Below are 71,876 nucleotides of genomic sequence, written 5' to 3' on the forward strand. Positions count from 1 at the left end.
CGAAGGACTGGATTGGGGAAGATGTTTATGCTCCAGTACATGCATTGCTGGCAGATGCATTGCTGGCAGATACACTGTTGAAGGGCAGCAACAACCACTCTACCTTTGTAGATCTTAAAGACTTTGATCTGTGATTCTACAACTGAGCAGCTCTCAGAACCCAAACAGGGCTGGGAAGCTGCTGTCAACTTGGCGGTTTGAAGGCAATTATGAATGTAAGGCAGACATAAGAAAGAGGGACCTGGTTTGCAGCTCAGCTTTTGCCTTATTTGACTACTGTTTAAGTATTTGCCAGCCCGGACTTGACTAAGTCTGGGCTGCTGTGATTGGCTCAGACTTGGACATTTGTTACAAGAGTCTACTCCTAAACCAGGCTGTTGGTTAAGGCTCATACAAAGGAAGATTAGAGTACTAGTAAGGCTCTAAATTTGGAAGCATCCTCAGGCCTAAACTCAGTGAGACTCAGCAATGTCATTTTAAAATATATGTAGCACACATACATGAACACATGTACTTACCTGTATGTTCAAATGACTCATTTTGGTTGTCAGCTGGACTACATCTAGAATCAATTCAAACCCACGCACCAGGCACACCTGTGAGGGGTTTTCCTCATTGGATCGTTTGATGTGGGAAGACTCCTAACGCTGGTGTCAGCCCACGTTAAAGGTCACAGAAGAAGGAAGCTCTTGCCTGCTTGCCCTCCCTCTCGCTGTATTGTATCTAGAGTGTTTCTGTAGTGCTGCTAAGGCATTTCTTGACTGGTATTAGAGCCTACTTCTCCTGGATTCCAACATATGCTGAAAACCAGCTGAGCCATCCAGCACTGTGCACTGAACCTCGGCCTCTCATTCGGGAGACAGCCATTGTAGGACCAACCAGACTATAGCCCATAAGCCATCTACTTAAACCCCCCTTGAAATATGCTTTTTCTGTTCATTGCATCCTCTAGAGGAGCCTCGCTAACACAATGCACAGATGGAAAGGATGCATGACTTCAGGACAGGGTCTCCCTGGAGTGCAGTAAAGACAGGGACATGGTGGCCGTGACATTGAACTCTAGGTGGGTATGCTAGGCCCTGGATCTCTAAGACTCTCCTCAACCGAGCTTAGAAACAAGTATGAGAACCAACTCACATTCTAGTCTTGAGCACGGGAGCCAGATACCTATTATATCCTTCTACAAACTTTTCAGTGTATGGAACTATTTAAAGTTTAAATGTGAAAACTTAAAGTGATACAAAAGGAAGCTTGAGGACTGATTTTTTTTTTTTTTTTTTTTTTTTTGGTCCTCTTGATTCTCTAAACCAGTGGTTCTAAACCTTTATTGACATTCTTCGTGTTGTGGTGACCCTCCCCCCCCCAACCATAAAATTATTTCATTGCTACTTCGTAACTGTGACCTTGCTACTGTTATGAATTGTAATGTAAATATTTTCTCTGCAGGATATCTGATATGCAACCCCCCCCCAGGGGTCATGACCCACAAGTTGAGAACGACTGCATAAGAAGAATGTGGAGCAAGCTGCTGCTCTTGTACAAAAAATGCTCTCCTAGCCACCTAGGGAAGAGCTGTCCTAGGAAACCGTAATAAAATCTCTCCTGAGATAGACGCTACAATCTACTGCACATTTTAGTTTCTTGAGTTCTTTATATATTTTGGAGATCAGACCTTTGTCAGTTGCGGGGGTTGGTGAAGATCTTCTCCCAGTCAGTGGGTTGCCTTTCTGTCTTAGCCACAGTGTCCTTTGCTTTACAGAAGCTTCTCAGTCTCAGGAGGTCCCATTTATTCAACGAGGCCCTTACTGTCTGTGCTGCTGGGGTTATACGTAGGAAGTGGTCTCCTGTGCCCACGTGTTGTAGGGTACTTCCCACTTTCTCTTCTATCTGGTTCAGTGTGTTCGGACTGATATTGAGGTTTTTAATCCATTTGGACTTTTTTTGTGCGTGGCGATAGATATGGTGCCGCACAGTTTAGAACACACGCAAATACCGGCTTTCAGAATATAAGCTAAAGTGTTGCTCTCCATGTTACTGTAACACACAGCTGACCCCGTCGTCACTCTCAGAGGGCGTGCTCCCAGATGCTGTTCTGTGGGTTTATTGGACACTGCTGACCTGTTTCTCCAGGTTCAGGGGTCCCTCCGACTCAAATACAGATTTGTAAAGAAGATGCTGGGCCTTACTGCAGAAAATGAACACCAAAAAACAGAGGCTGGGAGGAGGAGGGGATGGAGATCAGAAACCAAGGGACACCGCTGCTGTTATTAAGAATGTCCGTGGGGAGCAACATAAAATTAAAATAGGGAGAGGATTTGGGGCAGATCACATGCCAGCCCCCACAGCCATCTCTTTCAAAGGCTGGCTCAGTTGAATATGATTAACCCGAACACACCAAATCCGAGAAGGCTTTGGACTCTCGCTCTCCCATTAAGGCCCTGGCCACGCTAAGTGGATCCTTCCAAGGGACTCTTTGGAGTCCATTCACCTGCATGAGAAGCTGCAGGTGGTGTCTGCTCTGCTCGCCACAAGTTCAGGCTCTCCTGATGAACCTTCCCTTCTAGTTAGACTTTGGAGGGCGGTGGGTCTATTTCTACTAACGTTTCCGCTCTCTCCACTCACACCCCAGGGTTGGCTACTAAGTGCTTTTAAACAATAAAAATTAAAAGGCCTCCAAAATGGTGCTGATGAACTCAACCACATGTCTGTGCTATCTACTCTAAAGGCCCTCCAGCTGTATTTAAGCATCTCCTCCTCCTGTAGGTCTTCCTGGGGCCTTTTCAAACTGTGCGGCATCCTAAGTTCTCCCACGCACACTAAGAACCCAGGCATCCCTTGTTCAGATGCTGGCAGCTTGCATTATTCCCTTGCCTTCTCCACATCTTCTTGGGGTTCTAGGAAAATGGTTAGTGTGTGACCTAGCACAGGACTGAGGGGTGGAACTTGTAAACAGGTCTTGCTCAGTCACTGAGGGAAATCCCAGCCCAGACTGACTCAAAGGCGATTATATGTCCCAAAAGCTGTCTCATGAGAACAATAAAAATCCCTGCTTTCCACTTTGATGTAGTATAGGTCTTTGCCTGATCCCTAAGACGAAATCTTATTTCTAACTGTTCTGTAGTCTCCCCTTATCCACAGATCCTTGAAACCACAAGTAGTAATGGACACTGTATAAAGTTTAATTTAAAATTTAGGAAGGGCATGCTGGAATAAGTCGGTAACAAGCCCAGCACTTCAGGAGGCTGAGGCAGGAGGCTTGTCACTGTTAGAGATCATCCTGGACTGCATAATAAGAACCTGTCTCAAGCCAAACTATCAAATAAGTATATAAAAAATAAAATCTAGGCACAGTAAAGAATTAGCAAAAACTAGCAACATAAAAATAATTATTATGTTATATTAAAGTTTATTGAAAGCGTTGAATTATTTCTGGGACATACTGTTTGATATTTTCAGACCACAAACTGAAGCTTTGGAAAGCCACACTATAGGGGAGGGGGGACTGCTGTACTTGATCTTCAAAGGTTGAGTTAGCTGTGGCCAGGGACTGGGCAGTAGGCCTGACAGCTAAAGCCAATGCCAACAGGGACAAGGTCCCGAAGCATTATTGCCGCGGTGGGGCACCATGCTGAAGTAGCCCTGGCCTCTTCTGCCCTGCAAAAAGCAGTGACTTCCCATCCAGCTAGTCAAGCAGCTCGCTGTACAGGGAAAATGGAAACCCCCGGGACCAGGTCCTCAGCCTCCCTCTGCTGCTGCCCCCACCTACTCACACCCTCAATGACTGGGATATCATAAAAAACCACCCTTTCTCCTGCCAGCAGAGACCTCACCACCTCTGTCCTGGATCCTGCATCCCGCCCTTCTCTGGAGCTTGGCCTTGTCGGTCATCACTCTTCCTTTAACTTGAGTCTTTCCTGCTCAAGAATGTATCTTTATCCTCAACATATAAAAGGAGGGGAGGAGAAGAGGAAGGAGGGGAAGGCTTCCCTTCTTTCAGAAAACCAGTCCCCTCCTCCCCAACCTCCTATGCCCTCCAGAATGCTGCTCTGTGCAAACGCAGTCTCTGCTTGTTCTTTCTCGCCATCCGCTCAACTCCCCAGCCTGCTGCAATTAGGATTCAGCCCCTCCGTTTTGTCCAAATCTGCCAAGTGCAATAGCCTACTTTCAGCGCTGTCCTGTCTTTCACAGTTGGCCTGGCAGGCAGCCCCCTCCCGGATCTCACCGCTCCAGCTCAGTGGCTCTTCCTTTGCTTTTCTTCCCTCCAGCCTCTTTCAGATCACAAAGCCTGTTGACATGCTGGCAGAATCCACCCTTGGTTTCCCTAGAAACAACCACTTTGTATGGGGCTGGTCCAGATCCACAGCAACAGACTGCAGCATCCCGGGAAGAAAGGAGGTTTGTACAGTAGTAAGCAGGGTGGAATTATCCGAAATCCAACCCACACAGCAGAACTGGCCAGCATCCGCCCAGGGAGAAAGCTTCTGAAGCAGAAACTGCCACCCAGCTGTTGACATAGAAAAGCTGTCTCTCTGGAGTTTGTGGGTCCCACATGTAAGAGGTTTCCTGATTTTCTTAAGTAGCCATCTACCTGAAACCTCCTTAGTCTCACCCCGAGGCCCAGCTTCAAAAGAGCGTAGAGAGATGTTTCCACCTTTCCAACCCCTTCTGTAAGCCTGCGACTCCGTGCGATCAAATTTCTTGTCATACACAATGTACAGGAAGAAGCGTTTATTTGGGCTCATGGTTTCAGGGGTTTCTTTTCAGTTCATCATGGCAAAACATCTCGGGTTGTGGCTGCAGGGGAGTGTAGGGGATGCTGTTCACATCATGGAGAACTAAAAAGTAGAAAGCAAGGTAGGAAGTAGTCAGATGATATAACCCCCCAAGGACCCACCCCTGAGTGCCCTCCTCACTATTCTCAGAATGTTCAAAGTAGTATTCACCAGTTAGTAATCAGCCGTCTGAACAGAAGCCTGAAGAGGAGGCGCATTTCAAATGTGAACCCTAACACTTTCCCCCGTGAAGGGTTGTAAACATCCATTGGCTGTACAGTCTCATGTGTGGCTTAGTTACGTTATCCGGGCAAGCCCAGCTTCAGGGAAGAAGGTTTATTACCTGAGGTAGCGGTCACCGTGACCCGGAAGTCCTGTCAGCAGGAGGGTGAGAGAGCCAGTCACAGCATGCCCACAGTCAGCCTGCAGAGGACCACATCTCCTGGCGTTCAACAGTTCTTCTCCTTCGTGTGGAGATGAGGGCCCGAGCTAGGAAATAGTGCTGCCTGCTGCCAGGGTGGGTCTTCCCCCTTCATTTAACCCAGTCCAGACAGTTCCTCCCCGTCGTGAGCAGAGCCTAGAGGTGTGTCTCCTGGGTGATTTCAGATCCCATTGGCCATCAAAAGTGACCATCGTACTTGTAGACAAAATTCAGAGACCAAGGCTCAAGAACTGAGTTTCAAATGCCAATGTCCCAAGGGCACGAGGAAGGAGGTTTTATACAAGCTCTGGAAAGCACATGCAAGATCACCTTTTCTTTCTTTCTCTTTAAGAAAGGTTTAATTTTGTTGTGTGTTGTTTGTATGTTTTGCCTGCATGCAGGTCTATGCACCATGTGTGTGATTGGTGCCCTTGGAGGCCAAAAGAGGGCATGAGATCCCATAGAACTGGAATTATAAATGGCTGTGAGCCGCCCTGTGTGTGCTGGGAAAGGAACCCAGGCCCTCCAGAAGAGCACCCAGTGCTCTTAGAGCCTGAGCCATCTCCCCAGCCCTGAGATCATTTACAGCAGGGGAGTTAGTCATTGGCCCAGACAGGCAGAAACTCTGAGAATGATGCCGGCTTTAGGGAGGTTGAGCGTGTGAGCACTGGATTTTGCTGTCTAGACCCTCTTTTCCCTTCCCAGGCCTGCTCACCTGCTTTCCCTCCGCGTCCGACCCCCACTGCAGTTCCCAGGTACAGTCCTGTCAGCCCACAACACCAGCAAGCATAGGTCCCTGCCCCCAAATATTCCTTGCAGAAGGCACAGAGGGATGTCTCCCTGGACCAGCATCTCAAGTGGGCTCGGTGGGTTGCTCAGCGGGGACTCTCAATGCGGTAAGACATTGGTAAAAGATGCCGCCTCCTGTCTACAGGAAGCTTTTCTTCTCAGAGGCAGGTGAGAGCTCTGAAACACAGCAAAAAAGTGTATGCAGCAAACGCATATCCAGCTGTGCACTGCGCTTGCTGTGGGCACTGCAGTAGGTCTGTGTCCATTGTCGTCACCACGTGGACTTTGCCACAGCCTTCTGAGGACTACGGCGGTTCCATTCAGTTCCATTGCAGTCTTGTAATGAGTCGCTTAGATGACCACTCTTTTTTTTTTTTTTTTTTTTTTTAAGAAAGTTAATCGTGAGGTGGCCTGTGGCTGGACATGTGACTTAGCAAGTGTCATTGCACATTCTTTAGGTTGTGTCCTGTAATTTAGGAAGAACAAATACCAGACAGACGTTGTGGTTAACGCCTCTAACCCTAGCACGTGGGAGGCTGAGGCAGGATTGTGGTGAGTTTGAGACTGCACTATAGAGTGACGTTCTGTCTCAAAACAAAGAAAATCCCCAAAGGAAGAACAGAATAGGAAGTTCCCAGGAAGAACGTAATGTGCCCTACCTATAAAGTTTAAGGAGGAAACAGGTTCACACAAACGGGTGATAAAATATGGAAAACCACTTTGCAAACCTTTCAAACATTTGTTAACAGTTGAAATCAGGCTTAAAGAACCAAGCGGATCTTTTCTTTCCTTCTTCATGGAAGTTCTTAGGAGGGCAATGAGTTTTGAACTCAGCTGGATTCTTTGATGCTGAGCTTTTACAGTGGAGCGCTCTGTTCTGTGCTTCTCAGACGTTTCAGAGTACCGGCCACACGCCAGCAGAGTGGTGCCGAGTGTGGTCCAGACCCCAGATGTCAGAGACTCATCTCAGTGCTGGCTCAATGCTAGCTACAGAGACCCCCCCTCCTTGGATGTCTCCAATACAGACACCTTCACCAGCCCGATCTCCCTGTCCTGGCTAAAAGCAGAAGAAGGATTTCAAGCATTGCCCTTCCCAGGCCTAAAGTCAGCTGTGTTTCCCTTCCCAGCCTTGAAGGCAGCCCCAAGTATTTCCTTCCTAGCCCTGTAGGAAGTCCCAGATGCTGCCTTCCTGGCCTGCAGGAAGTCCCAAGTGTTCCCTTCCCAGCCCATAGGAAGTATCAGGTGCTCCTTCCCCAGCCCTGCAGGTAGTTCCAGGTGTTTATTTCTCTGTCTTGCTAGCCTCAGGGTACCCTGCATGAAGTGGGATTAGGTAGCTCTCTAGCCCCTTGGAGCACCATCTCTGTAGCTGTCCAGATGAGGGCTGTGTAACGACTTCCAGAATCAGTTCCGGAAGCACATCTTTGAGAAAGCTGTAACTAGGCGGTGGAGAGATGGCTCTACACCCCCCTTCGTTTGTCTGTTTTTACATCCAGACTAAATTTCCCCTCCCTCCTCTCCTCCCATTCCTTCCTCCCACCTCCACTCCCCACCCAGTACTAGACCACTTCTCTTCAGGAAAGGCAGGATTCCCATGTCTCTCAACCAGATGGCTACACATCTAAGAGCACTTGTTGACCTGGAGGAGAACCTGGAGAACCCCAGTTTATCTCCCATGGACCCATCTCTGGGCCCCAGCACCCACACCAGGCAGCTCACCACTGTTCGTGATTCTAGTTCCAGGGGAATCTTATACCCACTTCTGGTCTCCTCAGGCACCTGCACACACATGGTGCACACATGTGGTGCACACACATTCAATCAGGCACACACACATACACATGAAGAAGAATAAATAAATCTTTTTCAAAAGCTGTAAATTTGGATTAGAACTAAAATTCTTTAAGGGTTCAGAGAGATTCCAGCCTCACAGGATAGCCAGGAAACAAGCGTCACTGTAGAGCAGTTGGGCTTGCAACCTATGAGAAAATGACATCTATTCTTATTTATATTATGACAAAAATAAAAATGGTGCTGCTGTCTACGGGTCTGATAAAGTTAAGCTTTTCTGTGTCCTTAAATGCTGCAGTCCAACCCTGGTGTTAGTGTTAATTCTCTGACCAACTGGCTGCAGGTTCGGGGCTTCTCAGACCCTCTGTCCAGCCTCGAAAATTCCCCAGAATGACTGAGAGAGCACTAAGGGAACTACATATGCTACTGAACTTCCTGTAAAGGACACATGTGGTGCAGCCAGATGAAGAGACGCATAGGGGTAGTCCCCCCTGGACACTCTGGGGGGGGGATGGCACATAAGCCCAGGATGCTGGAGCACTTCCCAAGCTCAGGTGAGATTTTATGGAGATTTGGTATGCAGGAAAGGGGCATTAAGTCACCTACCATGTGTTCGGTGGTATTTCACTTTCCGTTACTGTAACAAATACTGGAGATACATCAGCTTATGATGAGAAGGAGGTGAGATCTGGTTTACAGTTCTGTAGTCTTCAGGCTGTGACTGGGTGACCCCACTGCTTTGGGGTCTGTGGGGCGGCAACTTTGTAGCAGAGCATGGCTGAAAAATCTACAGAGAGGCAAATAGGGGCACAGTCCCAATTTCCCCTCAAGGCCTGCCTCCCCGTGAGCTCATCCCTTCCCACTATGCCCTCCTACCTGTTAAAGGCTCCACCACCTAGCTGTGGCATCGTGGCTGAGGCTCACACCTAACACAAGGGTCTTTGGGAGACACTGAACTCAATCCATACCTTCTTCCCTCCCCTGGAGTTTGGAGGTCAAGAGGTCAAGCTGAGGATGTTTGGCCCAAGCCCCACCCTCTGATCCCACAGACAGCCTTTCCGGCCATAACCAGCTTTATCCTAAATCGCCACGCGTGAACTCAGTGTGACTTCAGGGCACACCAGAAGCATGGAGATGCTCCCGAGACATTCTAAAGGCTTGCGGACTCTCGCTCAGAAAGCAGAAACAAAGACCAGACAAACACTTTATTCTGCCAAAATCCCCAAGAGAGTATCAGTTTATAACCATAAGACAAAAAGGCAGATAAAGCTGCAGTGGTAAGATGAAGCAAATGGTCGATTAAAATGTGCCAGCCCTTGAGCAGGGAGCTCTCAGGCCTTTTATCGTCACTTAAAGATCTACAGGCTGGGGCTGGAGAGATGGCTCAGTGGTTAAGAGCATTGCCTGCTCTTCCAAAGGTCCTGAGTTCAATTCCCGGCAACCACATGGTGGCTCACAACCATCTGTAAAGAGGTCTGGTGCCCTCTTCTGGCCAGCAGACATACACACAGACAGAATATTGTATACATAATAAATAAATAAATAATTAAAAAAAAAAAAAGATCTACAGGCTGGCAAGGACCACTATCCGAAGGCCAGTTTATTCTTGAACCAAACGCTGAACTCGTACTTGCTGGCCAGTAGGACGGTACACCTGTTAATAGAAAAGCAGAAATCCCTTCGTACCCCACAAAGGCACATAACGGTGGACATGGTCAACACGTCGGGCCTCTGGCATATCTGAGAGGCTGAGAAAGCAAGATGAGACACCAGGCTTCTGAAATTCAGTCCCTCGGGTCAGAACAGGAGCTGGGAGCTTGTTAAAAACACATCGCTGTCTGGGAAGGCGCAAGACTTGGGACTAGGAGAAACTGGTGTATCCTGGGAAACATGGAGGTGCCAGCAGCTGACAGAGAAAGGTGACAAGGCGGTCGCTATAAGCTCGCCTGCCCACTTGGGAAGGCCAGGTGTCCAGCATGCGGACCGTTTGCTTGGAAGTGCTTCCATGTAAAATATGCTCATGTGCCTTCCTGTTTCTGCCTGGCTGTGTCCTGACAGATGTGCCGTGCTAGACGAGAAGTGGACCACAACTTTCCTGAACGCTTGTGCTAAATTTACCTTGTTCCGAATGTCTGACCGCTTAGTATGCAAGAATAGCTATCTTTTCCTACGGAAACCTTACTCTCCAGATACAGAAGAGCTTCCTCACTAAACTTTCAACAAATGGGGCTAGGGAAATAGCTCCATCAGCAATGTTCTGGCCTTATAAACACGAGGACCTCAGTTTAATCCCAAGGACCCACATTTTAAAAAGAAGAAAAGAGAGAGAGAGAGAAGAGAAGAGAGGAGAGGAGAGGAGAGGAGAGGAGAGGAGAGGAGAGGAGAGGAGAGGAGAGGAGAGGAGAAGAGAAGAGAAGAGAAGAGAAGAGAAGAGAAGAGAAGAGAAGAGAAGAGAAGAGAAGAGAAGAGAAGAGAAGAGAAGAGAAAAGAAAGGCTAGGCGTGGTGGTCCACACTGGTAATCCCGGCACTGGGAAGGTGGAGACAGACAGATCCCTGGGGCTCACTGACCTGCTTGGCAATCTCTTGGCCAGTGAGACACCTATCTCAAAACAAACAAACAAAAGGTAGGTGCTACTTGAGGAATGACACCCTCCATTGTCCTCTAGGTTTCATGTACACTTTCACATACATGTGCTTCCACACATGCACACACACACACATGAACACACACAGTTTTGAAGAAATGCACTCTTCTAAGTCACATACTTCACAATTCTGTCTTCAGAATTGTGTGACTCTTTCAGCCAATGGAATCTTACCGTTGTAGTTACAGTATTTTCCTTTCCTTACGCTAAACAATAGTGTAGCCTTTTAGATTTAGATGAAATTGAAGCAACTGCTGCTTAAAAATGCTATGAGACAAAGCATTTAACGTTTAAAGCGGCTCACTGTCCTGAGAGGGCGTGCCTGTCAGAACACGGGAAGAACAAGGCAGCTGGTGGAGCTCCTTAAGGTGAATTCCAATAGGGTTTTAAAATGGAAAGTCATCTTTCCATTCCTGGAGTTAGGCCAACCTGGTTATGATGCAGTGTTAGCTTTACAGACAATTCAGTTCCATTTTTTTCTTTTCTTTTTAAATCTTCTTGTTTGTGTGTGTGTGTGTGTGTGTCTGCGTGCGTGCGCGCGTGTGCACAGACCATCATGCATACATTCATGTTCAGGTGTGTGGGTACAGGTGCGTGCACCTGCCACAGAGCGCATATAGAGTTCAGACACACTTTGGGTGTCAGCCCTTCCTTTCCACAGTGAGCCTCTTGTTGTTTACTGGTTTGTGTCACAGGTACCGTGGCCCTCTGGCCTCCAGGCATCCCCAGTCTCTACCTCCCGTTTCGCCATAGCAGCACTGGGATGATGGACATGTACCAGCATGTCCGGCTTTGTATGTGCGTGTGTGCAAGTGCATGCATTTGGGAATTTTTTATCTAATCTTATTTTAAAATCTATTTGTATAACTCTGACCAACCTCCATTAGTCTTTAGCTCCCCACAGCCATCTCATTCTGAACTCTGTATCTTTCCTTTTTCTTTCTTTAAAAAAAAATGTTTTTTTTTTCCCAAGACTGATCCACATATGAACTCACAGAGACTGTGACAGCATGCACAGGGCCTGCAAGGGTCCGCACCAGATGGGGTCTCAGCTGAGAGTGAAGGGGACGCATGGCCCCACCCCTAACCCGGAGCTGTCTCTAATTGATAGCCATTTGCAAAGGGAAAACTGGTTTTCTCCAACGGCATCTCACTGGGTATATCGACCACACGAAGAGGGGGTCCCATGCCCTGCAGGAAATGACCAGCACAAAAAACCCTCAACGGTGCTTTTGTAGAGTTTTTCTCTTATATGATTTGTTTGGTCATTTTTTTTGTTTTGTTTTGTTTTGTTTTACTGGCCTTTGCTTGTATATTATGGTTTCAGATTCTATTGGTATTTCTTTTTTTTTTTTTTACAGATTTTGTTTTGTGTTGTGTGTTTCTTTGTCCCTTTTTATGTTTTTCTGCTTTTTATTTCTTTTGTTTGCCTGTTTGTTTTCTAAAGAGAGAGAGAGAAAGGGTGTAGAGGGCCTGGGAGGAGTTGGGGAGGGCAAAGAGTGATCAGAATACATTATATGACAAAATTGTTTCGATTAAAAATAATTTGTGGCAAAATTTCTTTTCAAAGACTGATTTATTTTTATTTTATGGGCATTTTGCCTGCATGTATATCTGGGCACCATGAGCCTGCCTGTGGCTTCAGAGCCAGAAGACGGTGTCAGATTCTCTGGAACTGGAGTTACAGATGGCAGTGAGCTGCCGCGTGAGTGCTGGGAACCGAATTTAGGTCCTTTAGATGTCAGTGCTCTTAACCGTGAGACGTCTCCAGCTGCTCTTTTCTTGATCAACGTTGTTAGGTGTTTTATGAAACAACTAGTTTTTGTCATTTTGACTAAAGTATCTGTTTTTGTTTTATTATTTTCTGTTGTTATAAATAGCTCGGCCCTAAAACTTTTATTCACTTTCTGTCTGTGTGTGTGGTTGAACGTATGCACTACTGCACGTGCTTGAATGTATGCATCACTGCACGTGCTTGAATGTATGCATTACTGCACTGCTTGAATGTATGCATTACTGCACGTGCTTGAATGTATGCATTACTGCACTGCTTGAATGTATGCATTACTGTACGTGCATGTGGGTTCTGAAGAGAATATTGGCTTCTCCCAGAGCTTGAGTTACAGGCAGTTGTACCCTGCCTGGTGTGGAAGCTGGGATCTGAACCCAGGTCCCCTGAAACAGCATTACGAGCATCGAACCACTGAACCATCTCACCAGTCCCGCCCTGGCATTTCTCATATGCCTATGAGTTTATGCTGTCCTTCTTTCTCTAGCTGGTCTGCCAGGCTGGCCTTGAACTCTGGTAATTCTCCTGCCTTGGTACCCTGAGTGCTGGGGTGACAGGTGTGAGTTAATGGGCCCAGCCTGAATCTGTCTCCTGCCTGCTCCAAACTGTTGTGAAATATTACTTTAACTATGTACAGGTGTGCTGTGTTTGTTTACGCTGCATTGTTTAATCACGTCAAGATGCGTTGCTGTTTCACTTTGTCTGCTAAGGCACCTGATTGGTCTAAGAAAAACCTGAACATCCAATAGGTAGGCAGGAGAATAGATAGGACTGGCAGGCAGAGAGAATAAGAAGGAGGAGGAATCTAGGCTCCAGAGAGGAGAAGAGAGAGAGAGAGGGAGAGAGAGAGAGAGAGAGAGAGAGAGAGAGAGAGAGAGAGAGAGAGAGATCCAGGGCCAGCCAGTCAGACACTGAAGAAGCAGGAAAAGTAGGGCATACAGAGTGAAAGACAGGTAAAAAGCCCCGAGGCAAAATGTAGATGAAGAGAAACAGGTTAAAATAAGTTTTAAGAGCTAGTGGGACAAGCATCAGATACGGCCGAACATTCATAATTGTACTAAATATCCGGGTCTTGGTTTGGGAGCTGGTTGGCAGTCCAAGAAAGACTGCTACACTGAGCAACACTCCTGCACACACTACTGTCACGGGAAGCTGTTCACCAGGAAGCTCTCACACTGCTGGCCTGGGAGGCTGTTCACCAGGAAGCTCTCACAGAGTAGATGTTGGCCATGCTCATAGATCCCTAGACATGCGAGCTAAGTGAACTTCTCTATAAACTGCCCAGCTCTAGACATCTTGTTACAACAACAGACACGGGCTGGAGAGATTTGTATCGCCCATTTCACTGCTGGTTTCAGCACTTGCAAGTCCAACCTTAGCTTTAGATTCCTCGCTGCCTTGGGACGAAGGGGCGAAGGGACGAAGGGGCGAAGGGGCGAAGGGACGAAGGGACGAAGGGACGAAGGGACGAAGGGGCGAAGGGACGAAGGGACGAAGGGGGAAGGGGCAAAGGGGCGAAGGGACGAAGGGACGAAAGGACGAAGGGATGAAGGGACGAAGGGACGAAGGGGCGTGCCTTCCAAATTAGAAAAAAAAGCCGAGAAGGAAGACAATGGGCTGAGAGGAAAGGGAGGGGCTGAAGGAAGGCCTGGGATGCTCGTAAACCTGCTGTCCACCGTTATTGCTCTTCCGCGGTATCTGCCCTGCGAGCAATCAGGTTCGCCGTGCAGATTACTTCTGCATCACGTTCTGCAGATAAGCATGAACTTTTCTTGTCCTTTAAGAAAATTATAAGACTCCCTGGTCCAAACAAGCCTTTTTTTTTTTTTTTAAAGGAGATATACTTCAAAACAACATTCATGGGCTTCCATTTTCATTTTCCAAACACGAAACACTACAACTTCATTTTCCTTCACTCAGCTTCTGTGAATTTGAACGTGTAATACACAGGAACTGGAAATCTGCCACCAAACACCACGTACACAGAAAACAGCTCCGGAAAGACACCTGTGACCTTAATTTGACTGTTACCTAAGAGTCGCACAGATTAGCTGGTCTCACAGGGGATTACAGGCAGGGAGAGTTCCCCAGCAAAGGGCTCGGGAGCCAGGGCCAGATAACAAGCACACTTTCAAAAGGCAGCTGCCTAAAGCAAACACTCTTCAGTTGTTTACAAAGTGTGGGAAGAAACGTGGGTCTCCTATTGGTCTTTACACTTCAGTCACACATACAAAACATACATTACACACACACACACACACACACACACACAAACCATACATTTCACCGCAAATCACACATCACCACACACACCACAGGCATATGACACACACAGAGGTACATTATAGATGTGCACACACATACACAGATCACACATATGTGTGATCGCTCACGTGCCCTCACGTAAACGCACACACACATTCCTCAGTGTCACTAATGCACGTCCTAAAAATTTAAAAGTCTAGGGGAAAGAAAGAAAATGATCCTGGAAAAATAACAGCCAACAGATTTTGCTTTAACTGCAAAGGAGCAACAGAATTTATTGACGGGATTTAAACACAACAGTTAACGTGACAACGTTGTCTTTTCGGTGTAAGGTGAATGGAAGCGGAGAGTGCGTTAGTCCGACCTGTTTACATTTGTTAAAAGAGTGGCTATCAAAACCAGCAACATGCACAATAGTACATATGCACAAAATGGAAGTATATCAACAAATATACAAAATATTCAAAATAAAAATATTTACAGGTTTAAAAATATAAACATCGATTCATCTATCCCATTAGACCACTGGAGTAGCGAAGGATAAAGGACCCTATCGGTGTTTAGAACCCTTCTTTGAAGTAGGTTTAGAAAGCATAGATTTCTTTCTAGGAGACTAACTTTTTTGATGCTTTTCAGAGGATTAACATTCTATTATAAAAATAATATATATAAGCCTACCAATTCCTAGCCATTTTCCTCCTGTGCACAAAAGTGATGCAGTCAAGCCCTGTCCTCAGGAAGGCCCTTCCATGAGGAAGGCTGTCCTGCCGGGAGTTTCTGCTTGGATTTCCTTAGTCACTGTTGCCCAACACCTGCACTTCCTTACATCACACTGAGATGCTGCCTGGGGATCAGACAATCTGAAGCTCATCAGGGGCATGCTGGGCCGCTGATGACCAATGACAACCACAGGGCTTGCTACGTCAGAGCCATTCTCTCCGACATTCTGCCGGAATCCACCACTAGCTATCCATCAGATGAGCTCCGCTAAATTTATTCTGGAAGCAGTGAAAACGGTCAGCAGTTCTTTACTAGGCAGTTAAGAGCTCTCGTTAATTCCACCTGGCTTCTGAGGCCGCGTCACAGATACCAGCGTTGTACACGCCGTACACAGTGACGGTGCTGCATTTGCCCTCTGTGCCCCTGTGCTTTGGGGCCACATGTTTTCTAGTATTTCTACTTTAGTTTATTAAATGATCCAGATATGAAGATCTCTGAGAAGGTTGGATGCATCTCAAAGACCCAGGCACCACAACTGCATCCGAAATGTGTGTTCTCATATCCAGCAGAAAGTTAATTATTACATACAACTCCTGACTCCTCCTAGCTTACAGTTCAACAGGGTCAGAAGGACCGGCATCGATTTCCCACTGTGTCCCGTTACACTGACCAAAGGCAGGTAGCATATATACGAGTAAAATAATCTTTTTAGTTGTGATATTGATGCAATTTCAAACTGATTTCCCCAAAACACTGAGAAAGGCATCCCCCCCCCCCCCTGGGATCAGAGAGAAAGAAAACAAGGCTTATGGATTCCCCACTGAAATTGCTTTTCTGCCTATATTATTGGCAAAACAGAGATAAGATTATACAGCCCATAAGTACAATCTAAATAACTGGGGGCTATGACCCCCAGTTTTAACTGACCTTGATAGGAAAACATTTGCTCGTCCCTGAATCAACCTTTTGGACACTAACATAGATTTTTATGAAGGCCATCAATGGCTATTTAAAAAACCAAGTCCGGTTTTACATGAAAGAATCATCTAAATGACTTCCACCATCATAAAAATGGAGTTTGAATCTTATAGTTGAGAACATCAATCAGTTTCTACCTTAAAATGAGTAATTCTAAAGGGGTGTGACGGCCGAACAAAGATCTCGAATTAAAGCCAGAGCTGTGGGGTCAGGTTCAAAGGCTACCCGTTACTCCATGTGTGACTCAGGCCTCAGTGATCCTCAACCTCCTCAAGAATCAGTTTCTTCATCTGGAAAATGGAACCCAAACAAGTCTTACATAGTTCTTGTGAGCTATCGAGACAAGGGTGTAAAACAAAGTAGAGAGTTTCCTTTCTAACACTACAGGAAGCCCAGCCTATGGACGATCATAGAATTAGCCACAAAATGATCGGATGTGCTCAGTAAGTACCAGTTGAGCGAATTAATGAGCCTGGAAAGGTAGATCAGGATTCCAGGGCCACTGGGGAAACAGAACAGATGGCTTGTGATGGCAGGTGCTTGCATCTAGAATACAGAATTGAACCGGGGCAAAGGGGCATTCAGCTGCTTCCCATTTAAGAAGACAACAGACAGGCAGTTGATGGTGGAGAAGCTGGGCCCTTGTGTGCTGACGTTAGAGGTGTAAAATGCTGCGTCTGCCGAGGGAAACACACCATGAGGGAAGTCCTCAGAGGCTTAAAATTAAAATTACTGTGTGGTCCATCAATTCCACTTTGGGGTATTTATCTGAAAGGCTTGAGGTGAAGATCTTGAAAACCTATTTCCACTCTCATGTACAGCGGGACATTATCCACAGTCGCCAAGACATAGTATCATGTCCATTGACAGGTGACTGGAAAAATAAAAGACAGTATCCAGGCAGCACAATGGGATCAGCATCCAGAAAGGGAGAAGCCCTGAACATAAGACAAGGTGGGCATGATGTCTGGGAGATGTTACATTCAGTGAAGCTGTGAGTCACACAAGCATCAAATCTACCAGATCCTACTGATCTGAGGTATTGAAAACAGTCCAGTTCCTAGAATCAGAGAGCAGAATGGTGGTTAGCAGGGTTGGAGGAGGGGGCATGGCTGATCAGTGAGCAAGAAAATGTTCCTTACTCCTGCATGTGGAAACTCTAGAGGCCTGCTCTAAGGGGTGTGTCTGTAGTCACGTGTACTGGATTGTACACGTAAAAACTGAAGAAGGCAGGCTTCATGCTGAATGTTCTTACTACAATGAAAGGAACACAGATTACTCAAGGCAAAGCTACTTTAGGCTTAAGGTAGGAAAGCAAGTGAGGCGTGCCTGGAATGGCCAAAATCTTATCGGGGAAGAGGTGTTGCCATGACAACAGAAGAGACTTGTGTCTGTACTTTCCATGCTAATCCCTGGAAGGAGAGGGTGCTCCAAAGAGAAGGAAGCCAGTTGTTTGTTTTTGGAGCGCAGAGGAACAAGGAGCTACAGGCTCCCCTGTATGTGACCCAAGCACCAATGTCTTAGACACAAAGCTAATTTTATGAGCTTGGATGTGAGCTAGCTTTTCCTGTTAGAAGTGGAGTGAGGTCAGTAACGTCAGAAGCTCTTAGCTCCTGTGTTACTACATAGGACACTAAACAGTTACAGCCCTGCCTCAGAGACTAGGGAAAGAGGAGAAGAGAGAGAGAGGGGGTGGGGGCAATAAAAGGGTCAGCATGTCTGAATCAAAGTCCCATCAGGGAGACAATGTCACTTCATACAGCTGTTAAGAAGTGGAGTTACTCAGTGCTCCCAGGAGCACTGGCACACAGAGGCAAGGGCTGGGCCACTAGAAGCTTTCGTATGACTTGATTTACCACCATTCTGCTCCAACATACAAACTATAAGCAATAAGTACAAATGCAAAACATGCAAAGATGAGATGGGTCAAATGAAAGTGTTTTAAAGAATATGGAAGAAAATCCAATAACAGCACAGCCATGTAAGTCCCCAACTGTACTGGGTTTTTTAAATTGTTAAACATGGTGACTATCCTGGAAATATGCTTTGGATTGTATTCAAGTCAATATCATAAAAGCTGCTGTCTGTCAGCTGGAGACTTTGTGATGCTTTAACCTTCCCTGTTTCCATTCAGGAAAGAACTCCTCTCCCTAATTCAATTCCAAACCACCTCTCTAAGGCTTCATCTCTGCAGGCAGAGCAATCGCTTCTTTTATAAGTGACTTTTGTTGCAGCAAACTGTTTCTCTTGAACCATCACCAGAATAGAAGGGCCAGAGAAGCGCTCTAGAACTGACAGCCACTGAAAGTCTTGAGAGCAAAGACCCAAGTGACACAATCAACGACCACTCTGAGGACACACTAAGCACCCTGAGGTCCTCCTGAGCAGGCCCCCTTATGCCACACAGCAACTAAGGGACACTTTGCTAAGACCCTGTTTGTCCCTCGCTGGTTTGTCAGTGTTTTTGTATAGTGAATCAAAATGTCTAAGGTTGAATTTATACAGATAATTGAGACCTTTCTTAGTGGGCCCAGAAAGGGTAGGAACAAGGTTAGCTGAGGTGTTTGGATTCTCTTATGCAGAGCCTTCTCACTGGCCATCCTGGTGACAAGGAGAGGCAACAGGAAAATTCTTGTGTTAATTTTTTTTGACACTCATGAGGGAAGCAGAGTGTAGATTACTCTGTCTCAGTAGGGACCAATCACAGAGAGCCCAGTCCTCACACTCCCAGTGAAAAGAAGACATTGACAATGACTGAAAAAGCAGGGAGCAAAACATGCTAACATGGTTCAGAAGGTCAACAACATGTGATAGTCTCATGATCCCAAACATGCTAACTTGGCCCAGAAGGCCAACAACATGTTATAGTCTCACGATCCCAAACATGCTAACATGATCCAGAAGGCCAACAACATGTTATAGTCTCATGATCCCAAACATGCTAACATGATCCAGAAGGCCAACAACATGTTATAGTCTCATGATCCCAAACATACTAACATGGTCCACAAGGCCAAAAACATGGGGAGTGTGATATTGTCACTACCCCAGGGTGGCAGATAGCTATGATGAAAACAGGAGAAATAAAGCCACTTGAGTCAAACTCTTTAGGTAATGTTCTCAATAAAGACCTCCCCAGAGAGATCAGAGAGGGGAAAAGGGAAAGTCTTAGAAAGTTTGGCCAAAGAAATCTTAACCCTGATAGATTCTTTGACTTCGACAACTGAGTCATCAAAGGGCTCTTTGTATATTAATTTCAATAAGTGAAGAACTGAGACGAGAGAGCAAGCCCTCTAAGCTGGGCAAGGCATCGGCTGCACGGATGAAACACTGAATTTGCACGGCAGAAGGCAGGTAAGTTTTGTGCAAAAATGCATCTCAAGGGAGTCCTGATGGTCTGCCTTGCATTGTTGGTACGTGAAGTCATAAAAATTCCTTTCCTCTAGTGATTATTGGAGATGCTGTGGTAAATGAAATGTCTCCCACTCCGTGATGAGGAGAATAAGAGCCTCTGCTGCCAGCAGAGCCATGGCAGGACTAAATTGGCTTTAAGTTGTGTGTGTGTGTGTGTGTGTTGTAGATATTAAAGATACTTGTGCAGAGCCATTAAACAGACAAAGTCTTGCCCCACAATTGATTTGGCTGATTTGGGACAGTTCTTTAGCCAAAGAGTGCCAACCCAATGGACCTTAGAACTGTACATACCAAGAAATCCCCATGTGCTCATGTCTGACATTTCTCTAAAAAAGTAAGCAAAGAAATCTGTCAAATTCTCAGAAGACTATTAGATAACACATTTACAAACAGTCGCATGTAAATCTAGAAATTTCTTTCATACACAGATAAGACAAAGTAACCCTTGGCCCAAGAAAGCAACTCTGACCCCTACTCTGCGTTTGGAGAAAGCTGACCACTGTGCTACCTGCTAACGACTAAGGACATTTAGTTCACCATCAAGTCCTTTACTGGACTGGCAGAGTGTTGGTCTTAAATGTGCAGGATAACGGGGAAAAATCAGGAGCCGGGGGAAGTGTGGCGAAAAGAATTTTATAAATAAAGCCTTTTAAGTCTTTTGTAACTGGTCAATTGCCAGGGAAAATTAAGGTAAATATTGCTAAACTTTTCCTTCACTTCTAAAGCCAGGATGCCATAGAGGGTGATTGCAGATAAACCCCCAAGCTGGGAACGCTTGAAGGAGTGGCTTCCAGGGCCTCAGCAACCACCTGCCATTCCTCTGACAACCGCTGAGCCCATTCTTACGCTACCTTTCCTGCACAGCTGAACAAGCGCAAACAAAACCCAGCCATGGAGAGTGCAAAGGTGAACTTAATCTTTGTAGGGAAAAGCACAAGGAGAAAGTTCCTTTGTTTTCCCGCTTGAAGTATAATTTATATCCTCTCTGGTTCTAGGGGGAAACAAACGTATTTTGGAGGCTATACATTTCTATCAATACTAATCAAATTTAAAGTTTTTTTTTTCTCAAGGGCAAGGTGACTTTCAAAATATTGCCAAATCCCCAACTATTCTGAGATGTCTTCTGTGTGGTAGTTTTTATCCTGATGGATTCCTGAGCATGTCTGAGATGCTTGTATGGTTTCTGAGAATGAGGCCAACGCTGAGAGTGAGGCACACATGGAGGGTCTCACCTCTAGACACAGGGACATTAAAACTTAACGCATTGCTTGGCGACAGCATCAAGGACCTGAGACAACACAGTAAAAGTCAGTAATCTAACTCAGGGGTGCAGCAGACCTCTGCCCCCTCTTCTAAGGGAGTCGCCACAAACTGAAAACGGGAACAGGTTCCATTATGCCTTACCAAGTCTTCTTTGACGTCCACTTACTTTTGTTTCCTTCATACTATTAAAATAAGTTTTCATATATTTAGCTTCTTTTCTTCTTTTACAAAATAGAACTAAAATCTTAAAACACAAAATAGCAGACCTTTCCTCAGGCATCTCTCTGGAACTCGAGTTACAGTGTGCTCATCTCTGCCCCACACATGTAGGGTCACTGGGCTGTGTGCCATCTTCCTGATGGACCGCAGCACCTCTGGGAGAAGCTCCAGCCCTTTGAGTCAAACGCATCCCCAGAGGACATCAGTTTAATCAGCAGACACTAAGAGCATTCGAGGAACCCCTTCACTATATTGTTCAAACTGCCAAGGCTTTGGCGTTTCAGCCTAAATATTAGAAAGCACGTGTTGAACCAAACCACTTCTCAAAAATAATTTAGTAGAATTACTTAGGCCGGGCAGTGTCACAGGAAGCACACAGCTGTCTCAGGCACAGGTTTAGACAGCAGAAGCCAAATGAATAGTTTCAAACTTGTATTTTCTATTACTTCTTCATATGTTCATTGCGCACTTCCTAACCTTGGGGAAATGGTTGGATTCAACATTTTATAAGTAAGGTAAAAAAAATCTCTGGTTTGGGCTGAGAAATGGACTGTTAACCAAGGCCAGGCAATGCATTGTTCAAGGGCATCAGTAACATACATACATACATACATGTATATATATGTATATATATAGCATATCTATATAGATATATATGCAAATAACCCTCCTAAATCAGAAGTATCCCTGCCCCAGGCTACAGTGCATAAAGAATCACAATGGTTTGTCATCGTATCCCAGCTATAAGACCAGACTCTAAATTCTACATTATTGACGAGCTGTAAAATGTTAACCGTGAGGCAAACTGTTAAAATAGGCATTACCTACACGTAAGAAGGTTGAAGTTCACACACGACAAAATACTGGGTATTTAGCATTTAGTGAGATCATTCCCTGATCCTCATTTTTGCACCAAGAGGAAGGAGTAAATCCAAAAATCAAAAACAAGCAAACAAACAAACAAAAAAAAAACACATAAACTAATCATTAGCCTTTTATTTCTCCTCAGACAAGTGATCTGAACCAGCCAAACTAGAATCTTTCTGCTTTCGTAGAGACAGATCTTTACCTATTTGTGTATCTGGCAACTGGACGTTGTGAGGTTCTCTGCAGCCAGCATGCCCCTCTTTCCATCCCATAACTACAGGGATCTTTGAGCTTTGCAGGTGTTTCCCACACAGTGATAAGCAAAGGGTTTTTTTTTTCTTTCTTTCTCCTTTCTTTCTTTCTTTCTTTCTTTCTTTCTTTCTTTCTTTCTTTCTCTTTCTTTCTTTCCTTTTTTCCTGGAAAGAGAGGCAAGAATCCTGTTGTTAAGTGATTCCTCAAGGCCCTCTTGACTCTAGAACAACCTGATATCCTGGTGTGATATTTTCACTAGATTTGGTTAAATTCTGTTGTTTAGTGATTCCTCAAGGCCCTCTTGACTCTAGAACAACCTGATATCCTGGTGTGATATTTTCACTAGATTTGGTTAAATTCTGTTGTTTAGTGATTCCTCAAGGCCCTCTTGACTCTAGAAAAACCTGATATCCTGGTGTGATATTTTCACTAGATTTGGTTAAATTCTGTTGTTTAGTGATTCCTCAAGGCCCTCTTGACTCTAGAAAAACCTGATATCCTGGTGTGATATTTTCACTAGATTTGGTTAAAACTTATTTTCTGCACTTCTGAGTGATCCACGAGTTAAAAAGAAAAGAAGAAAAAAACATTTTTTTTTTTAAGTTTAAAAGAGAAAGGAAAGTGCTAGAAAAGAATCCTCAGGAACTTATCTGAACTCCAGGTGTAACATTCCCTTCCCAGGGTGTCCTACCCCTGTTTCCAACAAAGACTGCTAGGCCACGTGGAGAAGGGTGGGTCCTAAATTGTTTGCTTTGGGCAAAGCGAGCTTCCTTCAGTGGTTTCCGAGGGAGTGCTGTATTCCTTAACACGTGGCCCATCCATCCTCCTTGGCCTTGGAGACCTCACAACTTTTTAGCACTGTCATGGCATGCTGCTGCCCTGATGGTGGTCCCAGCCAAACCCCGGTTGCTGACCCTGCGGACCAGCACTTTGGAAACGGGGATTTTTGTTCTGGGCATCTCACTCCTGGCTGGTTGCTGGTGCACCACAGGATGGCTGGACGGAAGGTTGGAGAGATGTTTGATGCTAATAGGGATTTTAGAGTCCTTCAGCAAGCTGCCTGGTGTTCTCAGTGGACAGGTGATGGTGCCTGGAGACACCGGCTTTAGCCGGGACAAGCAGGGTGGGTCCTCCGTGGCAGGAACAGCAGCTAAGCTTCCTTCGGGTTCAGTGTAGAGATCATAGAGAGCATTGCCACTGTCGCTATCCCTGGGAATGACGGCCTTCTTACTGCTGCTGGCGCTATCTTCTTCTGGACCAGGAGTGGTGGAGTCCCAGTAGCCCTCATCGCTGTTAGGGACGCCTTCTTGATGCTCCTTCTCCGGGTGCTTGGGCTCCTCCTTCTGCTGAGGATCAATGGGGATCTTGTGGAGCCTCCTGCGTTTGACAGAGGACACGTCCTTGGCTACTTCCCCGCACCGAACATCATTGGAGGTCTCAGGGGCCAGCTTGGTGTCTGAAGCAGTGGCCGCCTTCGCTGCGCCCTCTTGGGGCCCTTGTCCTTGGTCCTCGGTCTGGGACAACATGTCCCAGAATTCCGGGAGATAGGTGTCGTCCACCTCATCTGGGCTGGCCATCTCCTCCCCTCCTCCTTGGTAGGCCACCTCGCTGGGGTTCTTTTTAGAGAGCACTGGCTTGCTTGGCCCGGGGGCATGCTTGTCACAGCTGGGACCTGCCTCTTCTTCTGGGTCTGCAATAATATCTCCACAGCCTGTAAGAGAGTCAAAGCTTTTCAGTGAAGTCACGTCAGAAAACATCAAACAAATACGATCTGCCGACGGGTCTGAGGGTGGATCAACAGAGGAAGGGTCAGGGACGGCAGACGCCCGGCCGCTGCCACCTTCGGAGTCGACAAGGGGGACGGTCTTTATCGGAACGTCACCTGTCCTGGACGCATCCTCGGCCGCCTGGACCTCACCAGCTCCCGACTCGAGGGCTGCCCCGGGCTTCTCCGCGCGCCAATGCCCCTCGGCGTCCTCTCCCCGGGCGCTTTGGTCGCCAGGGCCGGCGGGGCTCGCGGCCTCGAGGCAGGTCCGCTCCGGGGCGCGCTCGGCGGACGCGGGCGCCTGCTCTCCCCCTTCGGGCTCACCTGCTGCTTGTCGCGGGGCGTCCTGGCCCGGGCTGTCCGGGCGGCGCGCGGTTCGGGGCGGCTCCTCCTTGACGCACTCCAGGCTGGCGGTGAGCGAGCCGGGCAGGACTAGGCTGCCCGGGCCCGCCGCGCGCGCCGCCTTCTCCTCCTCCTCCTTGCCGCGCTTGTCCCTCCGGTGCCAGCGCATGCTGCTGAAAATCCCTTTCAGCCCCCTCTTTTGTTTGCCGCCAGCCTTGCTCGCCTCGGCAGGGTCTCCCTTGCCGGTCTCCGATCGCCCGTTCTTTTTCAGCAGGGAGAAGAAGCTGTGGGACTTGGCCACCGAGCTGCTGGCCAGGGAGCCCAGGCCAGGCCCGGCGGCTTTGGGGGGTCCGGGGTTTGGCCGGGCCCCACCGTGATCGCCCCCGCCGGGCGGCTCCTCCTTCTTGCTGCCCTCCAGCACCAGTACCTCCGCTAGTCCGTCGTGGGTCCTGCTTCTCACCATCCCCGTCGGCCCCGCGCTCTTCCCATCCCCTTTGTTTTTGACCCCAAAAATGCTGGGCATGGTGCCCCCCGATTTCCTCTTCTTGAATAACTTGAACGCAGCCTTATTGATCTTCCCCGACGGCGGCTCTGCGGCGGGCGTCTCCGCGGCGCACTCACAATGCGAGTCCATGTCTGCGGCGAGGGCCCCGGCCTGCTCCTGCCTCCTGCAGACCCCCGCGCGCGCGCCGCCGCCGCCGCCGCCGCCGCGCTCGCTGACAGCCGCGCCGCCGCCGCCGCGGCTCCTGCCCGTCTCCATGGAAACCGAGCGGGATCAGCGGCTGTCGTCAGCTGAAGGCTCGCGCCAGGCCACTGTCACCCGCGTTCTAAATCAACCTGAGCGGCTCTCGCTGCTGCTGCAGCTGCTGCTGCTGCTGCTGCTGCGCCGTGGCTGCTGCGACTGCGGCGGTCGAAGCGCACAGACCCGACTATCTCCCCTCCTGCCGAGGGCTTATATAATACCCTGGGCGCATAGGTTTTTTTTTGTAGCAAGAGTCCTCGTCAGAGACTTGAGCTGAAAGGAAAAACAAAATGAAATTCGCAGTTATGGGGCTTCGGATCCCAGTGCCTCGACTCTCAGGTTCCTGCTCTAGCCTAGCTTTTTCTGGGAGCCCAGTTTCAGACATCAACACATGTTCGCCCACGCCCCAAAAGAACAAGGCCGTTTCCTTTTATCATCTTTCTCAGAATTCATGCAGCCTCCTGTCTCTCTCGGGTCCTTCACATAGGTCTTAGCGTGTGATCTTTAAGCCCAGAAAGAACCATGCCAATCTGTCCACGCCTGTGTCGGATCCTGTGCTAAGTGTGTCCTTCGGGTTGATGCTGCATTCGGATCGTGTGGATCTGATTCCTGTTACAGAAGCAACAGTCAGATGGCGATTCGCAGCTCTCAGTAACGAAAGTGTAGTAACAGTCCCTGGTCTTTGGGAAATCCTGAAGCTTTTATCCCACACTCCAGTGACATAGGGCTGAAGTCACAGAAGTCACTGTCCAGCCTACAATTGGTCACAATAGAATAAGCAGACTGAGAGCTGAACTTGGAAGGCTCTGGTTTCCCTACAAGTGGGCCTTGGAGGCCTGGATTCTACCTTCCTCTTCCATTCAGGGGTGTGGTAAGTATGTCTGTCCCTGCTGTGCCCACCCTTGCCCTGGCTCCAAACATCCCGGGACCCACTTGCCATCCTCCCCAATGGGACAAGAAAAAAACAAAACAGACAGGCGTCTAGAATCAAAGAAAACTCCATTGCAGAGAACAACCCTGTCTGGGGAACTTTCCTGTGTTCTGACTTTGAAGATGTCAGATAATATTGTAACTTTTCTTAATCAAGGGCTTATCAGCAAAATAGGGAGGGATTTGGAAAAAATTTATAATGTTTAATAACATTATTCTTAAATGTTATTTGCTTATAAATACTATTTACATATGTACACAAACACCAGTCTTTCCTACTTCTCTTATACTTATTTTCTATGGGTTATTTATATTAAGCAGATTCCGTTGTCGGCCATGGCAGCTCCCATGGTTCACGGTTAGGCTGTGGCGTTCAGAGCAGTACATTGCCCTTCCTCATTTTGATAAAAATGCTTGAAACTGAGATTGGGTTCAATGGAGCTTTCTGCTCTGCGTTCTAACCCCGCCAGCTCTCTCCACTTGGTAACAGAACCCTCCCACGAACGGGGATGTGAGGCAGACTTTTCTCAGTATCGCTTTTTAAAGTACGACATTTCTTTTCAAAATACTTCTTTTATAGTGTGTTTGGGCACACATGTGCCACAGCGAAGGACAACGTACGGGAGTTGGCATCTTCTACCAGGTGGGTCCCAACAATCAGCTTGCCTGACTTGGTGGAAAGGGCCTTACCTACTGAGTTCTCTCTCTGACCCATTTCCTGCTATTCTAACTCTGCCCATGTGACAACATGGGAAAGAAGCCCTGTTTGCCATGCAAAAGATGAGGTATATTATAAAGAGAAAGCCATTTGTTATTTCTTTGAAAGCTTTTGCAGGACAATTGGAAGTCTGTCTTGGTTCTTCACACACACACACACACACACACACACACACACACACACACACCATGCTGGCTAGACATATGGGTTACTATATAGGTAACTATGTCAGTCTGAAACTGCTTCAGACCACGACCGGGAAGAACAAGCAGGTCTAGAAAAATCACAGGTCTCTGAGCCTAAGAGTTGGAGTAGGTGGCCTGCTTATTCAGTGGAGCGCTGTCCACTACCCAGACAGGCCAAATGTAGCTCATCTACATAAGAATTCTTCAATCCCCGGGGGAGAAAACTGACCAAGGACACTGGGACAGCTACCGTTCCTTTGGGAGGGAGATACTTAAAGATAAAGGGACAAAGCAGCCTTCAGTGCAGGGAAGGCGTCTTGGTGCCAAGTCACCTACCTGTGGAGGAAGGAAACTGGGCACTTAGAGCCATCTGCTAGCCCTGGGCAGCCAACAGGCAAGGCGAGCTCCAGACTGACTGAGGGCGACCCAGGTGGGAGAGAGCAGCTTACAAGGCATTCATGAAAACCACCACACAGGTTGGACAGAGGGCAGGGGCAGCAGGATGGCCAGGGGGTTAGGGTTAGAGGCATACTGTTGAGTGGCAGAATAAAGAACCAGGGCTAGGAATCTAGGCAAAGATTTCTACAGACCTGAAACTGCACTTTGCTCTTCATAGCCAAGAGATGGGCAACAGCCAGGTCTGGTGGTGCAGGCCTAGAAACTCAGAGTCTGAGTCTGAGGCAGGAGGACTGAAGGTTGAAGGCCTGACTGGGCTATAGAGAGGGGTCAAGACCAGCCCTGGGCAATGTAATGAGACCCCGTCTCTACATGAAAAGTCAGAAGAGGCTCAGGATATAACTAGGAGAGTTTTCTAGTTTGCGCAAGGCCCTAAAAATCAATCCCTAGGCTCACCACCTTCACAAAGTGGGGCCAGAGACCATATTTGTACAAAACAGAAGTATTTTTCAAAAGACAAACAAGAGATTCAAGATGATTTTACCAGAAGCACCCCAGTTTTTTTTTTTTTTGTTTGTTTTACATTGTATCTCCTTTCATTACTTCCCTTCATGGAGATTCGATTCGAGAGGATGAAGAGAGGGACCGAGGGAAACGGCCGAGCAGCAAAACTGCTCCAAAACAAGGAGGGTCTCCACAAATGGACGAGCCGCAGACTTTACCCGAAAACCGGTGTGAGCGGGACATGGGAGGATTCAAATTGAGTTGGAACTTTTCTCTTTGAAGTGGGGCACTCAGAACAAGAAAAAAAAAAAAAGTTGAGAGAAACAACCTTCGCGATCTCACATCATCACGGTTGCTATCATTATTTCCTTATGGAGTGTTGTCTACACAGCCGAGGCCCTGTGCCTGTCCTAAGCTTGCCAAGTGGAATCTTCTGTCCGGTGAACCCCAAAGAGCACCACATGTAAAGGGCTGGCTGAAGGTTCCCCTCAAAGTCCCTGTGGATGACGCTGGGGGACGCTGCAGGTCAGAATTTAGGATGGAAGAGCTCACTGGTTCTATGTTCAACAGGCCTCGAGTCTTTTAAAGTATTTAACCAAGGAGGTTTGGGAATGATTCCTAGATTCGAACCAGCACTGGCCACCTGAAGACCAGTTGGCCAGTCTGGATCCCACCCTAGGTGGAAATGCCCAGCTTCTGATCTTGTTGGTTCTTGCCTGTGATGCTTCTTCAAGGTGTGCTCTTGAAGTGGTCATCCCGATGAGAATCAAAGATCCAGCCTAAAGTATTTGTGAGGGACGGTATCAACAGTGTCCGTATGCCCAAGGCCAGGATGTCACCTGGATCCAGTCCTCATGGTTTTGTACCTGAATCAACAGTATAAGTGAGCCAATACAAATAGAAGCTCTTCTCTGCAGTTCTAGTGGGCGCCCAGGGGACACAGGCCAGGCAGCGGGTGACAGGTCTGGCTTTTCTAGCAAGCAGAAGTCTGTTTCCAGGGGCTACCATAGCAGACGACCTCAAGCCTGGAGACTTAAAGACATCAGGGCTCTATCATCCTATAGTTCTAGAGGTCAGCAGTACAAACTCAAGGTGGCAGTAGGGTTAGCTGTGACTGTTGATCCCAGAAGAGACTGTCCTACACCTATATCCTGACCCTGGTTATTGTTCAAATCCTTGTGATCCCTTGGTAAATTCACACCGAACATGGGCTCCTCCAGTATAAAGTTCCCCTGGAAGATACCTGGTCTGTAGATGGCCTTTCTGGATATATCAGCAATGCGTCACCATGGCCAGCCCGAGTAAACACAAAGAAAATGGTGACGACTAAGAGGAGCAGGTGTTTCTGTACACCGTGAGAGCCAGAAGGTGCCCCAGGACTATCCAGAAGAACCATAAGTGGGTATGAGAGCTCCCACACGGTGGGGAGACTAGAACAAGGGACATACTGATGAGGGGAGCTCTGACAGGTGTCCTGTTCATGCGCCTAAGCCTGAAAAAGACCTCACAGAATCCCCAGCAGTCTGTTCTTCCCTTTGCTCCTGCTCTGTTTCGTCAGAGACGCTCTCAGAAAAGATTCCATCTTAGAACGCAGGGTGGGATGGGGTTCCTTCAGCTGTCAGCTCCAAGGCGAGGCCAAAATCCGAGCAAATGAGGTCAGATAGCAGAGGGTGTGCGGACAGGATGCCAGGGCTCTGGCTGCAAGCAACAGCGGTAGAAGGCAGTCACGCGGACTGCGGAAGTCAAGAAGTCAGGTGATCCCGATGGAGGCAAGGAGAAAGCCTGACAGGAGAGTCCACTGTCAGCCAGGAGCTGGGGAGCGAGGCTGGAAGAGGCTGCAGAGCTAGGCTCTATGCAGTGGAACGAAGAAAGGTCTGCAGAGTATACGCCCTTGCTCCTTGGGGTACATCGGCTCATTTTAGGAAAACTCTCCTCCAGCCCCACTTCTGACAAAGCCAGCATTACCCAGAAGCTCGATTCAACCCACTCAGCAGATATTCAAGCACAGACCACTCAGAGGGAATAGAGGAGGCCCTCTGTTCAGGCTCCTCACCTTCCACCCTAGCATCCAGCCATTACAGCAAGTGGCTCTGACATCCCAGTGACAATCCTGACAGCCTTCTGCAGTTCCTGCCCCCTTTCTCAATCAGTGGCAGAACCCCCCTGCTCTGGGGTCTCCGAGTTTAGAGAGAGAGAGAGAGAGAGAGAGAGAGAGAGAGAGAGAGAATCTCCCTCATCTTTCTGAGCTCACCAGGGCGGAGGATACAGGACAGAGCCCTTCTTAAGGACCCTCAGCTGGGCTCTTACTATCTTCCTAAGAAGCAGGTTCACAGCATACAGGAATGAAGTTGTGTGTGTGTGTGTGGGGGGGGATTCTGAACACTCAGCCAATATCGCATACCAGCTCCCTTCCATTTACACATGCTCAGAGAAGCAAACCTAATGCCACAGTTAAGTGAAGCAGCCACATGTGTGTACATGTGTACACCTGCTCCAGACACCTGCACCTCACACATACAAAGAGAACACATACCACACGCGCACATACACACACATGCGCGCGCGCGCGCACACACACACACACACACACCAACCTCCAAAAGCTGTCTCATCTTTTTCCTGCACCTCTGTCTACTTACTCCAGTGAATCCCCCAGTCCTGGTCCATCACCGAACCCCAACATACAACAATAGCATAGGTCCCAACTACTATAAGCATGTTCCCTGAATACGTTCTTGTTTTACTTTTGTGTACTCTGCATCCGACTCCTGGAACACGTCCTCTCACCTCTGAAGCTAGAGATTTTCCATGCACCCCACGTGGCCGTTGGGACCACAGTTATCCTGTGTCCCTCCCAAGTCGTGCAAATTTCTGTGATAGGTCACAGACGGAGAGAGCATTTTCTGCATAATGTCAGTCAGCTTGGTCACTTCCCGCAAACTGACTCTGACTGGACTCAGCTGGTGGCTGGCAGGGCTGCTGTCAAGTGGCCCTATCACTTCCATCAGGGGCTGATGGGTAGTCTTCGGGGTAGCGAGCACTACCAATCTTGTCACGTGGGAGGTGGGTTACTTCCCTTAAGTCGTTTGATATGTTATGTAGGGTTTCGGTAGCTCGTGTGTCAGACACAGCCCCAAGTCACAGGCGTCAACCCAGCAGAGGCCCGTTTCTTACTTTTTTTGGTTCACGCATATTATTATAGCAAAATACCGCAGACTGGGTTGTTGGCCATTGCATTTATTATCTTATTTGTATTTATTTATATCTCCTCTTTTAGTCTTCTTCTTATTACTGTTTTATATTATTAGGCCATGACCGAATCACCCCCAAGGGCCATCACCTCGGGGGTCTAGCATTTAAGCCCCCAAGTTTGAGGAGTATACAAACATTCAAACCACAGCCCTCATCTCCCTGTTCTAGACAGGGCTACAAGAGAGGGAGGGAAATGTGTTCTGACCCAGTCATATACCAAAGCCCAGGGAGGGAGCACATAAGACCAGACCCTGGTAGGCCATCCCGCTCTCCTTCTCCTCAGCAGACACACTTTTTTTTATTCTTCATGGACCTCAAAACCTATTCAGTCTCTACCACCTGCTGAAAGCAAAGGAAACACCCCCCGAAAAAACACATGTTCTAAGCTTCCAGATAAACATTTTGTCTCCACCTCCTGTAGTCACTGGCTTTTAAGCAACCATGCGTACATATATATATTTTCCTTTCTTTTTTTCTTCTTTCTTCCTTTATTTATTTTTTTTTTTATTTAAAAGTGTTGAGGATCAAACTAAGAGCCTTGCACATGCTCAGCAAACTCTGTAACTCCAACCTTAGCCACTTTAAAAAATATACAGTCTTGTGTAGCCCAGGCTAGCCTCAGACTTTATATGTATTCCTCTGGAATAACCTTAAACTTCTGATACTCCTGTCCCTGCCTCCCAAAGGCTAAGCTTAGGCATTTTGGGAACTGACGTCAGGGCACCAGGCCCACTAGGCAAGTGCTCTGCTGATCCTGCTGACAGCTAACACTTGTGATATGTGGGTCACGGAGATGGCTTCCTGATGAAGTGTGATCGATACTCAATCTAAAAACAGCCCCCAACCTTTTCCTAAAGAGACCTACTTGAGACTCCTTCTCCTGTGCCACACCCTTGGCCCCGTTATGAAGGAAGCTGTTCTTTTTTTCCAAAGTCATTGGCTCCATGGTTAACCTGACACAGGCCTGGCTTAGGAATTCCACACCCTTGGAATTTTTGCCTTTTCCTTGGAGAGGAATATTCTGGGCTAAAGGAAATACACTTAGTACCCGTATGAAACAAGCTAAATTAAACGCCTGGCTGTGGTTACACCCACCCCCAGGGTATGCTGGGAAGGGCTTCCATCTCATCCATTCATTCCAAATGCATGCTGGGTGCTGCTCTTCACAGAAGAGCACAGAAGACGCCTGCCCTTGGCAGCACTAGGACCCTGGCCCAGGTGAGGCAACATGTAACCCTCCAGCTCATTAGGCTGGCGGTGCCTTTGTTCCTTCACTAGACGCTAGGCCAGGAAAACCAGGCTCAGTGGCCTGGTTGTTATGGTGTTATTTTGTCTCCTTGAGGGTGGGGGTGGGGTTGGACTCTGTTTTGCTCCACGATGGGTTAATCCCCAAATAGCCAGGCTTCCTTCTGTCCCACATCCTAACCACCTACTGGGTACTCTGGGGGTAAGACCCTGATCTGGACTTGCTGGTCTTTCATTTGCACTTCTCTCGTGTCTGCCCCAGCAAGCTTACTTTTTTCAAAAGACAGAAATCTCAGCAGATGCATTCACTCTGGGTTTCATCCTGGGCTCACACCAGCAAGCTCATTAGCCAAGTTAAGTAGGGTCTTTTTTTTTTCCCCTTCATTTTAGTTGGTAGCAGAAACCACGATCATGTGCTACCCCTAGCAGCCCTCAGTCTGCTATGTTTGCGAGGATAGCGACTCAAATTTCCCCTAAGCAGGAGAGCTATGCTTTCTGGGCGAGCTTCCTTCTTACAAGTGTCTGTTTGTATTTAGCAGAAGACTGAAGCTCCAGCAGGAAATTTGTAGGTCAGCTGTACTTCACACTGGAAAAAAAAAAAAAAAAAAAAGCAACTCCAGCCAAAAAGAACAGCAAAGCTATGGGCCGGGGCTTCTTGGAGTATCCCGTCTGATTACCCAATTGTTCCGGCCTAGATTAGGAAGGATTAAGCCCAGAGGTTGCACAGATGGAGAGCACTATTAAAATACCCCATGTGGGGCTTCAGTGTAAGTAGTGGTAACCACCTGTCCCCATTTTGTAGGTCAGTCTGTCCTCATTTAGAGCCCTAAGACCATTGGCTTTGGTGCCCATGTCTGGAGAAACTGAATCTCACAGGGCCAGCCCTGTCTGGCCTTGCAGCTCTGCCCTCCTGGCCTCTTGCTGTCTCTCCCCATGTCCTAGATTATGGTGGAAGAAGAGCACCCTGCCGAATTCCATGGGACTTTGGGGTTATCTCCCAGGGCCCTGGGGAACAGATCTGGGCATGTTATGAGACTCTAAAAGACCAGGAGTTTTCAACTCCTGGCCTGTTTTGCTTTCATTAGCTGTTAAACAGTTGGTGACCCTTTCACTGAGTGTCAGGAATGGGGGCTCCATCAGAGCTATGGAGTTGTGACTTCAGAAGCAGGCAAGCAGAACGTGCTCCTTGAGACCTTGTTCCTTTTCAGCCCCACACACTGGGAGAGGGGGAGGCAGGCACACCAGCCTGGGTCTGTTATCCACCTTGACTTTATAGGGAGAGCAATGTAGAAGGGTCTGTTCAATAACTGAAAATGCACAGGCCCCTCCACTGCCAAGTGTTTCATCTTCTAGATGCTGACACTACCCACTCATGATCAAGTGTGCTCAAGAAAGCTGACTCCACCACCTCCAGGCATGGCTCTCTCTATGTTCTCTGATTCCACCAGAAATGTTTGGTAATTGAGATAAGTGTTGGTCAGTCTTCACAGCTTCCTCCCTTAGTCCTTGTGGTTTGAATAAGAATGGCCCCCACAGGCTCATATATTGGAATTCTTAGTCACCAGGGAGTGACACTATTTGAAAAGATTAGAAGGATTAGGAGGTGTGGTTTTTTTGGAGGAGGTGTGGTCTTTTTGGAGGAGGTGTGTCCCGGGGTGTGTAGTGTGAGGTTTCAAAGGCTCATGCCAACCGCAGTAATCTCCCCACTTATGGATCAGCCACGGTGATAATGGACCAAGTGTCTGAAATTGTAAGCAAGCCCCCAACTAAATGCTTTCTTTTTCTTTCTTTTTTTTTTTTTAATAAGAGTTGCCTTGACCGTGGTGTCTCTTCACAGCAATAGGTCAGTGACTAAGGCAGTCCTGGTTCTAAGCAGATTGGGTGACATATGGAGGCCGGGGCTGTTCTGCCTAATTCTCTTGTGTTCATTCAACTACACAGTAGTCACGGGAGACTGGATTTCCTATTTCACAGGTGAGGAAATCAGCACACAGAAACTATATGCTTTGTCCAAGAATGAAGGTCTAGGAAGCAGCAGATTAAAGGGCTCCACAGCCTCTCTTCAGAATCACTGGCCACGGACTTCCAAGGTTCACTGGTCGGACTGTCCCTTACACATGCATAGTCTGGTCTAAAATTCAGAGAGATGGCTCTGGCATCTTCCCAGCGTTAAGGAAGATCTTACTCCTACATCACAACGTGGCAGAGACATTCCACAGCAAAGTAGGACAAACAAGAGCCTGGGTCTCTCCTTCCCCTTATGAAATCTCTAATGTCATATGGGGTCCCAGTCCCACGTCTCATCTAAGTATTTCTCAAGGCTCCTATTGTGAGAACCCTCTCTGAAGCAGCCATAAACAATGTCATAATGTCCCAGCTACAATCTAGGATTTCACCAGAGCTCATCCTAGGGGTTTACTCCTAGAACATGAATGAAGAGTTACTCACAGAAGCCTGGGTAATCCCAGAGCAACCAGACTACAAAGTCTCCCCCAGCTTGGATGATGGCTTCCCCAAATTTACATAGATGGAGCCCCTTCATCTAACTCCCCCCAGCTTACAGACTCTAGCACCTCCAGAGATCTCAGAGGCCATGTGCAGCAAGGACAGAATCACATACAAATGTCCCGGAGAGTGGCTGGACCCTCAGATGAGGACTCAGACTTCCTTATGTTCTCCCTCTGTGAGGGAACATCAAGTGTCCATGGTCCTGCTTCCAATGGCTGCTTACAAGCAGGCAAAGCTGACCTGATAAAGATGGCGGGTGCTTTGCTTGAAGGACCGCATTCAACAACAGCGCCACAATATCCTATGTTACCAAAAAACTCTCTTCACATTAAGGTTCATCCAGGGATCTGCAACTTTTGCAAACTAATAAGGATGTTTGTGCAGGTCTAGATTCACCAACCTAGCTGTACATGAGAGCCATGTTTTCATACCTTGCTGTACTGGCTAGTTTTTGTCATCCTGATATAAGCTAGAATCATCTGGGGAAAGAAACCTCAACTGAGAAAATGCCTCTGTAAGATTGCCTTAGGCAAGTCTGTGGGGGCGTTTCTTGATTCCTGGTTGATGTGGAGTGATGTGCCCAGTCTACTATGGGCGGTGTCACCCATGAGTGGGTGGTCCTGTGTTGAATAAGAAAGCTGACTGAGCAAACCATGAGGAGCAAGCCAGTAAGCAGCACCCCTCTAAAGGCCTCTGTCTGCATCAGCTCCTGCCTCCACGTTTCTGCCTTGAGTTTGTGCCCTGATTTCCCCCAGTAATAGACCATGATGTACTCATGTAAGTCAAATAAACCCTTTCCTCCCCAAATTGCTGCTGGTCATGTTTCATCACAGCAGTAGTGGCCCTAACTAAGACACCTGTCTCAGGAGCACGGTGACAAACAAAGCCAGTCCCAGACTCTCAGATGTCAAAATGTGTTCAATCTTCCTTTCCCTGTGTGCCACCCATGATCCTGGTAGTAATGGTAGGATTAGGGTTGTCTGAATGCCCCCACCCCCAGAACTCTGGGTTTCTGGGGATGACATACTGTGGCTTCCACCCATTTCCAGCCCTCCCAGCTCTCCAGAGACTGGCTCCGTGGGGGCAGCCGCCAATCCGTCAGTATCTCTTTGAACTTGATCCTCTTACGAATCTGGGTCAGACATGACATCATAGTGACAGGGGCTATCCACACTTTTCTACTGCCTTGTCTAACATGGTGTGGCAAGCCCGAGTTCCAGCAGAGGAGTCCAAGCTACTCACTGTAATTCTAATCTCTGCCACTAGGGGCACCTTGCTAGCAAATGTGAAACATTATGGGTCACAAAGGGCATTGTAGTGACTACAAAGGGATCCCGCACAGTAAGCCAGCATCTGCAAGACTATAGACCCACACATTCTTGATGACATTCGGGAGTTCACCTGGCACATCCCTTCAAAAAGCTTGTGCCATCTGACCTCATGGTTCTGAAGTCCAAAGAACTAATCCAAACACAACGTGTTTTTAAATGAGACGTGTTGGACGTTCCCCGGCACTCAGAGCAACTCTCCGAAGCCCAGGACTATCGGCCTGACACCCGCTGAGGCAGGCCTTTCCTGTGCTCTGATTAACACGCCCTATTTCTCTAAACCACAATTGATGAAAAATGCATATCCTCTGCATTAGCTTTGTAGATAGCAGAGGGCTTCCTTCTCCGGGCTCTTTCTGCTCTGCCGTGCCCTGCTCAGGGACACTCCGTTTTCTGTTGCCTTCCGGTTTCTCATGATGCGGTGATGGGCGGTGGTGGTGCGCGTCCACAAAGGGCCTGGGACTGTGTTTTTCAGCTCCATCTCCCACCCCCCTCTGGCTCACAGTTCCCTGGAGCAACTAACAAATTAGTCCCCGTGCTTCTCCCCAGAGCTTTTCTTATTTTTTTTTCCCAAAAGCTAAGTTTTGCCCTAAAAGGAATTCTTTTGTCAGTTACTAATAATATACATTTCCCCCCTGCATTATCGTATGAAGAATTTTTTTGTGACATGGGAAAATGCTTATGATAACATGAGCTAAGCAGGAAACAAGTGAGGCCATCTTAAAGCTATCCCCGATATAGTCTTAACTATGGAAAAACAAAGTGCTTCAAATGTCGCAGGGTGATTTTTGTTGTCCTGTTTACACACTGCTACTTCCCAGGCCTTCAGTAGTCATGTAGATATTTGCAGCCAAGGTATCTGGGAGAATTATATTACCATTTAGGAAAACGAAACCAAAGCAAAACAAAATTAAAAATTCTTAAAAATCAAGACGTGGGCTACAGACAGTGTGGGAAAGGTGGGCGTGGCTCCCTTCCCTCTCCAGGAGCAGACACTCCTGCTCCAGCTGATGCCCTTTCTTCCTGCCTCGCACTGACAACTACTGGCACCAATGTGGAAGCGGGGTGAAGTGTTTATAAAAGGCAGATTGACCTAGCTTTCTGATATCTCCTCCTCCTGCTTCTGTGCTGCCTCTGTGATACACCAGCAAGATTTTGCTTAAGAGAACCTTGAGAGTCAACCAGGAAAACTGTTTCTTAATCTCTGCTAAGCATTTAGCTTCTGATTAACCCAAGCCCATTGTCCCAGATGTAAATAACACACCACAGTGCAGTTGACAGACTTGGATTCAGGAAAACATGAGAGAGGGGCTCCTTTTTCTGTCCAAAGCAGTTTCCCTGGACTTTCAGAGGAAGCCTTGGAGCTCCACAAACCTTAAAGCATCTGCATGTTTTCAAAGCTCTTCACGATAGACACAGAGCTTGAAGACAGACAGAGAAAATCTCTCCCTTCTCTTCCTTTCTCCAACAACATGCCAGGATGGAAAATGGTCTTCCCAATAGCAGTGAGCCAGAACTTTCTCAGAAATGGTGTGTGCAGACGTTGTTCTGTAGCGTCTTTAAACCATCATGGGAGGTCCGTTATCCTAACACACAGGATGGATTTCTTTCCTGCATTTGTGAAAATGATGCTGCTGTGTCATTCCAAATGGGTGGAATTCCTCTTGTTTGTAAATGGGGAATTGTATTTACATGGGGCTGACCCATCAACTCCTCTCATTCTCATGGGATGCTGAAGACACAGATGCTGCTCACTCTCCCTCATCTGCCAGCAGGGGCAACACAGTGGGAGGGGAGCAAGAATCTTCATAGAGCATTGGAGCATTCCCCTGAAGCAGGGCAACTGGCTAGTCTAATATGTCAGCTTGATAGGAGCTAGAGTTATACAAAAGGAGGGAACCTCAGTGGAGAAAATGGCTCCATAAGATCAGGCTGTAAGCAAGCCAGTAGGGCATTTTTCCTCTGTTTCTTTTTTTTCTTGTTTGTTTTTGTTTTTCAATACGGGGTTTCTCTATAGCTTTGGAACCTATCTTGGAACTGGAACTCGCTCTGCAGACCAAGCTAGCCTTGAACTCACAGAGATCTGCCTGTCTCTACCACCCGAGTGCTGGGATTAAAGGTGTGTACCACCACAGCCTGGCTAGAGCATTTTCTTAATTAGTTGATTGATAGGGGAGGGCCCAGCCCATTGTGGGTGGGGCCATCCCTGAGCTGGTGGTCCTGGGTTCTGTAACAAAGCAGGCTGAGCAAGCCACAAGGAACAAGCCAGTAAGCAGCACCTCTTCATGGCCTCTGCATCTGTTCCTGCCTCCAGGTTCCTGCCTTGTTTGGGTCTCTGTCCTGACTTCCTTCAGTGATGAACAGCAATGTGGAAGTGCAAACCGAACAAACCCAAGTTGCTGTGGTCATGGTGTTTCATCACAGCGATAATATAACCTTAACTAAGACAGGTGGTCCACAGACATACACCTCACAGGAGAAAGAGGGATGGGGGGGGCATGTTCTGAGAGCACAGAGAGGGATTGTACAAAGGAAGTGGGAAGGATCCAGAAAGAAGTTCCTATTTGGGAAGATCCTTACCCCAGCTAGGCTTCACAGGTAAACACGTTGCAGGTGGGAACCAGACACCAGAGCGATGTGGGGAGATCTGTGACTTCTTCACCAGCAACCCCAATTTCTTATACACTGTGATGGGAATGCGGATAGTGTCAAAACACTTCATCTCCCTTCCCAACCAGGTTACGACTTCCTCTACAGAAGCTCTAGAAGGCTCTAAACAGAGGCAACAACTGATTTAGCCTTTAAGAAGGTTACTTGACTGCCATGGAGGGAGTGGAGTTGGGGCATAGAGTATATACAAAGGGAGCCATTAGGGTCTGTTTTGGTGACCTGGGGACAGCTTGTGCAGGTGGCAGCATCAGAGGCAGTGGCATGCCTGCGGACCTTGTTGTCCGCCTCATCACTAGTGACAGCTCTGCCTAACATTCAGCCCGTCAATAGAGCCATTTAGAGAGCGCCATGTGACCCCTGTGATTGCCTCTTTGACATTTGTTCATTAATATTCAAAACTGCTTACGGAGCCCAGTGGAATAAAACATGGTGCATGCTCCAAGTCAGGAGTCTGGAAGTGTACTTATGATTCCAGACCCGTGGGGGGCTGAGAGGAAAAGATCGCAAGTCCCTAGCTAGCCTGGGCTACAGAGCTTACAAAACCTAGCATGGGAAATTTTTACTGTGACTAGATACAAGGAGGGACAATCCAGAGGACACACAGAGGGACTTGAGTTCCTGTAGGTGTTGTGACCATGGGGGCTTCCTAAGAGCAGCCTCACAACACTGAGCCATTGACAAAGGAGTCTTGCTGAGCTATTGTGGGAACCAGGCCTTTCTAGACCCAGCACTGGCATTGGCATGTGAGACAAGACGGGAGGACAAAGGGAGGATGTGTGTTCTGAAGTTGTGTGTGATGCTTTGGGTTGTAAGAGAAGACATTGAACCAGGCTCTACAAGGAAAGCCCAAGCACAGATCCAGGCATGTGAAGGAAGCCATAATTGATAGTAGGTACATCTCTCTCTGGGGACGAAGGAGAGGGAGCTAAAGGATGCTGGGAGTCAGTGGCTAGGACGACCAGGGGTCTATTTGTTTCTGTCTGATTTTCGGCTGCATCGCATCCACAAGAGTAGATGTGCCCTGGAAACATGCGGAGACGCCCTCCTAACTCAGGAAAGCAGAGAGAGCCGACTTCCAAATATTCTCCTTAGAGATAACAGTCAACGCAATGGAGAAGCATGGACTCTGGAGAATGCCGGAGAACCAACCAACAGAGACAGAAGGAGAAGGTGTGCAGGGCTCTGCTAGGAGAGAGTTTACATCTGAGGGCTAGAGGAAGAAGGAAACGCAGGGGAGTTGTCCAGAGGAAGCTCATGCCGCTGCTCGGTAGACCTCAAAAGTGCCAGGGACCTGCTGCTGCCCTGACAGCACAGTTGGTTTAAGGGTGTTGCAGATGGCCTGTGCCTTGCCTGTCTGGGTAAACTGTTACTTCCCTAGACAAGGTGTTGCCCAATAACCGAATCTGCTGTTGCTGAGAACAATCTTCCTTGGGTATTTGTGTTTCTGCACCAAGTTTATGTGCATCTTCATTACCCAGTGTGGCACCAGACCGCAGTTCTGCACCTTCAGGTTTCCAGAACTCTGTGACTAGTGTTTATGCCTTCATGACTGAGCATCTCAAAGACATTTGATGATGATGCAGGCCTAGGCTGATGTGCCTTTTGGAAGTCTTTGATTAGCAATAGTACATCTCTTTCCACGGGTGGCTATTTCTGCGAGCTCCATCATACTGTCTGTGAACATCTAGGAGAGTAGAAAGGTCCTCGCCTGGTAATAACCCTCTCATCTGTGCACAGGTGTACATCACCACGATGACAACAGTGTAGACTGTAATTACGGTTCAGACAGAAAGCCAGGCTGGCTTCACCGCAAATGTCAAGTTGCCCAGGGTCAGAGATAGACCGATGACCCGCTGTTGGGTTTTGAAATGCTTAATACCTTTGAACAAGGAGCTTTGCATTTGTGTTTTCCACGAGACACAGAGTTCAGCACATGTCCAAGCCATAGCAGAGAAGGTCAGTGGGGGGTCTCTCCTGGAAATAATGTTTTAAGTGGCTACATAGGGCCATGGAAGCTGGGACCATAGGACATAACCCCAGGGGCTTTCTAAAGTCCTCCTGGAGGTCAGCCTGGGAGGGGCAAGGACTCAGCCACAGTGGTTCAGGGGGCATCTCCTTTGACGCCTGGATCTGGGCAACAGCTGCTGGCCCTGTTCAGCTGACAATTTTAGTTGAAAAAAAAAATCTAATTTGGAGCTCTCTAATGAAGCTAATGGAGTCAGCTCGCTTTAATCTGCTCTGGGTCCAGCTCGGTCTAGTCCTAGATGAATAGGTAATTATAACTCCACGGCACATGTATCCACATGTCTCCTTTTTCATTAGGATGTCTGAGCCAGGCAACAAATTGTGTGTGTGTGTGTGTGTGTGTGTGTGCTTCCTTCAAAACCTGTGGCAAAGAGAATGAGTGACTTTCCTTAACCAAACTCAGCGTCTGAAATACAAAAACTGCAACACCTTGAAGCTAAGTCATTCACAGTCCCATTTTTACAGCCTCGGGCTGGCTACCAAAAGCAATGCAAGCCATTCCTTATTCTGCAAGGTCCTGTCTGATGCTTATTTCAGTGGATGCTTATGGGTTAGAAACACTGCCATCTGGAGCTGTCCCCCTGAAACAAGCTCCCGTTAGTGAAGTTCACACCGGTCCAGCCCCCCTCTTCTAACCTCGCACTCCACAACGCTTCTAACCAGGGAACCCTTTGCACATTTAGGTGGAAGCTGATATGATTGACAAACCTGGAGGGTTTTCATGAAGCTGTGTAAAGAATTCAAAACTAGAAGAGAAAAAAAAAACGAACAGAAAAAGGCAGCAGCTTTTCTTCCATTATTATATTGATACTCCTTGTCAAACAGGCCTTGTTTACAATCCATCGGGAACATTTTCAATACCCATGATGATGCCTGTGACAGAGCCCAAATGTGAAATGAGACCATTGTAGCCACAGATGTGCTGCTGGGGGCTGGACTGGGCTCCTGAAAGAGGGAGGCCCATCAGCTGGGCCACAATACCCTGCTCTGTGCTGTCTGCCATCTCTACCGCAGTCCAGATGGAGAGCTGTTCCCTGGAGCTCTGAAGCCCTCAGCAGAGAAAAGTCTGGGGAGAGAGGAGGGGAGGGCCATTGCATTTTCATAGATGCATCGGGTTTAAGTTGAGGCAGACAGGGAGCCCTTGACTGCGGGCAGTCTCTGGTTGAGAACTGGCCGTGCTTGGTTTCCTGTGTAGCCATGTCTTCTGGAGGCTGCAGATGCCTCCGTCCTATAAATAAGCTAGCGTCTTTAAGAGTTATATGAGCCTGGCTTAAGTGTGACTCTTGAGTACCATTTCTTACTCCTGTTTTAATTTGAGGTTAGAATGGGATCAGTCCCGAAAACAAGCACAAATCTCACTCCTTCATAATCTCCCAGCAGGAATATGGCACCATCATGAGAACCCGCGCCACCAGGCACTGTCTATCTTCTGGAATTAACAGAAAAATCACATAGTAATTTACAAGGAATCTGTCTATAAGCAAGCATCCCGGCTCATTTTTATTCCTTATTTATTGTCTGCATTCATGACTGGATTAAAATTTCTACAAGAGAGACAGAACCTGTCTGTATCCTTTATGTCCTATAGTACCCAGCAAGCACTACATAGCTCCCCCAGTCACCTGTTGAATGTACAACTACATGGATGATCATAGTTTATTTGAGGCAGGATTCCCAACCTTATATTACAACTATACATTATTATATATGTCTTTAATATATATATATCATATAAAAGTTATACTAATTGACAGACAGCAGCACCAACATTCACTCAGTCAACAAATATAGTTGTGCTTCAATATCTTGGTGGGTAATTAGTTCTACAACCTTCTTTGGATACCAAAAATCATGGGTGTTGTAGTCGTTAAAGAAAACTGTAGAATTTGCAAAACAAAGTCAAAAATGTTTATTTTTTAATCATCTTTAAGGCCGCTCTAGATGACATACAATGTAATAAAAGTGCTGTAAAAATGGATTTTATACTAAATTGTTTACTAAAGAAAGAAAGAAAAAGGCTGTGCCTGCCGAGTGCAGATAGAATTTTGAAGAACATTTTTGGTCTGTGGCTGGTTGAATCCGCAGCTACAGAACTCACCAGGGTCTTCACCGGGAGCCAGGAGGACAAAGCAATGGGTTAGGTCATTTCCTTTGCTGTGACAAAATAGGCAGGAAAAGGTACCTTCCTCGTCCAGCGTCTACGGCTGCACTGCTTCTTCACCACCGTGAGATGAGGCAGGGGGATGTGCTGGGGTAAAGCTGTTCACCTTGTGGGTAAAGGCGCAGAGGCAGACAGGTTAGATCCAGATATACCCTACAGTAATTCATTAAAAATTAAAATCACATCATTCTAGCAAACTAGAAATACAGGGTGACTTCTTTAACTTGGCTAGAAAAAAAAAACTACAAAACACCCACAGACAACATATCTAATGTGTGATCGATGCCGGGAAATTAAGATCTTTTTTTTTAAATATTTATTTATTTATTATGTATACAATATTTTGTCTGTGTATATGTTTACAGGCCAGAAGAGGGCGCCAGACCTCATTACAGATGGTTGTGAGCCACCATGTGGTTGCCGGGAATTGAACTCAGGACCTTTGGAAGAGCAGGCAGTGCTCTTAACCTCTGAGCCATCTCTCCAGCCCCGGAAATTAAGATCTTTCATGGCAACGTCAGAGGTGTGATGAGGGTCTTCTATGGAGAAAACGTGAGAAAACTGATAAAAATAAAAACCTCTAGAACTAATTAGTGATTATAGCGAATCACAAGATGAAAGGGTAAGATATGAGAACCAGCTATGGTCCGTATGCCAGTAGCAAAAAAAAAGTGGAATCTGATATTAAAAACACAATGCAATTTATATTGTATCCTAAAAAATCTAACTCATATACATGTGTGTATACATGTATGTATTTTATAAATATGTATGTGTACACACATACACACACACGTGTGATCTCTGTTAGATAAAAAAACTGTTGAGAAAAATCAAAGAAGAATGGAATAATGGAGTCAGAATAAATCTTTCCATGGGGCCTTGAGAGATGGTTCTGCTGTCTCCCAAACCTCTTATAGAGGACCCAGATTTGGCTCCCAGCACCCACAGCGTGGCTCACAATCATCTGTAGCTCCAGTTCCAGGAGATGGACCCCTTCTTCTGAGCACCCCCCGCAAGCACCATGCATACACATACATGCAGACAAACACTCAAACACATAAAATAAAAGATATGTCTTTAAACAATGGTGTTGAAATATGAGCGGTGGCGGGGTTGCGTCCCCAACACCCCGGCCGCTTGGCTAGCTCATGCCCGAAATAACAACACACAAACTGTATTCATTTAAAGAACTGCTTGACCCATGAACTCTAGCCCTTACAGACTAATTCTCGCACCTGGTCTAGCCCATTTCTAATGATGTTTGTAAGCACCCCAAGGTGCGCTTACCGGGAAGATTCTAGCCTACATCCATCTTCGTCGCGTGTGCCTCAGAGAGCAGAGCTATCGCGTCTACCCGGGAGAGCTGAGCATGGCGTCTGTGCTCCAGCAGAGCTGTCCGGTCTCTCCGGAAGCAGAGCAGAGTCTGACCTCACTTCCTCTTCCGCCCAGAATCCTATTCTGTTTACTCCTCCCATCTATGTTCCAAGCCATGAGGCCAAGCAGCTGGTTTATTATAACTTAACCAGTGAAATCAACAGATTGATATATGACACTCCCACATCACAATGGACCCTCTACAATCCACCGGTGACTAAGGCGTGTTAGCCATCCTGACAGATATAAACAAGGCTGACAGTAGGGTGAGTTGAGTGGCGGGTAGGTGTGGGAGACCACAGCCTTGAATCCATTCCGTCTCGACTAAAGGTCAGAGTTCAAACCTATTCTTGCTCCTCAAGGACAAATAACAGGATGTTTGACCAACCAAAAGTGTGGCTATTGGACGTCTTGCTACTCAAAGACTGGACAACAGGATGTTTGGCTAAGGGTGTAGTTAACTAGGTGCCCTTGAGGTGGGAGGAGGTAATTACACTTGTTTGTTCCTTGTGTCAGGGGAGGGAAGGCTTTTGCCCTCCTTTTTCGCCTGGGGTCTCTAAGGACTATGAGTAATAAACTTGAGGCTGTTACAGTATTCACTAGAAGCCCTCCCGACTCTATCTTCTGCTTCTTGTCTATTTGTTTCCTGGCTCATCACTCCCCCTTTCAGGAAGGTGTGAACAAGTCAGCCAGTCCCCACAGATAAAGGAGGAGATCTCTGTGTCTCCAGCTGAATTCTGCCTTGGACCTAAAGCTACTATATAAAAAAAAAAATAAAGTCTATTAAAACATTGCTCAAAAAAGGCCAGGCATGGTGGTGCATGCCTTTAACCAGGGTAAAGGGCACCATGGTCCCGGCTCCAGCACGGTTCACTTCTTCACCAGTCCTTGCCCTTGTGTCCTTGTGCACAGGGTTCAGGTTGTGACGTCACTGAGGACCCCTAAGTGACTTCGCTGGGCAGGTCTTTACTAAGCCCAACAAGAAGCTTCTTGGTCATAGTGAACCCCTCGGAGTCCTCAGCCTAGAAAGCGGAGTCTGTGCCTGCTTGCTTGAGTTACTGACAGTAACTCCCAGTCCTACCCAGTGCAAGCTCAAGATTTATCTCCATCTGAGCCAGTCTCCAGTTCAGAGAAAGTCTGGGCAGTGCCCGGCTCCCAGTGTTCTGGCAGGACGACAGCCTTTGCTCCACACAGTGCTCCTGTTAGGCTGCTCGCTGCCCCTTGTTCTGGCAAAGGCCTCGCAGTGGTTGCCAATACGTGTCAACCCGGCCAAGGCAGAGTTCCCGGGTTACAGCCTCCAACTCTGCCCCAGATGGCAGCGCCCCCATCCCTGCCCCAGATTACAGTACCACCCCTGCCCCACAACACAGTGACCCCACCTCTACCCCACATCACAGTGCCTACACCCCTGCCCCAGATTACAGTGCCCCCACCCCTGCCACAGATTGCTGTGCCCCCACCCTTGCCCCACATCACAGTGCCCTCACCCCTGCCCCACATCACAGTGCCCCCACCCCTGCCCCACATCACAGTGCCCCCACCCCTGCCCCACATCACAGTGCCCTCACCCCTGCCCCACATCACAGCGCCCCCACCCCTCCCCCATATCACAGTGCCTACACCCCTTCCCCGTCTAAGCCTTTGCCCCCTGTGCTTTCCACTGTCTAAAGTCCACTGTCCACTGTGGTCTAAATGCATTCAATGAAAACCCAGAGCTGGAAGAGCTGTGAGCTGCAGCCACATGCCTTCTGAAAGCTGGTAAAAACCTTTAAGAGTTCCGCTCTATCCTGCCTGGACCGTGAATCAGCTCTCATCTGGTTTGTCCACACCATGTATGCTACCTGCCCTTTAGTCACTTGGTGGCTATCTCTGTTTGCAGAGAGGCGGTCACAGTGCCACAGGGCTTGTGTTCAAGTAACTTATTTTACTTAATAATAGCCCAAAGAACAAAAGTAGAGATGTTGGCAGTTGTACTACAATATATTGATGAAACTGTCCTACATATTACTTATTGTTATCAATTTCTTTTTTTTTTTAGTTTTCAGAGGTGTAGCTTTCTTTTCTTATTAATAATTAATTTATTTATTTATATATTCTTACCTCAGACTTAATGGCAAATGTCCACAAAAGAACGGCAAACAAATGCTGAGAGAAGGGGTCAGTTAAAAATGTCATTATTGGTTAAATTGCAGTTATCAATTTCTTACTGTGCCTAGTTTACAAAGTAGATTTTAATGCTGATGTGTATGGAGAAAATTGCAATACACATAAAGCCCAGGTCCACTTACTGTCTTAGGCGCCATTGGAGATGTTGGAATGTGGGCGCTGGGGGTGGCAGAAGACGGATGCCTTTAGTGAAGAGATTATTTTTATTGGTTAAACTGACATTAAAGTTATTAGACTCGCGCTAGGGAGGTGGCTCGGTCAATAACGTGCTTGTACATAAATCAAGAACCCAAGCTTGGTCCCAGGTATTAAAAACCCAGGCACTGCGGCACACACTTGTAATTCCAGCACTGGGGAGGTGGACGCAGCAGGATTCCTGGGGCTCCATGGCCAGCCAGCCTAGCCAATCAGCAAACCTCAGGCTGATGAAAGACCCTGCCTCAGAAAACAAGAGGGGGTGCTGCTGACACATGACACCCAAGTTGCACCTGCACACCGTGTGCACACACATCATCAGACCTCACTCAGGGCAGTCCTTCAGAAAGCACACACAGCCCCAAAGAAGGATTCTTCCACCACAGTTGGCCGCCAGCCTTGAGCTTCACATCCATCCTTGCCGGGACCTGCTATAGCCCGTTTGCCTCGCACGTCCTGAATTTGTGAGCTCCCACAATGGCACAAGCCACTCTCTTGTTTGTTTTCATGACAAGAGTCTCAATATATAGCTCCAGCTGTTCTGGAATTCACTATGTAGACCAGGCTGATGTTGACCTCACAGAGATCTGCCTGCCTCTGCCTGCTGCTTGCTGGGATTAAAGGTGTGGGCCACTACACCTGGCTATGAATCGATCTCTTAAGGTACATTTGTGTATATAAAAATGTGTGCCCTCTTGGAGAATCAAGATTGACTGGAGCCTCTGGTTGAAGAACTCTGCTGAGCGTGACTTGCAATGCCAGCCCAATTGCAGAGCTGGGCAGGTGGCTCCAGTGCTTCCCTGGGGAACTTGGGCTCCCAAACCACCCTCCCTGCTATAACTTGTTACAGAGGCAACAGGGAACACAGTCCAGTCTGGTGGGAAACAGCACCACTGTAGGGTGAGGTGGGAGAGGCATAGGTGTCCCATCTGGGAGGAGAAGCAGAGAGGTGGCAATAGGGACTTCAGTCTCCCCAGGCTCCTAGGCACCTCCTGCCATCCCTACCCACTGCAGTGCTCACAGGATGGGCACAAAACAGAAGGGCATTCTAAAAGGCTTGAAAAGAAAAAGAAGGAGGAAGCAAAGAGAGGGAGAAGGGAAGGAGGAGGGAAAGAAAAAAGGGAGGTAGGAAGTTATGTGGCCACGTGTGTCGAAAGACAAGAACGGCGTGAGCGGAAAAGCAAGGTTTGTTTGCTAGCCGTGATCTGCTTTGTTGTTTCGCAAAATACTGTGAAATTTGTCAGAATAAAAATGAAGCCACATCTGCTCGCAAAGAAAAGCTTAGTTTCCCCAATGGAGTCTCACTGGGTAGACAAACTACACTCCAGAGTAGACTCCCACAGACAGCAGCAGATACCGGCATAAAATGATTCCAAAGGGGTTTGTGTAGACTTTTTGCTTGCAAAGAAAAGCTTAGTTTCTCCAATGGAGTCTCACTGGGTAGACAAACTGCACTCCAGGGCAGAATCCCATGGACAGCAGCAGATGATCACAAAATGATTCCAATGGGATTCGTGTACACTTTTCATCTCATGTCCCTTTGGGCATTTTTTGGTTTACTTGGTTTTTTTTTTCTGTTGTTTGTGTTTTTATGGGTTTTATTTATCTCTCTCTCTCTTTCTGTTCTTAATTGAAATAGAATTACATTGCTTCCCCCTTCATTCCCTCCCTCCATCCCTTCCCAGCTACCCTCCTTTAACCCCTTTCCATGTCCTCCTCCCACTCTCAGGGTATTTTTCATTATTGTTACATACATGTATTTACAAATATATCTGTTTATATACACATATAAATACAACTGGTGGCTAAGTCTGTTTTGTTGTATGTATATGATTTTAGCTCCAGTGGACAACCGGTAAAGGGATCATGGGAAAGGTTAATTCTCCCTTTCTCTGTGGTCATTAGTTGACTGTATTTCTTTGCATATGAGAGGACCCCACAAAATTTTCCTCCTCCCGTGTTAACGTATCCATCTATTGTAAGGTACACACCAGAGTAGATCACTTGGAAACAGGTTTAAACCAATAGAAAGTCTTTTAGTGGGCAGGCAACTACTCTGGGTGTTTAAACCAATAGAAAGTCTTTATTAGTGGGTAGGCTCTGGGTGTTCAGGATCCCAGTGTAGCCCCAAGCTTTAAAAAAAAAAAAAAACGCATCCTGGGTCAACACACCTCAGTGAGCCAGAAGCAGAACTACAGAAACAAAAAAGCAAGGTTAGTACTTTTAGAGGCTTGCCCAGGTCTGTGAACTTTGATGGATTAGGTCTCAATTCTCATTTTGGCAGGTGGTGCTGCCTATATTCTGGCTTCCAAGACTTGAATGGTGTGTCCATCATGGCGTCTGTTGTGCTAAGGTCTGGGAGTGTGCAGTGCTCCTGGTCTTGTTTGTGTAAACAATTCTAGCAGAGACGGTTTCACAGCACACTGCCTGGTATTCTGGCTCTTACCTCTTCCTGCTCCCTTTTCTGTCATGTTCCCTGAGCCTCAGGTGTAGGAGCTGTTGTGTAGATGTAGCTGTTGGACTAGGGTTTCCCACAGTCCGTTGATCTCTGTATTGTGTCCAGTTGTTTCTCTGGGGTGGTCTCCATTTGCTGTAGAGAGAGACTTCTTTGATGAAGTTTGGTAGCTACTGAGAAGTTTTCTGTCTCCCTCCCCCCATAGATTTCTCTGCCAATGCAGAAAACCAGATCAAGACTAATTGAAAAAGCCTGAGAGCAGATTTATTTGAGCAAAGCAACTCCCAGGCAAATTCTCCAGTCCCAGAGATTGAGGCAGGGGCAGGAGAAGCCACGTCCACAAACAAAAACAGCAAGACTTTATAGGTTGTACGCAAGGGTTGGTGACTTGTCTATCACAAGCTGGGTTTGTGCCCAAGTATGTTCAAAAGCTGAGTGCTTTAGGTGGGGACTTGGGTATCTGGCAACCACCTGACTTGGAACAAATACTACAGTATTTACTCCTTCCAAATTCATTGACTTTGGAGACCGTTCTGTGTTTTTATTTATATCAACAGTGATAGCATTTATTTACTGTTGTAAAATGGCACCTGTATGTAGCAATGAGATTTCATTGCAAAAAAGAAAAAAAAACAGTAACAAAGAATCCCAAATCTTAGTGGACTTCAACCAAAAACCTTTATCCCTCATAGCCTTGCTTCTTTTTGAAGATATGTTTCTTCACATGGAAGTATTCCTGACAACCACAGCTCCTTTAAAAGTCTGGTAGAGCAATCAGGGTTCCCTGCCCTGTGGGAAGTCCGAGGACCACCCACCTCCATCCAGGTCTAGTAAGGTGAGCATCCAAACTGCCTAGGCTCCCACAAAACCAATAGGTGCAGTAGGATCAAAAACCTTGCTCTTTGGGCTGACGAGGGAGGGGAACTTGATTGGGGGAGGGGGAGGGAAAGGGGAGGCGGCGGTGGGGAAGAGACAGAAATCTTAAATAAATAAATAAATAAATAAATAAATAAATAAATAAATAAGGTCTGGTAGAGTCCCTCGGTAAAAATCAGATTCAACTTCAGCTTTATGCGAAGAAGCAAGCAAAACCACAGCGTGTAATGGAGGCCAGACATGTGGTTAGTCCTCCTTTTCTTTTCCTACTCAGTGCAATCCAGTGTTAATTATTCTAAAAGGCTGACTCAGGCCTTCTCAGGCCTTCTCAGGATTCCAGTGTCTCCTGGGCTGAGTCACGTGTAATCACCGTCAATGACAGCCCGTGCTGTCTCACTGGGACCACCAATCCCACAGGGTGGAAGCCCTGCTGCAGACATCAGTGTAGCTATCAGTGTGTGCCCCCACTGACCCTTGGTCAGCTGCAGAATTTTGGGGCCCACTCTCAACTGTTATTTTGAACTCATTATCCTTGGATAATTTCTTGTACTCCATACCTTCGTAGTATTCTACAAGACAAGACTCCTCTGGGTTCCAGAGAAGACAATGCCCAGCTCTACCACCCCACTGGGTGAACCTGCGTTAGCATGGCATTTTAATATGTGAGCTCTCTTACTTCCTTTCCATTATAGCCCATCCGGGTACACACATTGCAAACAAAAACCCTCCAGGATACATATTTAGTTCATTTTCCCAGAGTTAGATGTGAATTAGGGTAGGTCCCTTGACTCTCGTCTGCTGGAAGTCTTTCCACCAGTGTCTCGTTTTTGTAATTAAACCTGTCCATTTTCATTGAAGTTCAAAGCTCTAGACTGATTTGTAGGGAACTGCTTCTTCGTGTAGAGTTGGCCTTTAAATAACATTTCCCACTAAGAAGAGTCAGGCCTCCTGGGAGAAACAACTCATGAAAGATTTGGGGCAGGAAGTCTACAGGGGGAGCTCAAGGCATCTTGAGCAAGACAACAAAGAAGTCATAGACAAGAGGATTTAAACTCCATGGGACCCAAATTAGAGGCACACCATAGATTGAACGGTTTAAGCACCTTAGAAACAAAAAACAAAAACAAAAAGATAGATGGCTGTCAGATTATGTGAGCTGCTTTTCTTATGTACTCTTGGGCTAACAGTTTGAGAGGATTCAGTTCACCTTGGTAAAGGTGTTGTAGCAGAAAGAAGTGACTGATTACTCTCAGTCTGCAGTTAGAAATGAAGTACAATGGTGCTACTGTTAGGATTCAGACATTATGCTGGTCCCAGTCACCTGGCAGGATGAACCCAGGCAGCACCCTGGCCAGTCCAGGGTCCTGTGGCTTCTGCTTCACTACATAGTGTGTATGCAGGTGCAAAGGTCCCTTTAAGAGACAAGCTCCACTCACTCCCATTCTCTCTCTCTCTCTCTCTCTCTCTCTCTCTCTCTCTCTCTCTCTCTCTCTTCCAATAACCTTCCTTCCCACATAATCTCTCTTTCCCCCACCATGGGCTCTCACCCACCACATGGCTCCTTGACCTGCCCAAATCCACCCCACACCATTTGCAACAGTTACTAGCTGTGGGCCAAGTACATACACAAGCCTATGGGAAGCATTTCAAGGCAACAGCCAAGACATGAGTGCTTAGGGTACAAGGTACTGTGGGGCCACACAGGCTGCACCCCACTCCTGCTGCTACCACTCAATGCAGGCTGACTCCTGCTGAGGAGCCAAACAGACTGCTCTCAGAGCACCTCGGTATTCAGCAGGAGAGCCAGCCTCTTAGGGTCCCTGATGGGGACACATTTTCACGAAGACTCTCTCCCTACCTAAAGCAATCAGATGAGTGAGTTTCTTCATTTGGGGCACTGAAGAGTTACATGAGATCATGTCTGGGCACTTATTGTTTTTGTCAGCTTTAGTTTGCCACGGCTCAATTTTGAGCCTGCACCAATAATAATGTGCTTCAGGTAGTGATGTATTTTCTAGTCTTAATTCCCAAATGCTGCGATTGCTGGTGTTGCCATTAGTGGACAATGTGTGTCTGGAGACAAAAATAAATTCATGCATGGGCTCATTTATTGCACACATGTGATAGGCACCTATAGACTGGCCCTCCAGCCTTTTAGGTCTCCTGGTGGGGGGAAAGCTGGGGAACCTGAGGACAAGTGAGTGGCGACAAAGACACTAAAAAGATGTTCTGTGACTTGGAGAAGCGGGGAATAGGGAAGCCCAGCTGTGCTTGAATAAGAATGTCCTCCATAGGCTCATATGCTTGAATGCTTGCTCTAATTGGCACTGCTTGAGAAAGATTAGGAGGTGTGGCCTTGTTGGAGTAGGTGTGGCTTTATTGAAGGAAGTGTGTCACGGGGTGGGCTTTGGGGTTTCAAATGCTCAAACCAGGTCCAGTGTCTCTTTCTTCCTGCTGTCTACGGGGCCCAGATGTAGAGCTCTCAACTACTTCTCCAGCACTCTTCTGCCTACGTGCTGCCTACCAAGTTCTCTATGTTGATAATGGACTAATACTCTGAAACTGTAAGCCCCCTTAATTAAATGCTTTCTCTTATAAGAGTGGCCGTGGTCGTGGTGTCTCTTCACGGCAATAGAACACTGACCAAGTTCCATCTCCTACTGGAGACAGAAGGGAAGTGCAGGAACCATACAGTGCATGTAGCATAATAACATTTATTAAAAATTTATGAACGACACCTGAAATTTTCCATTTGTATGTCCAGGCTTTGGTTGATTGGATAACTGAAACTTCCAGAAAAACGGGGACTGTGGAACAGTGCAGTTACTCTATACTTCTGCACTCAGGGGAGAAGGGATGGGATGGTGTCCTCGTTCACTTCTGTCGCTTTGATGCAACACTAGCTCAAACCTACTTGAGAAGGAGGGGGTTTGATTTAGCTTACAGACGAGAGTCCAGAACCAAGGGAAGCCAGAGCAAAAGATTAAGGCAGGAACTGGAAGCAGGAATCGCAGCCAAGGTCATGAAGGAGCGCTGCTTACTGATTGCTCCCCCAGGTTTGCTGAGTTAGCATCCTTATACAACCCTGGACCGCCTGCCCAGGGATGGCACCGCCCACAGTGGGCTTGGCCCTCCTACATCAATTGACAATTAGCAAAATGTCCTACTGCCATGCCCATAGCCCAGTCTCATGGAAGCAGCTCCTCAGTTGAGATTTCCCTCCTCCCAGCTGTGCCAAGTTGACACCTGGAGCTTGATGACGATTATAAATGCCACAATCACAGAGGCATTTTAAGGAACTGCCCACCTGAGGTCTTCAGGCTTCTGTATTGCCCATCTCTCTGGGTATCCTAAGAAGCAGTGACATCTCTGGTTCCCACATGTTGGCCACAGGACCTTAGGCCAAATCCTCAGCGCCTTCCAAATGCTCCTTCTTTTGGACCATAGGCACAGGCTAGCCCATCCCTGGGCTGTGAGGAAGGGCAAAGGAGAGGGATTGTGGGGTACTCTACACACCAGAAAGCTCTGCCCTGCCTGGTATAAAATGTAACTCTTCCCTCCTGAGGGGAAGGTTTTCTGGCTTTCTCCGACAGCTGGTGCATCACTGTGTGCCGCAGGGTGGTCTGGAGAATTGGACCCATGCAAAAGTGTCACATGGTTTTTTTCCTGTTCCTCCTCAGGCTTCTCTCCTGCAGTGGTCCGAGGCCAGGGAAGCAGAGCAGGAGGCAGATGCTACCTGCAGTGGCTCTCAGCAGAAACCCTGGCTCGCCCGAATACGTGTGCTGTTCGCACCGAGCTCTGACCTGAGAGCACTGGTGTGACTGATAGAATATTTCCCGAGCAGCGTTCCTTCACATCTCCGTATAAAATAATATTTATGGAGTATTTTAAGCTTTTTGGTTGAAAGTGAAAGATGAGGGTCATAAATATAGCATGGAGCTCATTAGGCAGGTCCCAGGCTGCAGAGAATTGGTCTGTAGCTCCAGGCTCCATTCATCACACTGTGGCTATCCTGACACCCATAGAGTCCCCTACACGGGGTGATGATTGAAGATGACATTGTTCTTGGAAGCACAGAAGCACAGCTTACTGCGGATATCAGAAGATTGCTGGGTACAGGAGAACCTGTGGAAAGGTTTGGGGGTGTTATCCTGGACACAAACTGTGCGTTTGGAAAACTCAGCATGCAGGAGCAGGTCCCACATTTCCCCCTTCCACACACAGAGACAGTCTCTGCTTTCTTCACAGTTCAGCTGCTTGTGCTCAGAAAACCCCAGGACTTGAAGGGAGGCAGGGTGAAGTTAAAAATGGGCCAGGATTTAGCCAACCCAGCCGGATGGAGTCACCTCAACCTCACCTTCAGTGTATGCTCAGTCGGTTCATGGAAAATGCCCGAGGCCTCTCTGTGGTGTGTGTCCCCCCCCACCGCCTGCCCTTCTCCAGTTCGGTGTCTTTGCAGGGAAAGGCATGTAACACCCAGATTCCCATCCTTTGCTATGACAAAATACCCGAGACAAACCATGTAACAGGAGGAAGGCTTTATTTGGGAGCACAGTTTCAGAGGTCTCAATCTGTAGTCAATGGGGTGGGAGGCAGCCCACCATGATGGGCAATGCATGCTAGAGAAAGCTGCTTACTTTATTGTAACCAGGAAGTAAAAGAAAGAGGATGGGTGGAGTCTCAATACTCCCTTCAAGGATACACCCCCAATGTCCTAACTTCCTGCAACTTAGCTCCACATCCTAAAGGCTCCAGTATGTCCCCCATAGCCTGGAGTGTAAGCTTTCAATATAGGGACCTTTTGGGGGACATTCTAGACCCACACTATAGCTCATGAAAGCACATGGTGCTGGGGAAACTGCTCCCTCCCCACCCCAGTCTTCCAGAGAGCCCCCAGTGGTGACTTCAACATAGCAACTGCAATGGTGGCCAACCCCAGATCCACCACGAAGTGACTGGCTGCGTAGACTGAAAAGGGAATGAGGAGTTCATATGCCACACAGGACTCCTCGTAACTGTCATCCCGCTTGGCTTGTGTGAGCAGTCTTTCCTCCACTCACAGGGCACACTCCAGGTCCCTCACACACTACACCCAAGGAATCAGCACTCCCTTAGAGTGCCAACATCACCTCACAGTATCCCAGAAGGACCACTTTGGAACTAGTGGCAGTTACAAAGATGGCGTCAAAGAAGACGTATCTGTGTGGCAGCAAAACTGCCAGAGAAAGCATTACAGCAGGTGACATAGCCAGCGAGTTTTCAAAGACAACTCCACAACTAGGAGCAAACAGCAAATGCTAAAAGTCCCTGTCCTGGTTGCAATGATGGGTTTCCCCCAGGAAGGAGGCCAGCCATTGTTTCACCAGTAAAAGGATATGAAGAGGAGCTCAGATGCCAGCCTGTAAGACACCTTCCTCAAACCCAGAGATGTGGGGACAGCTAGCCTGGCAGAATAAGGCATACTTGTTTCTTCTAAGCTCCCCTGACTCGGGGCTTATGCTCTCAGTACTAGCTCCCACACACCCACTGCTGCCCGAGCCCAGCAGATGCTCCTTCTAGCCAGTGGCCACTGTCCTGCTGCACTGGAATGGTGGCTGTCCTTTAGATAGTCTCTCCCGGGCCAGAAGGAGGAGACTGCCTCGGGTAAACAGAGAGCAGAGACTTGGAGGAGTTCTTGACTTACCCACCATGACCACCCTTCCCCCTTATCTGTGACCACATGAGGATGAAGACTCCAACTTGGACCACATTAGCTGATTTCTCTGAGTCGTCTTTCCCAGGAGACCTGTTGTGTCTGTCATGTGCTGTTGACTAGCAAGTCCCTAAGGCCAGCCTGGACTCCACTCTAAAAGTATAGGAGGCTGGTATGGCCAAGAAGGAAAAAAGTAGAAACCAGTGTCTGAGGGACAAGCTATCCTTCTGCTGCTACTTTTTCTAGAGCCACTGACTTCTTCCAGACCCACATTCAAATCTTCACACTTGGAAATTTTTTAATAGTAGATGCATTTCTGACCTGGCCTTGTTTTCCATGACTATCACAAGATACCCAAGACTGGGTAATTTATAAACAATAGAGGGTGTTTTTGCACGTGGTTCAGGAAGTCTATGACCGTGGTGCTGAAATCCAGGAAGGGTCATCTTAACGTACCACAGCATGGTGGAGGCCAGCATCTGGTGAGACAGGGAAAACATGTTGGCTTGGGGCTTCCTCTTCTTATGCAGCCACATTGCCATCTCCAGAGCCTCACTTTCACTGTCTCATCTCATCTCAACCATCTCCCAAAGGCCCCACCCCCCAAACCATCAACATATGAATTTGGAAATTAAGTTTCCAACGGATGGATTTAATGCACACATTTATAGTGTAGCCATTTGCAATCGGAAATAGCTTCAATGACCAAAGCTTAAAGACGGGACTATTAAAACCAGTGAGGTGATGCTGGTAACTGTTTCCTCCAAAACTGAAACATTTTGCAAAGAAGCTCTTTAAGCATGGAGATAAACAACTCAAAATAGCTTTAGGAAGTCCCTGAAACTGACAAGATTCGCTAGGCCCCTCCCTCCTAGAGTAAACAATAAAGCTAAGAGTCTCTCTTAGACAAACCAAGATGCTAAGATGACTAAAAAAACAGACCAGCTGCCTAAAAGAAGTAGAAAGCAGCAGAGTTGCTTGCAAGAAGTTTAGCTCAACTGAGTCACTTGGAAAGGGAGTTCTCCAACCTGTTGAGCTGCCTGCAGGCTGTGCATTGCACTCCAGGTTTACAGTCTTTGTGAGCTATGTTGGCTTGGGTTTTGGTGACGCTGCTATCTTTGAGCCATTTCTGCTCCTGTGAGCATCCCCAATAAAATTCATTGGTTCACCAACCTGGGCTTAGGTGATATGGTACTTTGATTTGTTATGGGCTCCCTATATGAGGTGAGTAGACTCCGTGTGTGTGTGTGTGTGTGTGTGTGTGTGTGTGTGTGTGTGTCCACAGGTAAGTTTTATCATACAACAGATGATAACTCTTTACTATCCAAAATATAAAACAAAGAAACAAAATGTTAGTTTTTACTAATATAAATAAAGAATGGTCAGGTAAGAGCTGAGGTGAGTGTGCCTTACAAAAGAATCCCAGACTGCTCAGGTGCCCACTCTCTCTACAAAGAAATGCGTCTTCACTGTCCCAAGTCACTCAACAGTAGAAACACCTCGCCATCACTGTTCCAGCCCAGTGACCGCCATCAGCACTGACAATGAGTCCCGCTGGTTGCATGAACCCTGACATGGCACGATGAGAGGCGAGTTCTGCCTTCTGTGGGCTTCCTCCCAAAAACTCTAGTCTCATTGGGAGTAAAGTATGGGGGAAGCTTAGCAGAAGCAGTTCCTATGAAAACCCTGTCCACTCCTCCCTCGAAGTTATAAAGGCCATAAAACAAGGACAGACTGGAATAGTCACAGAGGATGAGGACATGGAACTTGGACAGGCTCCTGAAATGTGAACAACAGGTAAGGACCAATGACATTCGAACAAAGCACATGTTTTAGTGAACAGCAATAGGCTGACGCTGTGACATAAATACTATAGGATTAAGATAGCAGCCGCGAGTGGTAGCATACACTTACAATTCCAGGACGTCAAGGGGAGACGCAGAATCAGGAGTTCACGGCCAGTCTAGGCTATATATAACTTCTGTCGGCCCTCATCCTCAAAGCCACAAAAATTCTAATAGTGGGGAAATAAGGGATAGAGGACATGGATTCTCTATGGCACATTTACAGTTGTCATATAAACCTGGCTATCTAAAATCAAACGTTCACCTGAGGAGTGGAATTATAGCTCTATGGTAGAACACCTGCCCGGCCTTCCTCAGCACTGGGGGTGGCGAGATAAAAAGTCAAACAGGGGCCAAGGAGACTGTTTGAAGGGTAAAACACTTGCTGTACAAGTGTGAGGGCTGGAGATTGCGTCCCCGGAACCTCCTTGTAATCCTATCCTGAGGAGGCAAAGAAGCAGCTAGACTGCTAATCCTGGGTTTAGCAAGAGACCCTGCCTCAATATATAAGGTGGGAAGCTGTAGAAGACACCAGATACCAGTCTATTCTCCACACGCATGAGCACACATGCACACACACTTGAACACATGTACTCATATGCATGCGCATTACGTGGTATCGAAGCTAAAATAATAGTATAATTTATAGGAGGCCAAGGAATAGAAAATGGGCATGTGCCACCTGGCTCTCTCAAGATGGCACAAACGGAATCAAATGCACTTAACGACTTTAGCAAACCTTAATTACCTCTGACTTGGGATTCGGGATTGTGAAATTATCAAGACCTGTATGTGGGGTAATTAATTATGAAAGATTAACTAGACAGTTATCTGATTTAAATCTGTACTTCACAGCTTGCTCCCTTTTCTCCTGGGAAATCAATCCTAAGTTGCATTGGCAAGAACAGCAAGGGAACTGGAGTTACCCGGTCCTCCCTGCAGGATGATAACTGTGTTTATGAGCGAGATGGTAATAGTGAGTCCTCTCTGCTGCGGTGCCATTTAGCACACCCCTGGCAGGACTGTTTCCAGAGACGAGGATTTGCCTCGCCAGAGTTTTGGCTCCCAACATGTTGGAGAAGATCGTGCTTGGAATGCTGGGAGATAGTCCACACAGTTTCACTCAGCTTTGCCAAGGAGGTTGCCTGCTTCCAGCCCACTGCATTTGAGCAGCCGTTCAGAGAGAGGCCAACCTGAGCACAATGCAGGCCCTACTCTTCAAGACTGACCCGGTAGCCATGGAGCTCCTGCCCCAGGTCGATCATGCTGTGTGATGGCCCTTATGTACTGCTTCCTGCTGTTTAATTTCCCATTGCGGCCTCCTTCGGTAGTCTGGGATAAAGACATGCAGAGTGGTGATAGCTCATTCTTGGTTCTGTAATTGCTGGTGTCTTCCAAAGAGGACAGAGATCCTTTTCATCACTCTCAAGTACAGCACCGAAGAGAAAGGCTTGTGGGGCCAGTCCATGTACAGGAGGGGGTTTAGATTTCATTCCACGAACTCCAGGAACTTTTTAAAAGGACTCTATGTTAGGGAACTTCAGAGACCTGCCAGGAACTGGGACAATGTTTATTGATTCTGTCATTGCCCTTTACAAATTTTAATGACATGGTAGAAAACTGGGATCAAAAGAAAAAAATCCCCATAGTCTTTGTCTCCTGAGCGAGTTTGAGCAGCTTACATGAGACCCTACCATACACAGGATCTAGATCTGAGGATGAAAACAGGGGCCTCTGGGCAATGGGAAGCATCTTCCCACTTACCCAATCAATGGACATGTATTTAGTGCTAACAATGTTCTGCATAGGCACTGGTATGAACCATGAATCTTAATGAGACGCAAGCCTCCAGACACAGCTCAGCTCTGCAAGGAGGCAGGAGACAAAACACAAGCTGAGAAAACCAACCCGTCATAAGTGTTGTCAACTCGACCCATGACCAGGCAGCAGGAACGTCATAGCAAATGTATTCAAATTTTTACATCATCTCTGAAGTGATTTAAGAACAAATTTCTGAGGAATAGGCAGGTGCTTGGTGTTAAGAGTGTTTCTTGTTCTTTCAGGGGACCAGAGTTCAGTTTCCAGCACATCCATCAGGCAATTTACAAATACCCGTAATTTCAGTTCCAGGGCATCTGATGCTCTCTTGTGGCCTCTGCAGTAACTTACACTCAAGTGTGCCTATGCACTCAAGCCTGTGTGTGCACATGCACACACACATACACACACACACAAAGAATTAACATAAAGAACTTAATGTCAACATGAATGAATTGGCCAACGTGAACAGTTGACCATGTAGATGCCTGAGAAGACAGTACTTTGACAGTTCCATGGCCTCCAGTTCATTTCTCTTCTTTCTTCTTTGGAATTCTGAATGTCTCATCTGTTTCCTTGTTCTATCTTCTTAGAGAGACTCTAAAACCTAATCTGAGATTTAAGGGTCAGAGGAACCCCAAAGTGTATCTTAATGAGGGCAATGACACTTTTCTAGCTTTGACCTAAGCACTACTAACTTCCCCGTACATCTTTAGTGTTGGCCTCATAAGGCCCCGTGTAACTTCCTGAGCCTAACTTGAGTTTGGAGAGGAGTATTCAGCACAGCCTGACCTAGGTCCACTTCTGCCCAGCCGCCACTAATGTGGCAGGATAGTATTGGCCCTTATTCCTCACTCCACCTTACCCCATCCCAAGACTCCAGCCCACTCCCTCAGCCCTATATAAGATCCTGCCCTGATGCAATAAAGTGAGATCCTGCTTCGACAGACTCCCAGGTCAGTATGTGCTGAAGAACCTGGCACGTTAGTATATGCTAAATAAAATAAAATTATATGGATAATTTGAACATAGAATAAAGTAAGATGTGTTGTTCTGAAGCATAGCAAATAGAATTAAGCAGACTGGACAGCAGAATTCCACTGCTCCAAATAAGTTCGTTAAGCAATCAACAACCATAATCACAGAAAGAGTATTATAATAGCAAAATATACAGAGACAACATGCTCACATGCAGAAGAATCATCCATGAGGGAATGTACTTAGCAGCCTGATCCCCATACACAGAGATCTACCACATTGTTCTTCATTTCAGCAAAACCTGGCAAAACTTCATCACGGTCTGAGATCAGCAGCCTATAGCATACCTGGAATCTGAATCCATTGGCTGGAAGAGGACCTCAAAGACAGCAGCCACCTTTCTTTCATTTTATCTTGTGTGTATGTGTGTGTACTCATTCATGTGTGTGCAGGCACATGGAAGCACATGGAGGTGGGGACAGCCTCAGCTGTTCGTCCTCAGGCACCATTCACCTTGTCCTTGGTCTGCAGCCAGTCTAGTAGGCTATGCTAGCCGACCAAAGACCTCCACGGATCCTCGATTCTCTGCCTCTCCAACACTGAGATTCTAAGTGCACCCCCATGCCTGGCTTTGTAAGATTCTGACCCTCACGCTTACAAGGCAAGCGCTCCACCGTTGAGCCATCACTTCATCCCCAAACCCTCTTTAAAAAGGAAAAAGATGTGTCAGCTCTGCGCTGCTGTGACAAAATTCCCTAAATGGCTTAAGTGGAGGAAAGGGATGTTCTGACTCCCACGCTCAGATGCTGCCACCACGGTCAGCTGACTCTGCTGTTGCGGCCTTGGGTGGGGCAGGGCATTATGGAAGGACATAGCAGAGGATGAAGCTCACCTTAAGGCAGCCAAAAAGCCGCAGGTGTGAAGAGCCGACTTCCAACACTCTCTTCCAGGCATTCCCCCTGGCACCTACGTCTTTCCAGCTAGGCTGAGACCTGAAATTTCCATCACTTCCAGGGACCAAATTTTCAACAGATGCCAGCACTGCATGGGGGTGCTCAGACAGCATCCTTCTGCTTCCTCCGTGGGTGCAGCTCTTCCTGAGCGGCAGTAGCTGCTGCTGCAGAGGCGAGGATATTGAGCTCATGATTTCCTAGGTGCCTTAGCCCAGAAAGTAGAGTCGCTGCCTGGCACTTTCGATTCCTTTCCATTCCACAGCTTCCTATGACGCATTTCCTGCCAGAGCTCAATGAACCCTTGATTTCTTTTTCCAAAAAGGAACACTTAATGGTCTTAAATTATTCATCTTGCCCAATTGCTATCGACTTCTAAGGTAATTCTCTTTCCGGCTAATTCTTTTCCCAACTATGCTTTTTTCCAAAGCATAAAAATGTTGCTGTGTGCCGTTTCCCCCCAGCACCCGCCTTAGCTGGGTATTGGCTTTCAGATTAGTTTTTAGCAGATAAATAACAACTCTGTGGGTTGCCATCATGTGACAAGTTACCCAGAGGAGGAAAGGAACCAGATCCCCAGGCAATAATCTTCTCTTGATGGGGCGGCTGCAGTTTCCAGTCATGATAAACTATTTGTTTCGAAGTAAAGAAGGGGGCAGTTGGCATGGGGCTACACAAACCACTTTCAGACCTGTGTCTCCCATTCAGGATCTTTGCTGAGTCTTGACCGGATGAAATGCTTTTTAAATTGATGATCACCTTCGCTTGGGTAGATGATAATGCTGGCGGCCCATTCTCCTTCTAAGTGGTTTTAATAATTCTGTGTTTATCACTTTTTGGCATCTAATTGTACAGCTCAGAACTTCGGGCAACAGCAAATATTGATAGTGGAGTCCTGGGGCCTGCTTTTTGATTTTCATAGAAATACTTTTGTTTGCTGGGTGGTGGTGGTGCACGCCTTTAATTCCAGCACTTGGGAGGCAGAAACAGGTGGATCTCTAGGAGTTTGAGGCTAGCCTGGTCTGCAGAGGGAGTTTCAGGATAGTCAGACTGTTAAACAGAGAAACCCTTTCTGGAAGCCAACACGCGCGCACACACACACACACACAAAGTTCTTTGCAGAAATGCCCCTTTCTAGCCTTAGAACTTTCAGATTTTTTCCAGTCCTGATGAGACAAAAACCCTAAATTTTATAAATAGCTCTCCAGAATCTAATAAAGTAAAATTTATTTTTTCAGAATAATTGGCTTGTGACTATATTTTCAAATAGCAATTCCTTTATCACTGTAGTAGGTCCTACATGATCACAGTCAATTGTTTATTACTGTTAATATTTATCACTGCACATTGCTTTGTCTCTATGTCTAGAGGTGGGGTGGTCTAAAGTTCTGCTTTGGAGAACTTGTCTTCGGGGTTTAATTGTCTGATGCTGGCTGAGTTTGCTGACCCCAATGTTATGGGGAAACTGGCATTCTGAGCTTGCTTGATGCTAGACAGCAGCCACAGGTGAGTGTGGCTGCCACGCCAGAGGCCATAGATAAGATCTCTGACCAGGGAAGGAGCAAAGGCCTAAGGGAAGCCCACTTGGCAAGGTTGGCAATGAGCATTCCTTGGCTAGGAAAACCCCATAGTGTAGCGAGCTGCATGGAATCACACCTGATGGAGATGTATAATCAACTCCTATGGCTAAAGTCTGACTTATGCCTGATCACGCAATGATCATCAGCTGCTTGCATATGCGTGGGCCTATGGGCAGTGCCCACCTGGCAATCCGGGATTGGCAGCCCATGCCTTCTTAAGGGCTGGGAGAGGTTTGCCCGGAGAAAGAGAGAGGAAGGAGAGAGGAGAGAGGGGAAGAAAGAGAGAGAGAAAATGAATAAAGTCCTGGAATAAACTGCAGTGAGAAGAGCTCCGGTGGTCGCGTCATCTTTGCGGGTCAAGGGTGGCCGTGACACCATAGTGCCATGGTTCCCAAGCCAGAGCAAACATGGCAGGTTAAGGAACAAAATAAAGGGCAGGAATAAAGGCTAGCAGTGACAAAGGAGGCCAAGAGGCACAGAGGAAACACAAGGGCCTCCAGGGTGTGGAGTCCAGGCTAGACATATCTAAGGGAACAGAAGGATTGCGTGCTGGAAGCATACTCTATAATCAGCGGTAGTCACTTGGAGTTGTGGAGCAGAAACGTATTGCCCATTATTCTGGAGGTGGGACACCCAGTAAATCCCATGTTCGGCCTCTGTTTCTTCTAGATGGCCGGTCTCTTCTGCCCACACACGGTGGAGGGGAAGGGGCCACGGGGCTCGCCTGAGCCGCTTGCCAGTAAACTATCCAGGTCATAAGGGCAGACCCACGCGGTTTAACGAGCTCCCAAAGGCTGTGCTCAGCGCCGAGCGGTGGTGGCGCATGCCTTTAATCCCAGCACTCGGGAAGCAGAGGCAGGCGGATCTCTGTGAGTTCGAGACCAGCCTGGTCTACAGCGCTAGTTCCAGGACAGGCTCCAAAGCCACAGAGAAACCCTGTCTCGAAAAAAAAAAAAAAAAGGCTGTGCTCACCTCCTCACACCTCCCACAAAAGCACATTGGTCCCGACACCTGAAGACTTGTTGGGAGATAGAAGAACTGGGAGAGCAGGAGTCTGTGGCAGACCCTGTCTTGGGAAGTTACAGTGTTGTCCTTCTATTGTTGGCTCAGTTGTCATTTCAGATGTTTTGAAAGTTTACCTGACCTCGTGATCGTCTAAGAAACAGCTCTTAGGACTCTTGCTTTCTGGTTTATTTTTCAAGAATTCAGTGGTGATGTTTTTAACCCTGAAGTTGTGTTCTCTCTCTCTCTTCCTCTCTCTCTCTCTCTGCTTTTCCTTATTTCTGATCTTAGGTTTAGCTCACTTATTCACTGCTTTCCTTAAAACACAGATTTCCATGTATCCCACAAACCTGAAAGGCAGTAGAGCCTTAATTTCAGCAGACATCAGCAGTATTCTGTGTCTTGGTCTCACATCAATGACTCACATTTATTTCAGGTCAAGGTTCAACAGAAACAATTGCATCTTTTTTTAACCTGCTTATGTTTGAGAAACCCCCCCACAATAAAAACAGAACTCTACCTTCAATGAAAATATCAAATATTTTGCTAGCTTCCGCTGTGCTAGGATAAAGGTCCAGATAGCCAGAGCCCAGGGACAGCAAGAGCCACGGCCACGCGCTGTGGAGATGAGGTGCCCAGAAGCCAGAGGCCAAATGTGCTGCGAAACAGGGCCAACCAAGCACACCAAGAGTTCTGAATGAGTGTGGTGGTTTGAATGAGTAGTGCTATTAGGAGGTGCGGCTTGTTGGAGAAAGTGTGTCACTGGGAATGGGCTTTGAGGTTTCAGATGCTCAAGCCAGGCCTAGTGTTTCACTGTCTCCTCCTGCTTCCCGCCAATCTGGATGTAGAACTCTCAGCTACCTCTCCAGCACCACGTCATTCCTGCCATGACCATAATGAATGAAACCTCTGAACTGTAAGCCAGTCCCGGTTAAATGTTTTGCTTATGAAGAGTTGCCAGGGTCATGGTGTCTCTTCACGGCAATAGAAACCCTAAGACCATGAGCCAGATACAAGGAGCAGCGGACCCTGGTCCTCAGAGTGGTAGCAGCTGGAGGTGAGGAGCAGAAGCTTAGGTGCTCCTTCCAGTGCCGTTTCTGCTCTCAATGAACAGAGAAGGGAGCCTGTCCCACTCCCAAGCAGGGAAGAAACTGGAGACCCGAGGAAGAATGACCACGGCGAGCGCTGAGAAGAGGCTGACATCTTCCTAGCTCAGCGCTTCTTGAGATTTCTCCGCCTTTGCAAACATCCCCAGCATTTGAATATTTTCATAGCAGTAAAATCCTCACCACACACGTGTGGATTTTCTTTGGAGAATTCTAAAATAAGAGGGAAAAATAACCTACACAGAACTCTGGTGCCAGCACTAGGCCGGCCATAGAACCCCCTAGTAGCTGAGAGATTCTCAGAACCCCTAGACTGTCTAGCTTGGGCAGACAGGCTGAGCAGGTGATGAGGGCTGAGCCTGGGTGACCCCATAGAGATTGGGCCTTGATGCCTGAGACGTTGGTGTAGTTTCATCTTCTGTGAGAATAATTTAGCTTAATTTGATTTCAAATCGCTTGAGTGTCACTGACATGGACATAGAGATGGGGATCATAAGATGAGATAGCCTTCCATATATCCCCTTAAGTCCCTAAGAACTTGTGAAGGCTCTCCCGTATACCCATCCCACATACCTGTCTCCTGCCTCTCAGGGAACCCACGTTTTTAGTGTACCCCCATCAGGAACCTCTACTGGCCTCTGTTGTCTAAATGCTTATCTATTTTTAATTTTTAGAAACTTTATATTTTTATCAGTATGGGAGTTTTGCCTGATCTGAAGAAGGCATCCAATCCCCCTGACCTGGAGTTACAGATTGCTGTGAGCCACTATGTTTGTGTTGGGAATTGAACCTGGATCTTCTGGGAGAGAAGCGCGGGCTCTGAACCACTGATCCACCTCTCCAGCCCCCTAAATGCACTCTTAACCCAATGTGTAAGTTAGAAGAGGTTTAGAAATACTTGAGATGACTGAAAGCGGACTTTTCCTGTTCAAATAGAAGCCTTACCGGGCTCTGCTGCTGGCCTGCATGGCACTGGCTACACATCCACGCTTTAGTGTGGAGTTGGTTATTACTCCACTATTAAAGGTGTAGAAGAGGAAAGTGTGATGGCGTGCATCTGTGATTCCAAATCAGGAGGATGAGACAGGAGGACCGTGAGTTTGAGGTCAGCCTGAGCTACTTACTACAGGGCAAGACCTTGTCTCAAAAGCAACAGGAAAAATGAGGGAAGAAGTTCTCCATAGGATCCCCCATGATGTTAAGTCTCCATGGCAAGAAAATTCAGCTCTACCAACATCCAGTCAATAATATAATAATAAAGGAAATTCAGGTGATTATAAAACATATAATTATAGAAATGAAGTAAATTAAAAGTCAAACCTATGAACTGAAATCTACAGAATAGATTGAGGCTAACTACACACTAAGGACCCAGGTTCTAGCTCTAGTGCCAATGTACAAACTGGGCATGGCGGAGCATGCTTGTAACCTCGGCACGGGGAGTTGGAGGCAGAAGGATTCCTGGTGCTCGCTGACTCCAGTTCATCTTAATCAGTGAGCCTTGTGTCCTGGAGAGAGGCCCTGTCTCTAAAAACATGGTAGAAGGCTCCAGAGGAACAGCACCCAAGGTTAACCTCGGGCAAGACACACACACACACTCGCATGTGCACACACAAGCATGTACACACATGCACAAGTGCACGAGCATACAGTCATTCCAACAGATGAGAACCAATTATTTATGACTTTAGTTTCAGCAGAGCCCATACTATTCAAACCCAAGGGCAGAAAATGCAGCTTTCAGGGGAAAATGAAGTGAGCAGCGGAAGCTAAGTGTGGCTTAATTGTAGACTCACACCAACACAGCCTATAATTCAGAAGCTGATTCTTCCCCCAGTGACCTGTAAGTTATCAAGTTACCTGTCAGATACTAAGATCACTGGTGACTTTCAATGTCCATCACATATCCATGGTTGCTCTCTCTTCCAAATCTCTTGTCTTGACTTCCTGGACAACAACTCCTAACTCACTGTCCGCTGTGTCTTAGGCTGCTGAGTGACATCACACACGTGCACACGCCTGTTCTGGTGGACTACATATTCAGGCAAGCATACTGATAGATTAAAAGCATTGCCTGTGTTCTACTGAAGATGTTCTAAAAAAAAAAAATGTGGGCAAGAGAAGGGACCACAGAGACACCAGCGTCTCTTACTCACTGTCTTGCCCATCACTCTTTCCGTCTGGGGTTCCTTCTCACCAGTGCCCCCTCCCACCCTGTTTCTCCCACATAGCCTCCTGAGTGAGGCCATGGCACTCTATGTACACACAACCTTCCTGCCCCAGTAATGTGCACCCAACATCACTACCACAGGTCTAAAAGCAGTGGGTGCTGGGCTGGATCACCGTTTCTAAATTGTTTACATCCCGTATATGCTGAAGCAACGGAAAGTTGCCCACAGCGGCCTCTCTGCATTCCTTACTGAAGGTGAGCCAGGAGAACATTTACTCACTGCCCCAATCATTCCTGAGGAGGTCAAACATCCTAGAGTTCTGAGCTGGGTTAGGACTCTGAAGAACACTATGGTAGTTTGAAAGAAAATGCCCCCCAAAAGAAGTGACACTATTAGGAGGTGTGGCCTTGTTGGAGGAAGTGTGTCATTGTGGAGGTAAGCTTTAAGGTCTCATATATGCTCAAGCCACTCCCAGTGATACAGACCACTTCCTGTTGCCTGTAAGAACTCTCAGCTCCTTCTCCAGCACCAGGTCTGCCTGCATGCTACCATGTCCCGCCATGATGATAATGGACTAAACCACTGTGAGCAACCACAGTCAAATGCTTTTCTTTATAAGAGTTGAGTAGTCATGGTGTCTCTTCACAGCAATAGAAACCCAGGGTGGAGAACATGAAGTTTGAGTCACGCCTTTGAATAAAGCTTCAGTGTGGGTGTGCCCAAGCTGCAGAAATGCCCACTGCTGGGAAAGTGAGAGTGGTGTAGTGTAGGCAGAGTTTCCTGTGCCTGCAGCCATTCTTGAATAACTATTCAGAGTCTTAATATTATAAATGCTCAGCCCATAGCTCAGGCTTGCTGTTAGCTAACGCTTATATTTAAATTAACCCATATTTCTTATCTATACTCTGCTACATGGCATGGTATAGTGGTGTAGTTTCACTACTACATGGTCAGCTTGCTTCTCCCTGTGTCTGCCGGAGACTCCAGACTCCACCCCTCCTCTTCCCAGCATTCTCTCTGTGTCAGGCTGTCTAACCCTATCTCTTCCTGCCCAGCTATCGGCCAATCAGCGTTTTATTAACAATGAGAGCAATACATATTTACAGTGTGCAAAGATTGTTCCACAGCCATGTAAGAAGGGGTACATACCTGTCAATCTAATTCACAACTATTAAAATGTCTTCCTAAAGTGCAAAGCTCCATGTGTGTAACACGTGCACACATTATTTAAAATCCTTCAGCTCAATGAGACTTACAACCCATCACCCACACCCGAAGAGGAAAGGCCACAGAATATGGCCACCCCCTTGTGCCTGATTTCATCACCCACCTCCCACCCCATCACCATGATGGTCCCAGTGAAGTGCACTGGACCGGCATGGTCTATCTCAGTCCTTTGTGCTCGTCCACCTCTCCCTCTTAAATGTTCCTCATCTTCAATGAGTGAATTCCTACCTACCTAGCCCAGCTGCAGCTGTACCCTACAATCTCCCTGACTCCTATCGAATGCCCTCCCCTGGCTCACAGGGAGTGCTCCCTCCTGGGTCTCTATGGAAGCCATCACGGGTAAATGTGACACACAGATCCCATGTATGGCTTCATTGTAGAGACTGTAGGGCAGAGATCACATTGTTCTATTTATTTTTCTATGTTTAGTCCTTACACAATATCTGACCCATAGGTCATTCACTAAGTATTCTTATCTCTGTGAGTTCGAGACCAGCCTGGTCTACAAGAGCTAGTTCCAGGACAGGCTCCAAAACCACAGCGAAACCCTGTCTCGAAAAAACAAACAAACAAACAAACAAAACTAAGTATTCTTTAAGAACGATGCATGAGTTGGTCACTTGTTCAGGTGCTTTGCTGCGTGTTTAACGCACACTCCACTTTACAGTGCGGAGGACATAGAAGTGTGTTCAGATAACATGCACCAGAAGCCAGTGTGCAGCAAAAACATTAAATGCACAGAGAGGTGGCTTTAAATAACCAGGGCTTCGGTTCCTCTCCATTCGCCCTGCTCTACCGGTGGAAGCAGTTTCATCTTTTCCTTTTATATTTTACCCATTAAATTACAGTTCTGGAAGGGCAACCGCTATAAATTTTATTAGCTCAAATCAAAACCCCAGGAACTCAAAATGGAATGCTAAATGAGAGGCTTTGATGTCAGAGGCCCTGGGAAAGGGTAAGGGAGAAAATGGCAGAGCAAAAAAAAAAAAAAAAAAAAAAAAAATTGGGTCAAAACAGTCAATGGGAAAAATTGAGAAAACAGCCAAACCTAAGCTTTTTGCAAAGAGGAAACCTCTTCTCTAGCAGCTGCCTAGGAAGGAGGTACATGAAACATTTATTAACCCTGCACATTTTCAGAACCATCTGGCAAAGCACCACTTGGCCTGCCTCCTAGTGCTGAGGCCCTGCTGGCTGCTTCAGAGTGCACAAGCTTGCTAAGGGCCAGCTCCTATGTCAGACAGCACAGGGGTCTGTAGCAATGTTAAGACATCTCCATTATCCAGTATTTCCTTGGTGTCTGTGGTCAACATTCACATTTTAAAGTTCCAATTCATTTCCAATTATATAAGGCACTAAGATATATGGATTAAGTACTTGCCTGCAATTATGAGGGAAGGAAAGGAGTATTAAAAGAGCAATTCTAGTGAGCTGAAAAAGTCCAGGCTAGTTAAGAATTAAAAGAATAATGTTTAGTGTGCATCCATATTTTAACATGGTTCTCTTTAATTCCTTCTCCTTTAACTTCATTTTAAATTAGGGATAAATGACCCTGAGATGTCTGGAGTCATTTTATCCATCCTCCTAGCCATTTATCATCTCTCCAATCCCCTTTCTTACCTACCCACCTCATCCATACATCCACCCACCCACTTAGCAACCCATCCATTCATCCACCACGTATTCTCCCATCCATCCACCCAGCAGCTCATCCATTCATCCACCCACTCATCTTCCTATCCAATATCCATCCATCCATCCATCCAACCATCTGTTCGTCCATCCATCCATCCATATCCCACCTATCCATCCATCCATCCATCCATATCCCATCCATCCATCCATATCCCACCCATCCATCCATCCATCCATCCATCCATATCCCATCCATCCATCCATATCCCACCCATCCATCCATCCATCCATCCATATCCCATCCATCCATCCATATCCCATCCATCCATCCATCCACTCACCTGTCCATCCATTCATCCTTGAGATCCACTATGAGTATGGATCTACTGTTGAGTACTAGGCATTGTGTTTAATCCATGAATAAAAAAATCCTTCCCAACATAAAAAAATTTATGTAATAACTCAGGACAAAACAAAATTCCCTCATGAAGTATCTTTTCTTTTCCATATCCAGTCTCCAGGACATACTCAGTCAAGTTTTCTGTTTTGATGGTCTTTAATATAATCATAGAGGAAAAGTTACACGGGTAAGTAAAGGCATGTTTTTCTTCCCATATTCATCCTATCTGCTCATCTGGAGCCATAAGAAGTTTATTTCTGTGTCTACTACTTACTGCTGGAACTGATTTTACCAAACAGTGAGGACATGAAGAAGTCCTGCTTATGATGTTTAATTCTGATTGTCAACTAGGAGCAAGTAATTGTCACTAAGGATACAAGCATCTGGGAGTGACTGTGAGGGGTTTTTCTTCCTCTTCCTCCTCCTCTTTCTCTTCTATGTGTGTGTGTGGGGAGCATAAATTAGGTCAACTGAAATGGGATGATACACCCCAAATGCCTTGTGATGTGGACTGTGTCCCCTGGAACTGTGATCCAAACAAACCTTCTCTTCTTACCCGGATTGTTTTTGTTAAGTATTTTGCCAAAGCAATGAGCCGATTGACTGCTATCCTAGTCTTAAAATGAAATGGCCACTAGGTGGCATTTGAGATTGTTAGTAACTTTCTGCCTTGTTGAGTTTCTCCGGTTTTCCAGGGTTCTGCCTGCCCCAGCTCCCGGTCTGCCCACCAGGGCTGCACACTCGGATACTCAGATCGCAATCTTATTCTAAGATGTCCGGGAAATTGTACACACTTCCTTAGCTTAATTCCCTACTGTAAACTGGGGAGTTCCGGATCCCCTCTCTAATTGAGGTCTCTTCCCCTAACAGGAGCTCCATATCCCAAGTGTTATAAAATAGCCCCTCCTGGGGGGGGGACTGGATGTCGCCAATACCACACACCTGAAACCGGAACCCCCTTAACCTGTACTGATCTACTTTGGCAGCCCTGGCCTCATTACTGATTTTTCCTATGCTTATGCCTGGGTCCAAACATTTAAGTCTGGTCACACTGTCTCTCTCAGTGACAACCATCTCCAGCTCCTAACTGAAACCAAGGCCAAGTCCTGCTCCCGTAGCTTTAGTCCCCATTTCAGCCCCATTTTTTTAGAGGCCACTTTCTGTGCGGCAGAAGGTACCCAAACATGTAGATCCCAACGGTATCTATCAGGTGCACTAAGAGCTACTTTTGTCTGCATCAAATCAACTGAAACCTCCCGCCTTTCACTTAGTTCTGTGCAAGAGTCTGATGCATGACCCTTGACCTCAGGGGCCGGAACCTTCACCCTTAGAGCACACTAACACAGCCATTTAAGAAACAAACAAACCATGCTCCTCTGAAGACCCAGCAACTTTGCACATTGGCAGAACCCTGCACCGCTGACCTTTCTTATCCCTGTGCTTCAGACAGTCT

The 71,876-nt window shown here is 47.1% G+C and overlaps 1 protein-coding gene across 4 annotated transcripts; it reads right to left on the minus strand.

The window, feature by feature from the left end:
• Positions 1-14,752: 14,752 nt before the first annotated feature.
• Amer2 (APC membrane recruitment protein 2) lies at positions 14,753-26,156 on the minus strand. 4 transcript variants are annotated; one of them, XM_050152341.1, is made up of 2 exons: positions 22,675-26,156; positions 14,753-22,500 (listed from the first exon to the last, which is right to left on the minus strand). In XM_050152341.1, the coding sequence occupies exon 1, from the start codon at positions 25,048-25,050 to the stop codon at positions 23,026-23,028; it is 2,025 nt and encodes a 674-aa protein (XP_050008298.1). In that variant the 5' UTR covers positions 25,051-26,156; the 3' UTR covers positions 14,753-22,500; positions 22,675-23,025. The 4 variants fall into 4 exon arrangements, with proteins under 4 accessions (XP_050008298.1, XP_050008300.1, XP_050008301.1 ...); XM_050152343.1 differs by having other exon boundaries at positions 14,753-22,413; positions 22,588-26,156; XM_050152344.1 differs by having other exon boundaries at positions 22,588-26,156.
• Between the last annotated feature and the right edge of the window lie 45,720 nt (positions 26,157-71,876).

Source organism: Alexandromys fortis, unplaced genomic scaffold (assembly GCF_014885135.2).
Source record: "Alexandromys fortis isolate MF-2015 unplaced genomic scaffold, M_Fortis_MF-2015_v1.1 scaffold_75, whole genome shotgun sequence".
Classification (NCBI taxonomy): Eukaryota; Metazoa; Chordata; class Mammalia; order Rodentia; family Cricetidae; genus Alexandromys; species Alexandromys fortis.

Coding starts and splice junctions, on each gene's coding strand:
- Amer2 (XM_050152341.1), bottom strand. CDS start 25,050: ATGGAGACGGGCAGGAGCCGCGGCGGCGGCGGCGCGGCTGTCAGCGAG.